This window comes from Phaethon aethereus, assembly GCF_964289735.1.
Source record: "Phaethon aethereus genome assembly, chromosome: 4".
Classification (NCBI taxonomy): domain Eukaryota; kingdom Metazoa; phylum Chordata; class Aves; order Phaethontiformes; family Phaethontidae; genus Phaethon; species Phaethon aethereus.
The window spans coordinates 9,564,543-9,625,490 of record NC_138578.1 but is presented as its reverse complement, the minus strand read 5'-3'; the positions used below and the strand labels follow the sequence as shown (position 1 = coordinate 9,625,490).

Here is a 60,948-nt window from a genome sequence, read left to right as displayed (position 1 = left end):
TTGGTTCAACCACCATCTTCCATTCAATACCCACGAGTTAAATTAGAGCTTGTGCTTTTCCAGAGGGCAGGGGAGTAAAATTTTATCAGTGCTTTTTAGCTAAAAGGGATGAATGCAGCCTACCTCTCCCTACCTACCTTAGCCCCTTCTAAAAGGTTTTTGTGAGCTACTTTAGTGTTCATCACAAATCCTGTTTGTTCTAGTAGTGATGTCATTTCTCTGCTTACTCAGGGAAGTTGCAAATAAAGGAGATTCAAACTTCTCACAGAAAGGGAGGGCAAAAAAAAACCAGCTTTAAGTGCATGTAAACATGTTTATACAGCTCAGGAATAATGGGTTATCAACTTGTCAGTCTGTAGCCATGTTCAAGAACTCTCCTCTCTCACACCAATAAATAATGTGGAGTTGGCCTGTAGGCAGTGACTTTACTGGCCACGGTGCTGCCACCGTGTCCCTGTGTCCAGTCAGGATGCCAGGATGCTTCTCCTAATAATGTCCGTCCTTCTGCTGATGGTGCTGTTTGGACTGAGCCTCTGCTGTCTGCACTTTTTTTCAGCCACTTCAGTCTCCGAGTCACTCATTTCGGCATCGGGGATGTACCCATCATTCTCACTGTCGGGCTTTAGCTTGCTTTTTGCCCTGTCCTTCGGCGACACTCTGCCCACGCCCAGGTAGGGGTAGCTGGAGTTCTGGTGGCAGGTCTCCTCCGGGCTCTGGCCCTGCTGTTGCCTCTCCCCCTTCTTTGGAATTCTGAATCCGCCCCAGTTTTTCACTGGGCTCGTGGGTGTCGTAGGCACTTTAACTACTGTCTGATTAGAGTTTACTTTGACAAGACCCCCGTTGCATTTAGGCACTATATCCCTCCGTGTGCCAGGTGCTGACCTACCACTGGAGTGGTTCACAGCCCTTTTATTTTCTGATTGCCTCTGAGAGAGTTCTGTGGGTCTCAGGGGTTTGTGGTTGTGTTTAGAAGTCTTTTCCTTCAGTTCTGCCTTGATCACCTCACACTGTGGACGATTGTCTCTTCTTTTTCTGTGGTCTGGTATAACTATGCCATTTTTCTGCTGTGCGGATACAGTCCGGGTTTCTGCAAAGGTCTTGTCAAAATTTAAAAAGCCACCTGGAGCCGCTGCACTGCCTTCCCTTTGGCTGGGCTGCCTCAGCACGGATTTGCTGTCGTTCCCGGAGCTGTTTCTTACTCTGTCTCTCTTGTGTGATTTTTTCAATGAGTGGGCCAGAGATGTGCCCATTTGTTTCCTGAAGAATGCAGAATGCCATTTCAAATCCTCTATCTTAGGGGCATTGGGGCCCACAGATGGACTATTGAACAACACCGTGTTTTCCACTGAGGAGAATGAAGAAGGCACACCTAGTTGTAAACAAAGAAGTTAAAGTCAAGCCACTCCATGTCTGGGTAAATACCACTTTTGAATGTACCTATTGTCAACTCTGTTCCTCAGCATAAATGGGTATTTGGGTGCCTATCCAGCACCTTTACATCACAGTTACGTGGCTGCATCACGCTTTCACAACGTACTGCTGGTGTAGTTCACTTTCCTTTATCCGTGCTGCACCTACATACACTTGTAGCCAATATAAATCCTACTGCTACTAATTGCACTAAGACAGAGACGCTCCTCGGGGAGGGGGGAGCAGCCAGCACATGGATCTGATTCTGTCCAAAATACGGTTTATTAGCTACTGAGCACTTTAAGGATAATCTAGTTAATGCAGTAACTTTTAAGTTACTAAATTTTCTCAGAAAAACTACTGTTGATGAGATTAGGGAGGAAAAAAAAAAAATGTTGTTTTAAAACCAGAGTGCTGCCTTTTCAAAATTCGTTTCTTTAAACTGCCATCTGTGATGCAAAGCAGCACATACTAAACACTAATGCAGCGGCACTAGTAAACCACGGACTTAGAAGGTACCATATGGCACCCAAATATAAGCCACGGTCTCTCTGTCATAAGGAGTCATGAGAGAATCACACCAGAAAGGATGGGCAGCAGCAAACCATTCAGTGCCCCATGGACAGAACACAGACTTACCAGTTTTGGAGTGTTCTGTGCCCACCATTACGGCTACACAGAGTCTCATTTTTTCTTCCAGCCTGCTGCTGCATGGTGGACCACATGAGACTTTAATGAGAATAAATGAGATCCTGCTTGTCCTTCAAAACCAATCATTAGCCTGTAACCAAACCTTCCAATGCTTGTGCCTGTGGTCTTATCTGAAAAAGATAACGCTCAAGCATACCTGAAACTCTTTCTTGTTCCAACTGCTTTGCGTAGATATTAAATATCTGTTCTTGAACTTTGCAAACAGATCTCTTGATTTTTTCCCTTCGGGTCACCATGTAAGTAAGATTACGCACCTAGAAGACACCGAATTGATGAGTTTCACAGGAATTGTGTTTCTATAGCATTGTCAATCTGTGCATTGAATTCATTCTGTTTAAGTACTATAGACCATTTAGACAAGTTAGTCATGTATTTTAACACACTTCTTAGAAAAGAGTCTTAAATACCATTTAATAGACAGATTATTCTATCAGATTTGGGAGGGCCACAGCACGAAAGTAACTTCTATGAACACCTGAATCACACATATATATATATATACACACACACACACAGAGGAAATCTAGAGGAATGCTGGAAATGCTTAAATACACTCACTATTAAATAACCTAGCCCCTTTTGCCTGTTATTGTTTGAGACACAACATAAAATTATACTTCATTAATAACATGAAAGTGTGGAGAGCTATTCAACAGTCCCACTCTTTTTGACGACCCTGCCACCACTGCACTACGAGTGACCACAGTGAAGGGAGGCCAGTTTGTTCATGCCATAGCCCAACGGAGGTAGCAGGCACTGGAAACAGTAATGAAATGTTTCTTTATTTTGACTATCTATCTTGGAGTTTTTTTAGAGGAAAACTACATTTCTGCCCTTCAAATGGGACTGTCTAATCTAGCAAGCTGTGTAAGCTTCACCACCACCACTCTCCCAGAGCTTCGAAGTTACTTCTTTCCCAGAGGAGGGAATCACTGAGCAGTAGCGTGGGTGGCTCCACGGCTCCTCTCCTGGCTCTGTGTAGCCGCATGCAGCGTGGTGCCCTGTGGATTACAACCTTGTAGGCTGATCTCGCAACAATTAAGGAGGAGACATTTCACAAGTGTGACTAGTTTTGCTACAGTCCTGCTCTATTTAAGGCTTCCAGTCTAGGGCTAGTCAGTACTTCTGAGTAACTGTCATTACTCTGTGGGTTTGAACTGGAACTTAGCCTGGTGCCCTCTTTCTGATACAGGCCACGGCCTTTTGTTCTTTGCCTCGTCTGATCGAAGCTGCGCAACGGATGCGCCATGGCTGCAGAAATACCTGTTTCATTAGGTGAACCGGATGACACTATTTCAAAATCTGTTTCTAGATAAATGACACTGTCACTAATGTCATCCATAATCAAGCCTTCCCGACTTTATCTTGAAGACAAGAAAAAAACACAGGCCCTGTTTGTTTGGGGTTTTTTCTTGCAGGTTTTCTTGTATGTACAATCAGGGGGAACAAGGAAGTAGTAAAACATTAAAAATATTGCTAGAATAACGTACCCTGTTTTGACATCACACTTAAAAATGGAAAGGATACATACAGAGTATTTTAAGATCCAGAGAACATAGTGACAAACTCCACTTATTTAGCTGATCAAAGAGAAGACTAAAAGAAACCTTGAGCACACAGAGCAGAAACAAAAGATACTAGCTAACAGCTCTCTCACCCAGCTAGAGAAAGGTCATAGGCTGGAAGTTGAAACTAGGAAAAAAAACTTTGAAAGAAAAACTGCAACAATTCCTTTAGAGGAGTAGTTGGCCATCAGGACCCTTTACAAAGGCTGCAGCAGATGCGTGAGCACCTGCTGTCCTGATACTTTTGAAGAAAAGCTCTAGTTCAGCCACAGGTTAGAGGCTGAGGTAGGACCTCCTGAGCCAGGTTCCGTATGTAGCCTGCACAAGCCATACGCTGTATGGATGTGAAAAACTAAAATAATTTCAGTGTTCTTTCTGGCTCCAAGATACCTTAAACTCTACTAGTTAATCCCCCCCCCCCAAAAAAACCAACAAAAACGAAGGAATTCAGGTCATCAAAGGATCAGATGTACTTGAGATAAAACACTAAACTGAGCCTACTGAACGGCTCTTCAAATATTCAAAACCTAATTGAGTGGAACATCATGTGCCTCCGAAACCTACACCACATAGTCCAGGGAAATGTCATCCTACTAAGCTGTGTCAATGGAAAACAGATCTGCTGCAAATCAAGGTAAGTTTCATAATCTTTCCTTCCTTGTGCACCAGATAAGAAAGTAAAGCAGGGAAAGCCCTTAAAGGCTAAATAAGCTCTAGCTGGGGGGTGCAGTACAGTCCACAGCCATCAGTGTTGATCAGTAAAAAAGCGTAAGCAGAAATACAACAATCCAGTTGTAAGGAGACTGGATACTACAAGCCAAGGCCTGCTGGCCCTGTGAATTAACCCTCTGTTTGAAAAGGGCAACTGGTGTGCTCTGTAGAGATTTAGAGTTAATGGTCTTTTCTGACAATACAACTTTGAGGTAATGCGCAGCATGGAGCGCCTGCAATAACTGAGAGCCTGGTTTGGAAACTCGACTAACAAAGGCCAGCACTCCTCATGCAAGCACTGGCAGCGCAGTGGCTTACCCGCTCTAGATCCTGCCGGAGGTGTGTGAAGAGCTGCAGTCGTCTGAAAAGAACATCCTGTTCCCGTTTAGCCAGATTGTCCTCTTCATCCTTCTTTGGGGTAATCAAAGGCTTATTGAAGTTGGCTTTTCTCTTCAGCTTCCAGTACTGGTAGAGGAATCCCACCGGCTCCTCGGGCAGCCGCAGTGCTTTAGCCACTTCCAAAGACTCGACAAACGTGTAGAACTCATCCTCCAGCTGCTGGAGCTTTTGCTTGCGGAGGCTGACTCTGTGGGCCTCCTCCTGGTTTTGATCCATGCTGTGGAAAGGGTCGATGTGGGTAGGAGGAGAGCTGTCCTGAATCCCATTCCCATTCTCCTGGCCTGGGCTTTCACTGAAAGTCTCATCATCTGCTTTCTTGGTGGAGCTGTGCTTGGGGCAGTATGACTTAAACTTCACCTCATCGTTCTCTGCCAATATGGTCTTCATCTCCAAGCCACGGTCAAACGCACAGGTAACGTGGAAGGCTGTTCTGCAGTTCTTCACTGAACACTACAGAAATTAAATTAAAATTAATCAAACACAAATTTAAAAAGCCACACTGCCTAAAACTATTTGAGCAGCCAGGACTGCTTTGGAAGAACAACCCTGTTAACACACTCTGCTTCTAAGCTGCATGTACTTTCTTGCTCTCTCTTAATTAGGTTTACGATTTAGTGCTTTTGGGCCAGGCAACCATCAAGCGGCCCTGTGGGACAGGAGTGGTTAACCCCTCCCTAGCCCACTCACACTGTTCAAGAACCAGCAAATCCACAAGAGGCGCTTTCTGACCGTCACCGGAGACGCTCACGTAAGGCAGTGTTACGCAAAGGAAAACGCTCCCCCTCTGACTGTCCCGGCGTGGGAGAGAGGGGTGAATCATAGAAATCATGGAATAGCTCAAGTTGGAAGGGACCCGTAACGATCATCGAGTCCAAGTCCCTGCTCCTCACAGGACTACCTAAAACTAAACCATATGACTAACAGCATCATCCAGACGCTCCTTGAACTCTGACAGACTTGGTGCTGTGACCACTCTCTCAGTGAAGAACCCTTATGTCAAACGTAAAAAAAAAAAAACCCATCTCTGTGGCTCCAGGCCAGTCTGATACTTATAATTAAGTCTTTCCCAGCACCTGGACCCATGCTACCCAGAAGGCCTCAACCGAGGGGAATTGTTTTTCTCCTGTTATCCCAATTTTATAATGTCAAATATTAAATCACTGCCAGTCACTGCTTCGCTGACCACAGCCTTCACTTCACCTGGGAGAGAACAGGAAATTCAGGTTTTTGTCATTTTTCTTTCCCTCCCAGTGAACCCAGCCATCACAGAGCGATGGGCACTAGTTCAGACAATTTAGCACTTAATTTCAATTATACGTAACTCCCTCTTGCAAAATGCAGGCCTAGCTATCACCAGCCAAAACCTGAAAGATTTACATATATATATATATACACACACACACATACATATGCATTTGTATCAACTCACACCTCTGCCTCCAGTGAAAAGAATTTAAAGTGGAAATGAACATTGGTGCTATTAACTAGGAGGACACAAAACTACGCTTAGCCCAAGCCATCCACCCTCAACGAGAAACGCACTGCGCTAGGATGTTTACGCAGTACTTTGTAAAGAAGCCAGTATCTTTCTTTCTCCTCTGGGTTTTCCTGCTCAGGTTGACTCAGCAGCCAGATGGCATATAAAGGTACAACACAGTGTAAACTGCAGAAGTTTCAAATGAACATTCTGTAATAAAATTAACATATGAAAGGAATTAAAAAATACTAAAGCATCTTTTGCCCTTTCCTCTCTCACTAACAAGCAGCCCCTCTGGAACACTGGACAGTACAGAAGAGGACTGTAGCCGCGGTTTCCAAGCTGCTGTCGTTTAGAATAATCGGCTCTTAGTGTGGCTAACCTTGTGTGGGGAGAAGAGGGGAAAGCCTGTCTCATCGGAAGGAAATCTGCTGAACCTGGGAGACTACGCGGTCTCATTTTTCCCAGCTTACTGCAGCTGCTCTCTGCCCAGCCTGACATACTTCCAGCTGCCGGCTTTTCTAACTGTTGTGCACATCTTGTAACATCTCTGGGGGATCTCTCCCTCAGTTCCTCCAGTTAATGCTACTTCCCTTTTCTTGCAGTGGCTTTGTCTAATGTTCTTCTCTGCTGTGTCCTAACACAAATTGAAACGTTTCTCACAGCTAGCTTTAATGATACCAAGATTTACGCAACTCTTCTAAAATGTCAGGCAAAACCGTAACCTTTTTGTCTCTCCCCAATTTCAAACGTAGAACTGTCTGAAGTGGCAGCCATCGTGCCCGCATGTCATCCTGTGTCGTCACTAGAAGGGGAGCGGTGGTATACGAAGAAATACAGAAGGACAGCCCCCTCTCCCCTGCACACTAACGTACATAAATACTCAAGCGTTCAACCTCAACTACAAGTTACAAGGTCTGAAGAATGGACAAAACAGTTTCAGCTATGTAAAGCAGCCAAGAGGAAGAGGACAGCTCTGCAAGGAGGCATTAACGATTGCAAATTTATATGCTGTGAACAGATTTGTTTTCTCTACTTAACATTTACTATTTCATGCAGTCTTTAAAAGGAAAGAGACTGATAGGGTTTCACTGGACCTACTGCTGCACTGCCGGTTTACAGCTTCTTCTGTCACCCTCATCAAATGACTCAAGACCAGAGGAAAAAAGGAAGTGGATAAAACCTGATTTCAAAAAAGTGTAGGCCTTCAGCAATTTGTGTGTCATAATGCTGGTCTTACCATCATGGGTCCTGTAATATGAGGCTAGCCACAAAAGAGAAAGAGCTCTACTTCTTTAGACTCCTTACGAGACAGCGATCTCTTCCTGTCCCTTCCTCAGGGAGTTTTCTGAGGATCATTTTCCTGAAGTACTCAAAGCGCTTTGAAGGTGAAGAGCATTACCACAATACCAAGCTACATATTACTGTCTTCTTTTTTTCTACACAATCACAACACTGCCCCGAGTGTGTCACCTGTCCTTACTCTCTCTCATTATTTGTTCTCAAGTAAGGTAGATCAAAGTTTGGTCCTGTGTCTCAGGAAACCAAGTATCTCCTCTTTCAAAAACTTACGGCTTGGTAATGTGTTTTCTCAATCTTTCTAGATTTTAAAATTGTTCTTACAATGATTACTTAACATTTCTGAGTTATTTTCCACTGTAAAGCACCTGCAAGTGATGCAGAAAGAAAGAAGAAACGACACTGCCCAGTCTGAAATGCTCTGGTTCAGCTCAATCCAGTTCTTTAACAGCAACAATGCACAGGCTACAGTGAGAAAGGCTGAATCCAAACCCAACTGAAACTGCAGAGAGAATTTCAGAAGTATGCAATGAGACAGACTGGCATTGGCCCAAGAATGTGAGCTGTTGGTATGAAACAAATGGCTTTACAGGGCTGGCTGTATAGTTTAATTATTTATTGCATTCGGAAATCATTCTTTTTGGAACTATGAAGACTAGACATTTGTTTTGATTCTTCCCCATCCTGCCGTTTGTTTTGGGCAGCCATCATCCCAGAGCTCAAGTATCAGAAGTCAGAATGATAACGTGGCACTGCTGCTACAGCAGTGTGAGCTGGGAAACTCGCACCCAGGAGGGTTGTTTTTTTTTTTCCTCCTTTCGACACACCAAGAGCTCCATAATCTACCCACAGCCAGTGGAGGGAATGGGGCTCATTTCCTCAGCTTGTGGCTTGCTTGAATCTTGGGGCAGACCAGTCAAACAGTCTGTTTCTTTCCTACCAGTCAGAAAAGCCTAATACTAAATGATCAGGTATTTCTCCTCAACAACTTAAAAGCTGGACCAACAATTAAATAGTTACAGAAAAAACAGTTACAGCCAAAACAGTCCAATGTTAAGTAGCACCTAAAATGAGAAATTCAAAGCTACAACTAGCTTTAGTGGGCATGCTCAGCACCTTAAAAATTCAGGTTGTTACAGGAAATACGCAACTCCCATTGAAATACCCAACTTGTCTTAGAAGTCACTAAATACGGACTAACAGATAGGCTTCAGCACAGAAGCTTTCAGCATTCAAGCTTCATTTTCGTATGTGGCATATCACAGAAATTCAGGGTTTTTTCCTCTACTCCACACCGTTTAAGTTTTATTTCAGCATACTAATAAACGTATCAGAGTATCAACAAATCAGGAAGTCCTATGGGATGACCTGTCTATGATTATTAAAATTTTACTAGAAAGTACATGAATGTACAAAAGCACTTTGTGTGCAATTAAGTCCATAGTAACAAACACGAAATCAGAGAGAGTTTACTGCGGATACACATTTTGTGTATCTACTGAAAACTGACAAAACAGAACACGTGGATATTTGTGCCATTCAATTACCTGTATAGAAGCTCCAACCTTTTCAGTACAAAGGCTGCACACCAGTGCCCATCTACTGCTGGGAATGTGAGAAACCTTTGTAATGGGCTCCATTTTTTCTGGGCTTCCGATGCTCACCTAAGAGAAAAAAAGGTTAAAAAACAGAGTGACTATTAACGCCGTTAATTGAAAAGGGAAACAATTTTCTCAAGGAAATCAAATTCCTTGTGTGCATATGCAAAATCAGCACGTTCCAAGTTCCTCAGTTTATAAGGAACTAAAAAATTTAAATTCCTTTTAAAAAAAAAAGGTCAGCTCCTCACTGCATGAACAGAACCCTTTCAAGGTGAAGCCCACCGATTTAAAATTATCATTCAGGATGAATATTTGATTATGAGAACCCGCAGGAATTCTCACTGTCACACCCAAACCTTCCTGAGTCACATTTAATGTTCCATTTACCAAATAAAACCGTACTTTGTGTGCTTGTTAAATGAGCTTTGCCAGCAGCAAAGGCCTACATTTTTGAGGCCAAATTTTGTTTGACAAAGGTTATGTAATTACTTTCTTTACAGACGATGCTTCATCCTGCCAGACTTTACATCTAACTGAAAAATCTTTCATACTGTCTTCCTAAGAAGTACCACGTATACGCAACACTTGTCATAGCAACGCACATGAGGTTGAACAACGTTTTTGAGAGATTCCTTCTCTCCCAGAATCACAGCAGCCCTGGACTCTCAGTGGATCAGCACTTACCTCTGGAATCCACAGAGCGCAGCTAACGTGGACCCACTTGGTGCCGCTCCGGGTCGGCTTCATGGCACCACCCTTCTTGGGACACAGCAAACACTTGGGCTGCACGCCAAGCGCACAGGTCCTGCACAGCCAGCTGCCTTCCGGCACCTTCAGGATCCCGTAACATGCCTGTATTCCCATTTACAGAAGAGGGAAAGAAATCAAAAGAAACGATGTACATTTCTGTTACTTTTTAGCTGTTTACATGTAGCCTCTCACAACTCTCAAAATGGCATTTCTATCACTACCGAAACATTAGCTTGTAGAGGATCTCGGGAGGCTTTCAGAAACTTGGCCAACCGCGTTACCTACTCAATCCCCAAAAAGATCTTTCAGTGAAAAGAGCTGAAGTCACAAGCAACTGTTAGGCAAAAAAACACTGCCTGGGAAAGGAAGAATGTGTTTGCCCAAAGAGCACTCCCGACAGACAACCCCGCTAGCAATGAGCTAGGATTAAGTTCAGTATCACAAAGACTATGCGTAACAGGAACTGGACTGTATCTAATTCTAAATGCAAGAACCACAAATTCAAGAGCTCTGCTGTGCAGCACTCGATGTTATTCCAAAGCATTGGGGTTTACTTCTTATCCAGAAGGAAAAGTGCAGAACAGCGACTAATTAAGATCACTTTTTTCAGAAGATTGTATCCTTCTGGAGACCTCTGTACAAATTACTGTCAATTTTAACCCTCTTAACTTTCAGATTTGATGTGATCAGAGACTAAGGATCAGAGAACCGCTACAGGTCTAAAAATGTCCGCTTTACTCTGAGTATCTTGCAAGATACCCATTTGTACTTTACAGCTGTCATATGCGTATTTCTTTATCATTAGTACAAATGCATTTAAGTAACACATGCAAGAAAACACCATTCTTGCTCACCAGACAACACAGTTTTCCAAACACTGAATGACAAAGCAAACTCCTTAAAGTTGGGAAGGAAGGACAAGCTGATAGGAAGGCATCTGCCACAGAAAGAAGCATCCACAGAAACAAGATATGCTAAAATTGTATCTGTTCTTTCAGGCTAAGATGACTTCTTAACTGCCACAAAAAGGGGGCACATAATAGTGCTTCATTAACTCAACTCAGGTCAGTAGGTTCTCCATTAAATTAAAATGACTGTAATAAATCCTACCTGTGTCCCTCCTGATTGCCTGAAAGTTTTTTTTTCCCCCTCCTCCCTGCTGAGCCTAAGCTGCTGATACCAAAGGTCTGTTAGCCCCAGAAGCGTGCAGAGAGAGGTGAAAAGAATACAGCAAAAGAAGTGACCAAGTGAAAAGGTAAGACAATACGCATGTGTATGTTTTGGGGAGGCCATTCCTCACCTTAAAACTTCCCCCACACATACACAATACCATGTTTAACCTTCTTAGTGTGACATTTCTAGAATTGCATGTAACAATTCTTTCTCGATTGTATGATTTCTGCACTCATCCCACCGCTCAAGGGTGAACTCTGCAAGAACTGGAAAAATCCAACCTGTTATTTTTAACAGTTTGGAAAAGTTTCTGTCACCACCCCTGCACCCCCGCACTGTGCCCTGGCCGCCATACCTGGTGCACGCAAATATTGCATTTGTCACAAAACACCATTTCGTTGCCATCTTCTCCATCTGGAGACTGACAGACGTCACAGACAACATCTTCATCATATTCAATCCCAAGTCCTTCTTCTGTCTCGATAGCATGATTCATGTTATCATAGCATCGTTGTTCAAACTCCTCTATGACCCTTTCCATCGTGTACTCGTCCAGCTCAGGCATCCCTGGGAAACAGGAGTTGTTACTTAGTCAAAGGAAAGAGCGATAACCACCGCCACACACAACTCCAGCTTCTTTTTCAACAGCTGAGTAGATACAGCCGACCCCTGCACGTACATGTGTCATTCCTAGACAATCCTGCCTATTCCAGCATAAACTAGGGAAACAGTAAAAAAAAAAAAAAAAAAAGGTCAAAAGAAGTCTCACAACTGTTTTAAACCAACAGAAGCAGAGTATCCAAACCAATCTTTTAAAATCCTGAGAAAAAGTTTCATAAACTACTTTTGGCTTCCTGGTCTTGTTCTGATTTTTCCTTCCGGGACAGCACTGTTTATGGCTTTTGCTTCAATTTTGCAACCCAAGTGTTGACTCTTTGCTGAAAGATTTGAGAGTGTTCTGAACTAAAAGTAATGGGAGTAGAGGGGGGAAAATCAGTGACAAAATCTGCTGTGACACTTGTAGCAAACTTGCAGTTTCTAACAACAGCTGTTGTTTTTTTACAAGTTCCAACCCAATAGGGTGCAAGCCCAACTAACGTCTCCATCAGACGCTGCTACACCAATAAATCAGTTTGTTTTAAAAAGTGAAAAACACGAGTTGTAATAAATGCAACATCAAATCTGGAACAATAAATAAATGCAACATCTAATCTGGGATTTGGTCTTTTCAAACAGCATCCATCAGAAAATTACTCATAACACCACAGCTACAGGCTGATTACATTACAGTATTCTATAATTCAAATTTGTTAATTATATTAAATTACTATTATAGACCTGAAAAAAAAAAAATCTGTCATAGAAACAGCAAGAAAAATATCAAAAAAGAGCACAACGCTTCCCCCTCTAGGTTCCATCTCTCACTTGCCGTGACAAAGAACTGGCTGCAATACTTACAGGTTGGTACTACACCGGCCTTTACCACAAAATCACACCACGCCAAACACCCGTGAAACCAAGAAAGCAATGCTACTGCCAACAATCGTGTTCCTCTTACAAAGTCAGTTTAGCACAAGAATTTCCATATACTTAAACCACTACAGTGACGCTTTTGGTCTAACTCCCAATACCTAACGTTTACTGTGACATACAGAAGATGGCAACCTCATGATCCGTGTTTAACAAGAAAATCCTCCTTTTGGCTCTGCCTGTGAATAACTGAGCCACAAATTCCATGAAATGAAGAAGAAAACAAAAAAAATCTCTCGCTCCCCCAGATTAGAAGACAAACACTCTACGAAAGTACTTCAGCTTCCCTTACTGACAGGTAAACCCTGGCGGCAGAGATCAGTGCATCCCATACTACCCAAACTGAGCAGCTGGAAGGTAGCATGAGGGAGCATCCAACATCCTGCCAATGAGAGTGAATTTTGCCCTGCAGCCCAGAAATATTGCACCAGCACAGCGGACGATGACAAGTGTTACAGCAGTTTGCAACTAAATTCTAACCTCACAATTGCTATCACTTTCTTTAAAACCCTTAGAGAGATGTCACTGACTGTGCATGTATAACGGTTAAAAACGAATCGAGGGGCTGCAGCTTCAGTTCAGATGTTTACATTCATTCTTTTAAGGCAGAATATACATTTTCAGTACCTGAAGCACTCCAACAGGTATCAGAGAAAACACAGGGAACTCATAGCTGCAGGGACACCATAAAGTAAGCGCTACTACTGCAGATCAGGAAATATTTCACTTTTCAAATGCCCATTAATAGTATCTGTAGAGTGCAGTGTCTGACAGAGCACCCAGGTACATGATGTTTCAAGACCCACAACATACTGCCTGGTACTGACAGGAGCATTTCCTTCCCTCCGCATACAGCAAAACTGAGTGGATAAAGATTTCGAGCAAACTACAAGAAACTACACCAAAACACATCATTGCAGATCAGATCTGTCAAATTCCAGCTGTTCAGTGTTTCACGTGCACCACGTACTTCTGAAGGTTATGTTGGTGTAGCAGAATGGCTACCCCAGGGCTTCATGCACAGGTACAAATCTGCACGATGAAGAGCCCCCTCCTTGCGCTCTTTATCACTAATGCTACTCACACCCCAGGGTAACGCTGCGGTAGCATTACCACTCCTCTGGTTTTGGCAACACAGACAGACAGAGGGGATTATTTACACTGAACAGACAGATGTCAATTACAAATCATAAAAGATATGTTTAATTTTTCTTTGAAGAAAGCTAAAGGGACTTGCTGCTGCTGTTTTACTGATGATAACTGGAAAGGTAACCTAAACTCTTGAATCATGAGTTGTTTTGAAATCATCTAAGCCCAACACTAAACCTGAGCAGGCCTGACTTGAGATCTGGAAAAAAGGCTTGGGTAAGAGACCAGATCAAGGCTGGGTCATCTGTTTCTTCCATATGTGGCTTTAAAAGGGGAAGCTTTTAAAGAGTTATCAATGGTCAGTTTGTGGTTTATCAGGTCTTCAGCCATGCCACATATGGGCTACAGCCAGGTAAAACTCATATGACTAAACTGTAACCCAAAGCAGGGAACTGCCACAATGCTGAAACAAAAATCAAGAGTGGTCACCAACATGTCCAAACCTCTTCCATCTCGCACAGCATCTTTTCCCTTAACTAAACAATGTGGTAAAAGTTCTGTGCCGACGTATATCTTCTCCCGGTGAAATCCTCTCCTGAAGCACACACCTTACCAAAGAAATGTTCCTATTCTTGCCCTGCTCCTTCCCACACACAAGCCATGCTGTAGAAAAGGGAACGGTTGCTCCCCTCGTTACAGCTCCTCCTCCTGCTTCGGAACTGGAGCACACAGTCACAGTAAGGTTTGGGAGGCTCCTCCAATAAATCCCTGCAGGAATTCCTCACTGCCTCATTCCCTGCCAGTTCAGCTGGCGTAGGTTCTCTACATCTCCCAAGACTACTTGTCTACCTTCTTCGCACTGAACACCACTGGCTAAAAAGACGGTGCGGATATGTTATGCGGAGAAAAATAAATATATAAATAAAAGGAAAAACTGGAAAAACTACCTGAAATGGTCTATTTGATGTTCTCTTCAAGCACTTTGATGGCAAAATTCTCTGTGAGAATTCCCTTGTGAAATGGAAAGCAGCCAAGAAAAAAAAGCCATGTGGCCAGATTCTGACCTGGTCTAATCAGATGCAACCCAGCAGTTCGGAACGCATGTGTCTTAGGGCTTAATCACATCAGGTCTGATTTGCCACGGCTACCCCAGCTCATACGATTTCTGCCTCTTCATACCTCTATCATCTCTTCCCACTGCTGCCCTCCCAGAAATTATTCTTAAGATTACCAGCTTTACCAAAAAAAAAAAAAAAAAAAAAGGCAACAAAAACACAAGCTCACCCATTTCTTTGAATTCTTCATTGGCAAGTTGCAACCAGGCTACGTCCACATCATTGAGATCGTAGCGACACACGCTGTCTGCTAAGGTTCGAATGTCAACATAGCCCAGCTCCGGAGGCTCTGAACCCGATGAAACAATATACTTCCTGGGACGTGTAAATGTGACAGCTTTCGTCTCAGACACAATCCTAAAACAAACAGACAAGCAGACATCAGGCATGCTGGGTTGCTGAGTCTTGTTTCTAGAGAATTCAGAATGCCTCATTCTAAGCAACTAACAATCATCAGCAATTGTCTAACCATCTGAGCAACCATCTTGCACCACTGAGACAGGAAGAGGAAACAGTACAGTGCACTTTCATAACGGATTGCCAGTACTATAAGAAATTAATTGGAGTCGTCTAGAAACCAAATTCATTACCAGAATTTTAAATAAAATTGAAAGAATAGAGAATGGAGCTCTGCTTACTCTTACCTGAAATTCACACTTGTTTAAAGCTAGAGTAGGAACACTGTACTGATGGCTTCCATATGCACAGATGTGAAATTCTGTTCTAACACTTTTTTTTAAATCCATCTGACTATAATACAAGGAAAAAAGTAGTACTTTCTGATAAATTTCAAGTTTTCTTTCTTACAGTATGTTTCTTCTGATTTTTGTGTGTGTAGCTACGGAACTGCCATCCTTGTGAAATTCAGAAGACTTTTCCACAAAAAAAAAAATCAGTAATTTGCACTATCTTCACCTTCACTTACCCAAGCAGATCCAAGCTCTGACATCCTGGGTCTGCATTTCCTTTTCTACAATCACTAATGTCATGCTGGGCCAAGCACAAATATCAATCAGCTGCTGCTGAAACTACCTTCTCTCGGGTTTTGGAAGCTTCAGTTGGCCAACAACCAAGCATGAAAGCATATTTTAGCTGCAAGCCAACTGAAATTTTGTTCAACCACAGGCATTGGTTCAGGAAATGGTAAAGTATCTACAGCACATAACTTGTTCTAGGTCAGATTCCTGCAATGCCGCAACTTTGCAAAGGCAGCAGCAGGGGGCAAACCGCTCAATTCACAGAGGACAGCAGTCATTCTCCCACCAAGCTGGTGACTTTTCTTCAAACAGCAAGATAACTCTGTCAGTCAGCCTGCAGCACAGCTCTCTCAGTAGGGGACACTGTACCTTCTCTTAGTTAACTGCACACACTGAAATCCAGTTTGGATGAAACGCACTTCACGATGTAAAACTGGTACTTCCAGGAACGACAGGCCACACTGCCAAATGACTGCCTCCTGCAGCACCAGTGCTGATGATTTTTTGGTGCTCGAGTGCTACAAGGGAAGAGATAGCACCCCTCTGTGTAGACACGTGCTGGGAACAGCCTAAGCTCCACAACAAGCAGAACATCCTCCACCCTTATTGCCCCCATCAGAAGTCCAAGGTGTTAACTCCTCCTCCTGTCAGAAGACCCTGATCTGCTGCTGCTGTAGCTGCACACATCGAGCTCAGTAAATCCTCCACCTATTTCAGTCTCCCACAGAGCCCTAAACCTTCCCCTCATCTATCGTATTTCAGGCAACAATCTGAGGAATCTTCAATACCAGAAATCCCTTCCCGAGTACCTCTCCCTGCAGAAATCATAACCTCTGGGCAGCACCCTGCACACGCTGTCTAAATACCACCGTAGTGGCACAGAAGAAGTAAGCACAGGTAGTTTGGCTTCAGAACAAACCACCTTCATCTCTTTATTTCTGTCATAGAAAGAAGGGAAAAAAAGGCAACACTTACTACGTACCAAAAAACACATTCAGATGAATTATTCCACCTGACCGCATGCTTACACTGAATCACCACAGAGACTCGCTCCTTTCCCCACCCCTCTGAACCTGCTCTTGCTGCCCTGGCCAGTCACTACAAGGGCAAACCCTTTTATTCTCTATTACATACCTCATTACCATCAGTTATCTGTACTGCATTTTGCTTCTGTTCTACCCAGCCACTATTTGACTACTGCTGATGCCGTTTACAGAGCAGGTCCCTCCCTTCCCAACGCTGGGCACAGAACAGTTACAGTGCTCCAGCACCACCACGGCAGGGCTCTCCAAGTGTTTTGTGAGGGAGCAAACAGGATAGTAACCAGGCATCAGAGAGCCACTCTGACCAGCAAGTGCTCACCAGTAGGACCATACAAGATAGCTCGGCAACTAAGAAAAGAGTGGCACCTCCTGTGGTGATACCTGTAACTGTGGGTGCCTTCTTTCCTTATCTCCTTTAATATCCTAAATTTGCAGCAACATGTCTGTTGGCCATTAGCAGAGAAAAGCACTCTCCTAAGTGAGTACCTGGATCTGATCTAGCCACCAAACCACCTCCCTGAAAGATACGGGGTGGAGATCTCCCTGTGCTAAAGTCCACAGGTCTCCTGGCCCTCCTGCAGCCTTGGGAAGTGCTTGAAAAAGAAAGCAGTGAGGAGAAGACAATGTGAGCACACATGTACAATGTGTGTGCATTTAGGCAGGGACTGGGTGAGGTCAGTGTGGAGCAGGCTACAAGCTCTGCAGGGAAACGGTATGCTCCCATGTTCTAAACTGTACGACAGAGAGGAAAATGCCAAGTTCTCCTTGGAGCTGCAGGTCCAATCCTTCAGAAGGAAGGAAAGGGTTTACCTGACGCATGGGTGAGTTCCTCATTGTACAGACCTAGCGGGGCTGTGCAGAGGTCTGCAAGTTGCTGCACAGAACACAAAACGTGCTAACAGACATTCCTGTAGTCCCCCTACTCCCAGGTTAAAGCTGGCAGATGCAGACCTAACGGAAGCAGTGTAGCATCATCCAGATTTTTTTTGCTGTGTATTAGAGATGGGGCTGTTCGGGCCCCCCCAACACTGGTGGGTCATTTGGTAACGCCTTGTGGGCCAGCCTGGACTTAAAGAGATCTAGTATGATTAAATGGCAATAGTCCTTGTTCTTCTCACTTCCTCCAACTCCAATCCCAACTAGGCATAAAATAAATAGATGGGCTGCAGCACTTTCCTGCCCTTACAACTGTATTATTTGAAACAGAAAATAATATCTAAGTGTAATAAACAAGGTAAGGAAAATGAGGGTTCCTTGGATAAGAGCTGAAAAATCTCACATTAATGTACTTAGTTACATGCACATCTGGATGGTTCTCAAAACACCTGAAATGTTGTACAAGAAACAATTTCCTATGTTAGTAAATGAAGCAACCAAAAAAAATAACATGAAACCAAAATAAATGCTGTGTTTCCTCTAGCCCTTAAATCTGGCTTGTCTAACTGTTCCTTCAAAGGAACCTATGGCTTGGAACTAAGCACAAGAAGCATCAGACAAGGGCCCTCCCAGCGACGCTGAGTGAAGTCAAGTCTGGGCTTAAAAATAGAAGCTATTTTTAAGGTTCTGTCATCACACTCCCATCCCAATGTAATGCCAAAAACGATTCTCTGAATTCTCATATTTCAACACACAGGCAGAACAGGCCTGACTCTTGACCTCTCCAGCCATTCAAAAAGCTGAGGCAGGTTGCTCTTCGCCTCTGAGAACCAAGACCTTTCTAGCTAGACACTGTGGAATAAAGCTCAAGAAGCCAAGGCAAGGTAGACATAAGCTGCTAGCATAAACGTTATATGTATTTGTTTACATTCCTCCAAACTATACCTGGCTACTGGTTCTGGGATGGTCCCTGGGCTAACTGGCACCTGAACTCCCTTTTCCCACTCCTGCCTCCACGGGTCTGCCAGCACATAGTATTCATCAGGGTTCAGCTGGAAGGAGTCATGTAACTTCATGGCAGTGATCAGGTCCGTTCTGAACACCTGCAAAGAGAGTGACCAAGAGAGAAAAATAGAGACACTGACATTTGATATTTACACTCTATGATTCACAGCTTCAGGGTAACCATGGAGCACAGTGTGTAACAAGGTCACTATATCAACAGTGAACTAACCCAGCCCATTGCAGGACAGAAGTTTACCTTCATCGGAGGGAAAAGAGTGGCTGAAGGTGCAAAAAGTGATAGAATGACTCCTAGCTAACTCCACTACAAGTCCTGGCACTCCCCCTGCACTGGGGACGTGGTGCTAAAAAGGTGCTACCCGCTTTTACCTCTGTTTTGGCTGCAATAAAAGCTGCAGGAGCTTTGCGTCTTAAAACAGCTGCACAAAGACAACTCATTTTTGCTCTGAAGTTTTTTATTGGGGTTTTTTTTGTTGTGGGTTTTTTGGGGTTTTTTTAATTATTGGATCTCTGACTAATCCAAAGACATTCTAGAAATTCCCTGTGGTAGAAATCAAGGCGTGACTCTACCATGACCAGCCGCAAGAGGAAATTCTAAGGAGATGACTCTTTGTGCAAGTATTTAAAATAATAAGCCAAAAGATCAAATAAAGACCCAAACTGGAATTCTGGTGGCAGCTCCATGCTGAGCACAGGTGCTTGTTATTTGGTCAGCTACAGACACCTCTGCGTCATAGCTGTCATTTTACTTTGCCTTTGCAAAGGCATCCACCTCTAAAATAAGTAGGATGTTTGGCAACCTTTGGGTTAGCAGCCATAAACAAGCAGTGATGCTGTCTTCAACAAGCCATGGAATGAAATAAAAAGGGATTCACTCTTGCAGCGGGCGTGCTGTGGTACTGTTGTGGCAGCTTCAGGCCTGGTTTGCCACTGCCTGTCAGCACTGCAGACAGCAAAGGGTGCGCTTCACAGGCATCAGAACTACAAACCTGAACTTGTTTACACATATTCCAGCTCTCCCTGCCCTGCTCTCTCTGTAAGGCAAGGCTGCTGTAGACTACAGCAACTTGCACTCAGCACTCCTCACCACCACAAACACAAATTTTGAACTACTCAATGCCACGTTCAAAGGAAAGTATTAAAAGGCAACCAGGTGACAGAAAATAAGCACCACTAGAACAAGAAAAGGGTAAGTAACGTCTTACGAAAAGTTCCCCTGCCGACTTCTCAATTTGCGGTAGACAGAGTCAACATCCACCCAGCCCCAGGTTGCAGAGTTACGTAAGAAAAGCCAGGTTACCAGAGCAGTGCTCCCAGATACTCTTGTGAGGCTGCTAACAGGGCAGAGTGACACAACCTCCCAGTCTCCTACCCAGTCCCACACCAATGGCGACCTGCTGGCTGCTTTACATTAACTCCAGCCAACTGTTGCCTATGGCTGAGGAAGAACCAGATCTATACAGAGTGCCAATGAGGCACGGCTCCCCAGGAGAGCAGTTTCTGTCATAAACTGTTCACACACCTGAAATCTCAATAGATTCCCTACGATTTTGGGGAAGTATTTTAGGGAAACAGTGAACCTGATGGTTAATTATACTTCTGAGAATATTTCTGAAATGATTTGCCTTGCCACACTGCACGTCTTGAAACCTCTCCTCCCTCCCAACACACACATACTATTCCACTTCTGTCTCAGTATGTTTCCATTTCCACTCTGGTTTTGTCATAAAAATAGCATAAAATCATGACGTTTTTCTTAACACTTGTCTTGACGTGTTCAGAAAAACTGCCAACGTTAAAAAATAAAGAATAATATTACCATATGAAGGAAAGGATGAATGCAGGTAATGAAATACAATGAAATGTTTTAAACAATCAAATCAGCAAGTCCTGTGAGACTCCAATCAAGAAATTAAAAATAAGCCGCAAAGTAAACATGGTGCATAAAACAAGCAAGCACAGCTGGCCAGAGGATTCTGCACTTTGAGGTGATTTGAAATAAAGCAATCAAATGTTAAATGAAGACTAAAAATACAAAATGGGACACAAACCTTGCTCAATCTGAGAGCCAAAGTAACTCAGGCTCTCAGATAAATTTGTCACAAAACTCCCTCAAAAGGAAAGCTAATGGAGCACCTGACAGCCACGAATCTCCTTCCCAGGCCAGTGGCCCTGTGACACCATTCTTTCTGTTCTAATTTCTGATGCAAGCTGACTGCCCGGAGCAAAGCAGAGCTTACAGAATTGCTGGCTCTCAGAAGCACTGAACACTTCAAAGCTAAAGGGTGAAACCCCGGCCACGCTGAAGTCAATGGGAATTTTGCCACCAACTTCAATGAGACCAGGATTTCACCCGGGGAGTTTAGCAAGTGTCACTTTTCTGCCAGCACACTCATCATCAGAATAGTGTGCTGGGGCGAGCAGAGACAATGCAAACGGAGGGAGGGAGACTGTGGAACAGAGCTAAAGGGAAGTACATGAGAAGTCCATCCAGGCTAAGAAAACAGCAGAGAACGGCACAAAACTGCAAAGATTCTGACAACAAATTCAAGGAGAGGGAGAGGAAAAAACAGAAGCACACAAAAAACAACAGCAAGATTCATAGTTATCTCAGATTCTTTCCTGAGGTAGTAGTTCTCAAAACTGTGTCTAAGGGGCTACTTCTAAGGGATGTACAAAAGATGACTAAGGAAAGCAAGCCTATCACCAGCAACAATAAATTCACCAAGGGTCTCCACAATCATTACCAAAAAAAAAAAAAAAAAAAAAAAAAAAAAAAAAAAAAAAAGTCTTTAACAGCCAACAATCAAAAAAGAAGACTGGAAAACACCTAGCTGTAGTTCACACTGAACAATCAATGAGATTCTCCTTGTGAAACCTTTTCTCTGGAACTTAGGAACACTGTCATTGGGGAGATTAATAAAGCATGTTTTTTTCTCAACATCAATCCATCAATCACTCACTAATGCATCAGAAATACACGTATTGGGCAAATAAGTGAAATGAAGAAATTTAATCTCCCAGAGCTAATGCTTTCTTTGCAGCCTTGACAAAGTCCGCAGTGTAGTATTTGCCTGAAGATAGGAAGATTCAGCAAGAATACTTCCAAAGAACTGGATCACATTTATGTGTTACTAACAGTTGATCCACCCTGGAAGGTTCAAAGATTTATATCTCCTTTGATAGGTTTTCCTTAAAGCACTAAGCAAGACAGAACTGTCAGGAAGCACATTTCTAGTTTGACAAGCACTTTAACAAAGATCACATAACCAAGGCCAATACCAACTATGAAATAAATGCACCTAATGTATATTTTCACTGTTCATAAATCAAGCTACAAATAAACCCTGATGCCTAGAATACTAGAAGAAAGACTCCACAGCTATGCTGAATGGGTGTCAGACTATAACAAAATTCACAGATTGAAATGGGTGCTGGCAGCGGCTGTGCCAACAGCTCAACTCCCTAATCTCCTGGCAAATAAAAAAAAAAGGGGGAGGGGGGGCAGGTGCTAGCTAAAATGTAGCAAAAAGAAAAGCAAATATAAATCAGAAGAAATGGATCCATTACCAGAACATGTATACAGCTTTCTATTTGATTGATGTAAGAAAATGCAAATCAAATTCCAGAAATACCTCAGAAGGTTTTCGATCTTCATGTCTGGAACATGAAGTCCTCCGATGTCGAGATCTGGAATGCTGGGACCAGGTGGACAGACCTAGGATACAGAAATGATCATTTGCAGACATTGCTGCCATCTATCAATAAAAGCCTTTGCTCTCTCCACACACCCAAGAAGGCCAATTGACTTGAGTGGGACTGTATGAGTAAGGCAAGCCAGAGTCAGGCTTCTATGACAAACCTTCAAAAGACTCTTTCAAAATGAACCAGAAAATAAAAGTTCCTCAGTCATAAACTTCTGTGATCACTCTTCTGGTTTTGTTTTGTTTATAATTTTCTACTGATACATTCATGTATTGGCTGCACTGCACTGATCAGCCTTCCACCCAGCATTTGAAGAAAGCTACCTCATAATGTGCTTCCCCTTGAGCATCAATAAACCACTTTCTGCAGATTAATAAGTGACCAGGAGGTCTGCTGATAGCCTGAGATGTACTCTTTGAAGCTAATGTATTGATGTCCTAAATACCTATAATGGTTACCCAATTTTTACCAGAACAAGCCTTCTCAAAAAGCAGCACACTGCCATGCACACACAGCGGAGCCCGCAAAACAAGCTCGTCTCTTCTCCTGAGCAAATCCGCCAGTGTGGTTGTACAATTTTTGTCTGCATAATTATTCATCACATTCCAAACAAATTATACCTTTTTGCCTTGAAACCTTTTGACAGAGTGTCTGTCAACTTTCAGAAATATTGTAACAGGAAAAAAAGGAAAAAGAGAAAGAATCTACACTCCATTGACAAGATAGTGCTTTGACACCAGAGTATATTACACCTGTGCAAATCAACTAATTTTAATTCAGTAAGATTTATAGGTACGGCAGGTATTTTCCGCTGCCAACTACACAGCAGTAACAACAACAAAAAGCCAATAAATCCTTATGGGCTGGACAGATGAAGGACTTGTAGTAATGTCTATATGATAGGAAAGCTAGGACCTGCATGTCGAACTGTGAAGGATGAACACAGATTTTGCAACCCTGGGTGTTAGCTGTAGACAAATAGAACAGAACCAAGGCAAAGGCCTTCCCACACTGCTCATTTCTTCACTGCCTGTGCACATAGATGCTAGGAGTAAAAAGTGTAAGGCTACAGTCCATAAGAGCAACATTGCTTCACATCATCCAGCAGAAACGTCTTGGGGATCAGAAAGCACTGTTCAAAAATGGATAGCATAGGATGGGGTAAGTTCTCTATTAAAAAAAAAAAAATTTTTTTCGAAGTGACTGTTCCAGATTTTCACTGGAAAGATATAGCTGAGTAACAAGTCATCAGAAGAATCCATTTTGTTATAGTTATGCTTTTGTCTTCTCTTTTCAGTCAGTAATATATTAAGCAATCTGGCCCAATAAAAACCACTCTAACATGGCAATGAATAACAGACATTACACAGAACATGCATAATGGTCAAAATTGAAGCAAGGTATGCCGCAAAAAGCTAAAAATCTTATCTTCTGAGGTAAGAATAGAGGAAAGATTATTTTAAGCAAATGTTAGTGTTTTACTATAAAAGCTGGTGATTTGAAAGTCATGGGCACTTTTCGTAAGCCCCTCTATTTTACAACTATAATTTGCTATTTCTATGAAGGGGAAAAAAAAGAAGAAAAAAAAAAAAAAGGAAACAATGACCGACTGCCATTTAAGAATCTGTGTGAAAAGCCAGACTCCCAAGATCATTTAACTACCATTCCATTTAAACGTTCTCTTGAAAACTAAAGAAAAAATACAAGCAGCAGTATAAACTCCTTCTGACAATCCTATCAGCCTGTACACAAACTCAACCTAAAGAAGTCAGAGAGGACTAAGTGAGATCACTCAAAAAGTACCAGATATACAGCTAAAATTCACAACAGAAAAGCAAATTTTTTCCTGCAATATAACAATACAAATATTAACATTTTAACATTCAGACAGACGTGATTTCTTTCATCAACAGCCTTACTAGAAGACACAGACCACAATACATACCCACACAGATTAGTATCCAGTTCTTGTGGGTTCTGATACTTCCCATCGGCAAGACATTAATATCTGACCAACTATCTGCCACTGAGGTATTAAGCTAGTTTGACCACTGCACCAGCAAGTCAGACACTTTGACATTTCCAATTCATTTGCGGACCTGAGGCATGCATCTGGCAAAATCAGAGCAGTAGCAGTAAGATGTACTTCTGGATCTTTACCCGCGTGCTTTAATTCAGCTCTGATGACAACTTACGATAAACTGAAGACAAGTAAGCAAGCATATTGGCTTCTTTTTTTTTTTTTTTTCCCCCTAAATGAGGGTATTAAAAGATGGATTTCCAGGTCTCTCTCATGCCACAGAGAAGCTACAAAGGTGAGGGGTAAAATAATCCCTACGATATCTTCCATCTCCACTTCTTTACTGTGTCATCTGCAGATGCTACACATCAAAACAGTGTCTTAAACGTGTGCTTCAATTTTAGACACAGTCCATGTACACAAGCGTTAGGCCACTGGATTAATTAACTATTCCATGCAACAAGAAAGATCAACTCTTAGCACCAAAACTACAGAATCTTCATTTTAATTTACTTTTTTACAGCGCTATACGAAAGCACACTACATAAAATTTCCATGCATAAGGGACAACTCAAATGCAGCCAGCCTTCCTCAGGATATTTTATAATGAGTATTTTTTCCATGCCAACTTCCTACAATGAATAAGGGAAGAAATAGTTTCTTACACAGTTCTGTAATAGCTGTACCCTTGCACATAAAATTGGTGAATGCACAGTGAAAACACACAATGTTTTTAGCAAGTTACTGAAGAGACTGTTGTATTTTTCTGAGCAGTGTAAACGGACTGTACATGATGCTAGGAGAAAAAGGTGGAAGAATTTCTCATGGGACTGTTTTACTACCTACTAAGATCTGTAACTGTAACTAACAGATGACCTTTGGCAAGGGCTTCACTTCCACAGGGAAAACATTTACTCACTGAATAAACAAGATCCAAATATAAGGCATGCATTCACCGATTCAAACAATCACCACCACTTAGACGCAAAAGTGCAACAAATTGAAGGAGCCAGTCAAATGACAGTAAAATAACCAGCCCATAACAGTATAAAATTTAACTACTTTTGAGATCTCAAATCAGAGTTTCAACTCTGCTTCCATTAACATTAATGGCAAAATATCACTGCCTTCAACAATGCCAAGACCAGGTCACTGAATTACCCAAAGCTGCTTTCATTAACAAGCAATCCACCTACTCTGAGGATACCAATAAAAGTGCAGGAGCAAAATGAAGGATGTTATTTGTCTTTTAAGCATCCTTTCCATATTTTCATACCTAATTCAGAAGAGGGACCTCACTGAAAGAAGAAGTTCACAGATAATTACAGCTACTTCAGTGATTAACGATCTGATTTTTACATCTAAATACATGAAGTAAGAACCATTCCTGGATTATATGGAAGGAACAATGTACTGTGGTCAAAACAAACCCAGGCTTCAAGACAGCCCTTCTGTATTACAGAATCACATGAAGCTGAGTTATTTTAGAAGATTCGAGACACTTTTCACCAAAATTATCCTCTTGCCATAAGTCTCTTGCATTAAGTATCTAAAATTATTATATTCATCAACGGTTTTCTGAACACTAGCCTTAGTCCCAAACTGGATTAGGTTCACCAAGGCTAGAAAAACAACTAAAGATCAAGACAGAGTTAAAGCCAGTTTTGGTTAAATAACAAAAAACCCATAAGGGAAGTCTGAATCACTGGGATTTGGAAGATGTAGAACTTTTGTAAGGTAACTTCATGGGAGAAATGAGTTCTACATCAGATGGAAAATTAATGAGATGTTAAGAGAGCCCATAATACCAAAAGCCATGTGAATAACAGTGAATATGAAAAATACACAACTCCAAAGCACAAAGGTAAACAAATGCATCCAAAACATGCATCACTATCATCATTAGACATCATCAGAGATAAAAGGCGTCTCATTAAGTGCCTGTCCTGTTACATGACTGTGCAAATGAAGGATGAACATAGTAGCCTAGCTAGCATCACTCCAGGAGATACACCAAGACCATTCTGCTTCTTTTCTAGTTATGATCCTTTCAGGTGGCTTAGGTGCTTGTAAGTTTTAAAAGGTTTTCATCACTGAGAACAATGGGAGGAGGATCATACTCTTACTAGGTCTCAGTTTTCCCTTTGCATTTATGAGCTTATAGACAAAAAGCAAAAAGAAATCCCAAACCACTAACGAGGTGTAATTCACAGCAAGAGAGGCAAAGCTCTAACACACTACTGGTGCTGGAAAGGCTACTTCTAAGGGTTGCCTTCTACTTTTCGAGTAGGAAAGCCTTCTGTTCCCCTAGGCTATTATATACGCCTTACAGTGTAAATACAGTGTTTTGATAATACCACTATAGGGTGCGTATAACACATACACCTTCTGATAATAAAAGAAAGCAATCAAGGAGTGTGAATTCTTTTTCCGTATTTCTGAGGAAAACACACTTCCCAAAAGGAAGAACATAATCAATTCTAACTGTATCAATTTATTAAAGATCTGTCAAGAATATGTTTTCATTCCAAAAATGCCCATCAAAACAGAAAATTCCTCAGGACCAGTAAAGCAATTCAAGCCCTCGGGGAATTCTACCCCACAACTAATACACTACTCGGCATGAGCAGAAAAGGCTCAGCTATTACATATCATGCACAAGGCTGTTGTAAAGCCACCTGCAAGGCACCCAGCTGTGTCCCTGGAGAACTACCTGCTGCTACAGCCTCTGAACATTTCACAGCCTCAGATCACTGGGTGTCTGAAAGCATTTCTCCCGCCGTAAATACACTCCCCACTACACCATTACACCAGGCAGCACAACAGAGCAAAACACCCCTGACATGGATGTATGGCTGGCTGTCACTGCTGCTTAGCACTGGCACTGTCAGGTGCCTATACTGTTCCTCCACTCACCCTGAGACCAACTAGGTGCTGCTGCCAACACTCTGTCAGAAAGATCTGCAGCCTGAAGAGAAAACATAGATGCTCAGTCTCCCCATTTACTACCTGGCCCACAACTCTCTACAGTAAGGCTTTATGTCACTGAGACATAACTCCACGTTGTCTAGACCCAAATTCCAGCACAAATAAAACAGAAGCAGACTATTCTAAGGGCAGTTTTCCATTACGTTAGGTATAGAAAGAGCTGTCTCTGCAGAAGTCTTCAGGCCTTATCACAGAGAAAGCAGCATGTATGCAAATACAACCTATGACAGCGTTTCACATAGCCAAATTCCCCTTTTCATGTTTCTGTTGCTGGAGGATTTGCCCATCTATCTTCCTTATCTTTATATAATAGCGTATTACTATACAATAATCTCATTCAAGTCCAAAACAGAAAAAGCAACAGCCTTTTATCTCTTGTCAACACCAATCCTACTCAAAATTTAGTGTCCTTTGAGAACTACCCAATTGCAGCAGCTGAACAAAGCATGGATCCATATGATCTCTGCAGTGCTTTACAACTACATTGCACAATTGCTCAGTATCTGACACACATAATGACCAGTCTTTGCAGCTCCCTGCCACAGCAGTTCAATACAAGTTCCCTTCTATGAGCCCTGTCCTCAGTAGCACACATTTGAGTTTTATAATCTCAAAGAACACACACATAACCATGCATAGGCATATGTCACTCTTCTAACAGTGAGAAATTCCTAGACCTCATCTTATTTTTTTAATCACAAGACCAAAGTGCCACTATAGCTCCCCAGCTCAAGGCTTCCCACTGTAGCAATGTTTTACCTAACAGTATACGAAGTTTTAGCGCACACTTAATACAGGTTATCAAAGTCAATTTAGGAACCTCTCAAGGTTGATAACATGATGGTGTCAGGCCTTAAAATTCCAGCGGAGTTAGGTGCACTCGGTATTTGCAGTCCTGTAAAGAAAAATGCGTCTCTCCAAAAATGAGGGTGATGATTATGTGATGTCCCTTCCTCAGATACAATATCCTATCAGCCCAGCTAGGTCTTTCAAATCACTCTTCTAGAGTGCTCAAAAGCCAAAACAACTTCACCAAAAGTCACCCTGTCCCACTGAGCCTAACCTTCAGGTAAGATGCTAGTTCTGACCATTTGTCATCACTCCAAATGCCACAACCCATTTTCAAAAGCATAGTAGTGACCACTAAACTTGCTGCTTTTTCCGAATTCTAACACCGTAACTATGTAACCTTCTGTTGTTTAATCACCATCCCTCACCTACCAGCCAGTTCAACTGAAAACCGATGAAAGTTCTTCACCTTTCTTTTCATAAAATGCTGCACAGCATTGCACGCACTGCTAAGCAATTGCCACATTTCACGCCAGCAGCGGCTGCTATTCTGTGGTAAATGACGTACACACCTAAGGTTATGTACTCAGCAACCTTTGTGAAGGCACTCTGGGATCCATCTCAAACACAACGGGATTCCACTGGGATGAAAAGCCCTTTCTAAACCTAAGATCCCCATCATTCAGTCAGAGCAGTAGATATTAGCAAAATATGTTTAACTTTAAAATAACATTTGTTTAGCAATGATAGAATAAGGGTCCATCTAAATGACAGAACCGTATTCCATAATCCATAAGTATTAAATCTTCCATTTCTCAGAACTGATGTGAAACCCCGTAAATCTTAGAAGTATTTTTCAGCTGCAACTGTCTTCAGTGCTTCTCTCAGACACTCTGCATGTAGGAGTATGATGAATTGATGACCCCTCCAAGAATAAATGAAGAGGCATTGTGGGAGCAAGTAAAGTGTGAAGAAAATAATGCTCTGAATTCCTTGCTCATGGAAAACAGCAACCAAACTCTCTTTGACATAAAGGAGGACCTGGATGTCACCCAAGCTCCAATACAACTGCCTGAGCTTCAGATCTTGTCTCAAAACACAATCTGTCCACACGTCCAAGCAATGTGTGCAAGAGGAATGCCCTGAAGTTATAAATGGAAACTGCTCCACTGCACAACTTTATCTCACCAGGAAACAAAGCACATGGAATATTCAGCACAAACCACCTTTGCAGATTTACAGACCAACGAGGCTGAAAAGTCAGGTCAAACACTGAGTGGGAAAGAGAAAATGGCTTCAGTAACTTTTAATTAGAGTAAAACCCGGAATTGTAAGGAGTTTCTGCAATGGAGGAGCAAGCTGAAATACAACTAACAAAAATTGCTTAAAAACTGTCAAAGCCCTAGCCAGCCATGCAGATAACAAGGATGTAATTGAGTTTGAGGTAAACATTACTAATTTACTTAATACAGGTTTTGAAGAAGATGGCATGTACATCACAAGGCTTTTATGATGGCCCTGGCTAATATTAACGTCTTTTAGAGTTGCTGTAATACATTATCTGGAAAGGGACAGAAACTAGCAAGCTGCCAAGTGACAAAAAAAGGATTACTTTGAGGTGCCAATGATCTCAAGCCCTTCTGCAAGCCTCTCCCAATACCATTCCTCTGTATTCAGACAAAAAGGTCAAAATCCAGAACTATGCCTCCAGCCATTTTTCATTCAATTGTATTTCCAGAGACAAAATGTTCACAGGTGACCTATAATTTCAGAAGACAAAACCTCTGACAACACACTCAGATACCCAGGGACTAACTGAAGAACTGCTGTGCACAACTTTCACTGGCACCTCTTGCTCAGTGCTTCAAATATGCTATTTTGGCCTCATGTCTAAATGAGAATTTAGAACTCTGCTTTTAAGGGGACACAGCTCAATGATTTTCAGTAGTTGGGCTGAAAGACATAAACACTTCTGGGGGCTTGAAGTCTGCACTTAGCTTTTGGGAAAGAATCAAGTCAGAGGGCAAGAGAGAAGTGATGAGAAAAGCAAAGGTTCTGTCTTTAAGCTACAAGGCTTTAAAACACTACAAATAGTATATAACCACCCACACTAAAACATCTTACGTAAGTCAGTAAACACATGTATGTACTCTGGGACTGCAGTCATGTTGTTAAGTGTTCTTCTGTTCTGTATTTCACCCCTAAATGAAAACAATTCTCCCTTCTTCCATCTCACAAAAGGAGAGCACCTTTTTCTGCCTGTGAAGAACTACAGGTATACTTGTATCTTCGGTATAATGCATTTTTAGTGGCTGTGGTATGAGGTTTGTTCTCCTATCACCTTGTGACTACCAAGGAAACTGATTCAATTCAGTGATCTAATGGAAAACAAGCTTTGTATGTTCATTTATTTTTTTAGATAAATTCCATTATTAGTAGCATCATTATTATTATTACCTTACAAATATTCAGGTTACTGAGTTCAATAAAATGAAGTATGTATTTCTCCACGCCAAAATATTTTCCAGGTGGCACTAGTCTACACACCAGAGTCTACCCCAGACAAGCACCATCATTTGGATTACTCCAAATTAGAACATTTATCCAGTAACACTCATGATGAATCTGAAACACCTGATGACACAGCCTACTAAGGCACAGGATGAAAACTCAGCTTCAGAACTGAAGAAACCCAACAGTTGGAGGCCCAGCCCTCACCTTGTGAGATGAGGGAGAGCAGTGCTGAGCTTTAAGCTGAAGGACTATCAAGCTCAGTATGATGGGAATGCAAGAAGCGCACTGGAGGGTCAAGAGGTGCCACTGACTGAAGGGAAGCAGATGCTTGGCAACAGGATTCCAACTAAGTGTTGATTAAAATGTCAACTTTTCAATTAGAAGACGGCTGTTTGAAGTGCTCAGAATAGTCTATTTAATTGTTTCCTGCTTCTGGAAACTCTGAGAAGGAAAAATAGCCAGTGAAAAACTTGAAGCCTTCAACACGGAGCCCAGGAAGTCACAGAAATGTTTACCTTTTATTTTTTCAGGCAACAAAATTTGCTTACCATTCTAACACTACTATCAGTACAGTGAACCAGCGATACTACTGACAAAGTAATAATACAGAAATGAACACAGTGAGAATAATCAGTAATTCTACTAAAGAAAAGGTTAAATGAAGGTGAAACCTGTAAGGGGAGACCCTTGACATTCAAACATAGTTGCAAGGAACTACTGGTATCTCCTGTAACAGGAAAAGTGGAGAGAAAGGGGCTGAGCATCAGACACTGTTCTCAGGGAAGTGTGAATGACAAAAAGCCATGGAGATGCTGACCCTACATTAAATGTTATCTCAGCTTCTGATTATTAACCCTTGATCTTTTTGAGCATGTGTATAGTAATAGAATGAGTATGTAGGAATCTGTGTCTGAATTTGCCCAGAAGGACAAGGGGAAAAAACCATAATCAAGTCAAGAAAAAAAAAAAAAAAAGGGTAGTGAAAGGGAAGTGGTATATATTTCAAACAATACTTGAAAATACTTTTAAAATTTCACTGCCTTTTGCCATGCAATTCATTCAACAAATAGTTATTCATATTAATTAGGCTTTAAAGGAGAGAGATCATAATAGGGCAAGGGTTTGTTTTTCTTTCCCCAACTCATTTTCTTAGATCTTGATCTATGGAACAGATGAAAATACAGTTTTTTGGAAAACATAATTCAATAAGTCAACAGCTCTATTCCAGATAGTTATATATCAAATGACATTACAAACAAGCATTATAATCAGCAACAGAACACTCAACTGTATTTATTTCAGAACTTCAATTCCAACATTTATCTGCTTCATATTTTATTTGGTAAAGCCTATAACACAAGGCACATAAAGGGATCAAATAGTAAAAAAAGGCAAACAGATAAGAGAGTGAAGATAAACACTATTATCAAAATGAAACACCATTATATAAAGCTGCTAGGGAATGGAAAAAGGGTTAAGCAAAATTCTAATGAAAGACATCACATTTGCTGCTACTTGTCTATTTTACAAGTAAAAAATGCATCTTTGTTTTAGGGAAGTACACATCACCTTTGAGGAAATACCTCGACTTCAATTTTTACAACCCCAAGTAAACTTCTAACCAAGAAAAAAAAAAGGTCTGATTTGAGATTTATTTCTTCAAAAATCCCCCAACTGCAGGTAGTTCTCCAAAAACAACCCAAATCCTACACCTCTTGAATAGATTTTACTCAATTCTTATTTGTACTAACTCCTAATCAGCTTGCTAGTTCTCACCTCCTCCAATCCTGTTACCACTCCTTCATTTCAGCAGTAGTTTGCCTAAGGTTCTTTTAAGGTGCAGACTGGGCCATACCTGAGCGGACTCCTGTGCAGCATGGACACACCTTCACATCTGTGCAGGTGAAGTAGTCACCTATGCAGGGCCACAGCGCAGCACTGAGCTATGTTCTCAGAGTAAAGCTTTCAAAAGCACCTGGGAAACCTCCCTGATCATTTTCTGTTACATTTCAGAGTGAAGTCTCACAAAAGAGTCTCGATTTGAAGATGGGCACCCAGATAGATCAAATTAGAACCAGGAAAATCTCTCTGACAACTGGCTAAGCTGCGCTATTGTCAAGTACAATCAACATGCTTGCTTGGGCAAATAAAACACCTTGGCACATTTCCCAAACTGCCATTTTATCTCTCCCCCCCTCTCTTTTTTTTTTTTTTTCCCCCTGCTTAAATGAAAGATTATCAATCCCTGGAATCCAAACACAAGAGAGATATATACACCATACAGAGCTTAGTGTTAGTTATGTTAGTACAGAAACAGTTAAAAAAATAAATAAATACATTCTATATCCAAATTACTGTTTTACTGAATTCAAATTCTTGGAAGTTATTCCTCAAATAAGATGATCTTCAAACAAAGTAAGGAACAACTTTTACGCACCATCAATCTTTTCTACTTAAGTTTGAAGCAATGTACTTTTCCATTGCATAAGAGAGTATGAGAACACTGAAGCACATTTAAAATCCTAATGCAAAATTCTATTAAATACTAAGCCATGAACAATGTTAGCAGATGTCTCCATGCAAGTTCTGTCTTTGTAATGATAAATTAAGCTGCTTGCAAAGATTTTAAAGAAGACAACGGACTTTTTCCTTGTTCTATCTTAGTAACTAACACTATAGAGTCAATACGGGGGCGGGGGGGGGGAATCCTAAATCTGTCCACCGATGCTCAGAATGACTGAATTCAAAACTAGATCCTTATAATACACATTTCTAGCAGTCCAAACAATATGCAAAAATACCTCTGTCACATAAACTGCTGCATTAAAACATGTTTTCAAACTCATAACCTACTGCACTCTACAACAAAGGAGCACTTACTGCCATTGTCGTCAGAATCCTCACTGCTGCTAGGAAGCCGACGTCGTTTCATGATCTCCACGGGAAACAGCAGGCAGCCTGCAAAGCAATGAGACAGCACTTGACCCAAGATAGTAATACACAGTCATCAAGTTGTGTTTCTGATGGCATTCGAGGATTTACAGCACACAAAGGAAAACAAACAACTTTAAACAGCATCTGAAATATGAGCAGTGAATATCTCAAGGATGCTTAATTAGTCAGTCATCATACAAGCAGGTGAACAAAATTGGAGAGTATCAGTGACAACTCCACCAACACTTTCACCCCAAAACAAGCGCACATTTTGTTCTGAGAGGTCTTAAAATCACTAAATATCTGCAGTCAGTGTGCTTAACTTCCCCTGCCCATTCCGACACTAGATTTGCAATACAATAACATTTTTACTGCTTGTGTAAATATTTACTTTGGCTAATATGTTTTTGGAACCATTTTATTCCTGTTTGAAGTGCCAGATTTACAAAATCAAAGATTTAAAGTCATCCACTTGCATATAAAAAGAAAGAACATCAGCAGTAGCAAGCCAAGTTTTCCCAGATTAACTAAACAGGCATCATCTATGCCCTGGAAGGCACCACCGGCTAAGGTAAAAGAGTTACTTCCTCCTGCAGGCACATTTCTAGCACCATGCCTAACACCAATGGCTTTTCAGGAATCAGACCACCAACTGATTTCACAGAAGCTCGTCCAAACTGCCAGACTTGACCAATATTTCTACCAATATCACTGCACCTCTACCAACTGCACATGAACCAGTTGTGTAAAGGCAAAAAGTTCCCTGTCTTTTTAACTGCTATTCACAGGGCATTGGTATTTTCACATGTATTCGCTGTGGAATGAAAACAAATTCAGAAAAATTAAGGAAGCTGTAAATAGGCAGTCAGCCTTTACATGTAAAAAGCTATTAAAAAGTGTAAGTTGAAGAGCAAAAAAACCCACGTCAAGACAAGTGCAGAAAGGCATATCCACCATAAGTTAAACTGACAAGGACTCTAGATGCACATCAAATCCCCTGAGTCCTCGCTTACCACATATCAATCGTGGTATCAACAAGGTCTGGGTGTTCTGCTAGCAGCAAAGCCCTTCTGCATACCTTTGGGGCACAGATTTAGAAATCAGATTCCAAAATACTTTTTTGCTTCCAGGTAGGTGCAGAAAATCTAACCTCCTCATTTTCACGCGAGTTCGGATTTCCTGGAAACCTTTCAACAAAACTCTTTTCATTGACCCTTCAGCATAAAGTTAAGTACTCCAACTTTGTTCACTGAGAACATGTCTCATTGTAGTAAACGCAATAACGCTTTCAACTGTTACAAGACTAATTCTCAAACTAAGGAAACCCAAAAAGCCTAACCAAAGCCTGACACTATTTTTTCAGAAGAGCACAAAGATATCTTCTCTTCCTGAAGTGACTCATATAAAAAGAAATAAGCATTATTTTGGAAGGAATTCATTTTATCATCATTAGCAAATCACAAGCAATCAAACCTGAGACTCTATTTGACACTTCCAGTGAACTTAATATAGTTGTAAGAGCCCGAGCATTGCACGATTGCCTCCTTTTTCATATTATATATGCAAACAGAGATGGGTGTAAAAGCCTTCTTCCCACAGAGTGACTTTCCAGAGCGGGATTTAATACTGTTGGCTTTGAAACAGGTAACAGTTTTGAGCTGCAAACTTTGCTCACTAAAGATAAAGAGTAACCAAGTGGTTCTCTTCACCAAGACCTTTTGTCACCATTTCATAGAGTGAAAGTTCATATATGATGTCTGATGTCAGAGAATAAAAAAAATCATAAATGACAACCTCTTACAGTGCTCAAAGAATTCTCTCCAAAATAATTGCTTTGAAGCAGACTAGAACTTTGTGTGTATGGCAGATGGAAATGCTGCCAATGAATAAATACACAGAGCTGCCTGGACCATCACAATCATCTGAATACAGATTTGGTATAAATGTAGGAGATCCAGAGCCAAGTTCTGATACGGTCACTTATAAAGACAGAAAGCCAACATACAGATCCAAAACAGGCTAAGACAGAACTGAAAAATCAATTACCTGCTACAAGGCCAAAACTAGGGGGATAAGTATCTATCCTGTAAGGTGCTATTTCTAGTAGTTCACATACTTTTCCTGTAATTGAAAGAAATCTTAACACTAGCAATGAAAAAGAACATACTCACTTAGAATGGAAATATGTCCCAGAAACTAAGTAAAGAGAATATGGAAGAAAATTTAAAAAAAAAAAAAAAAAAAAAAAGGTATCTCAGAACTGTAATTTGTATATTCCTGGTCAAAATTCTCACTTCTTCGTTCATTCCCTCATGGTCTGAAAAGCACTATGCACCATAAAACATAGCGTATATACACTGAGACAAACTCATGAGCTTGCAACAAACAAGAAAATTGGAAATTCTGCTCCTCCGCATCTTTTTGGACAAGTGTATCTTGAGTTCATCTTCTCCTAGCCATACTTTCCACAAATCCACAAAGAAGGAAAGACCTGGAAGCTTCTCCGTACTACCACATGTCTTTAAAAAACAAATTAAACATATTATGTTGCTGTTTAAAGGAGAGTGGTATTCACCTCCCAATTCAAGCACTCTTCACAGTTCTTCAGGAAACAAGAGAAGCCAGAACAGAAGCCGCTTTCCTGGAGTACAGAGTATTAGACAAGGAAGCTAATTTCCTTGTCCACTCTAGTCAGGTTTCTGAAGTTGTCCACATTGACAAGCCTGTGTCCTCAAAAGTAACATTGAAAGAAATACCACACTTGATGAAGCTTCTGTGAGATGGGGGGAGGGGGGGCGGGGGGGGGGGGGGGGGAGTTAAAATCCAGAGATTTCATTTTCCCACCTTTGAACCTAACTTGAGTTTACAGGGAGCTAAATCACAGATGGAAAAGCAGCATTTGGCTTCTTAGAGAAAGTCTCAACCCTCATAACATCAAACCCCTAGAATTTTTGTCATTGGAAGTAATAAAACAGCTTTTTTCAACTTCTAAAATAATTTTAAACTGTTCCCACCAGATGCTCATATCCACAGTCAAAACACATGTTCTAGAGATAACACTAGAACAGCTAATAAGAATTACAACCACACAGATTGAAATGCTACTGCTCTTAAGGGTATCACACTGCCTCTGCCTCAAAGGCTACTGGTTTCTACCAGGTGATGATGACCTCAAAGTCACACAAGAACGGCATTAAAAATAAACACGGATTACGGATAGTGATGGTTAGGTGCAGACTGAAGGTGTGGGCTTTCCCTGTTCAACCACAGACATTTTCCCCGCATGTTTAGAGAATACTGTGAATTCAAGTAATGCTTTTTTAATTGTCTAGGGAAAAAAAAGAAAAAAACACAACCCACACAAACTATAATAACTCATTCTGCATGGGACATCCTGAACTAAAAATAAGGAGGTATTTTTATACTGAAAAAGGCAGAATGGAAAAACTATCAAACTTTTCAGTAAAATTACTCATCCCATTCTCTTTCCTAATCTGAGATTTGAGTGCCAGCAATATTAATTTTCCTTGAAATTCTCACTCTTCACAGTCATGAAAATGTTGGTATTTTTCACTTGACTTTATTTTGGCACACACTTAATACACTCAGGTGCATATACAATGCATCTGATCCAACTCTGATTACATTAAAACATATCCTGAAACTGTAGTAGGTCTGCCAATTCCAACGGGTCAGAAGCAAAGGCAAGTTCATCAAGACCAACTGTACCACTGCTAGTTTAATGGTACAAATTGGCTAAGATCACTATGCCTGTAAGCAAAGAGAATTCACACTTAAGCACAAAAAGGGTGAAACATTTAAGCCAAGCTTTGAGAGTCACACCAATAATAAGTAACAACTATCCACTCACCCTGCAACACTTTGCAGGACAGGAGGAGACCACCCAGGTTACTGAGCTCAATTCCCAACAACTTGCATGCAACCACATCATTTGCTGTTTAGTCCAGAAGTTTTCAGAAAACATTCATTGCACCCACACATGCCACAGAACAACTTCCCAATCCCCTGTGCAAAATGATTGCTTCTCTGAAGCAAGGAACCAGCCAGCCGAGCACTGCCCTTGAACCCTGTATCTTCTATCACAAACATTTCTACAGCTGGTTTTCCCCGAATTCTTACACCAGCCCCAAAAGGGCTTTTATTTGCCCGTACGCTGCTCACCTGCAGAGTAAGCCCAACACTTGGAAAGCTACAAGAGAGTCCAGCAGCCCTAATGTAGCAAAGGCTGCTGCACCACATCGCCAAACATTCCCTGGGTTTTCAGCCACAAGTGTAAATTCCCAGCAACTTTTGTACGTTGTTTCAGTTTCATTTCCTTGACAGATGGTTGTTTCTTCATGTTAAAAACCACCCTTTCAGAAATCAGACAGACCAAAACACAAGCATGCTGATAGTTACTTCTCCCTAGGAGAAGTGGACTCAGACAAATGCCAGCCTTCAACCAAACACAGCTATATAGAAACAGCCACGACTCTGCTAGCAATGTTACCCCATTTCCAAGGGTGGGCAAAGCATCTAAGAGCGCTCGGTGCAATCACACCACCGCAATAAATGGCCATGACTTTTTAGCCATCAAGCAGACTCAGATGAGCTAGCCGTACCAGGGCAGTGCCGGTGACGCTGGCACAGCCCGCAACACGGTCTGCTGCACTGCTGCAGAGGCTGAAAGCACTCTGCTTTAGAGACACATCACCATTCTTTTTCATCAGGCTAGCTCTGAAAGCTAAGCTCTGGGTTTCACTCGTTGATTAGGTACAAACTTCAAATGGACAAACCAAACTCCAGCCTTACACAGTACCATTGCTCAGATCGTTTTTAAAGCCAAGATACAATGACTGAAACATTTCTTCAGGCTACTGGATTTTGAAGAGAGCACTAAGTCTTTTTCAAAATACTTGTAAAATGCTATGCAAATGAAATGACTGGATGATAATCCAATAGAATCAATGTCAGGCCACAAAACAACATCTGGATTTACATACTCTCGTGGAGGTGAGCACAAACATCTAACTCTACACAAATAACTACACACAGTTAGAAATACAGACATTTCTGCCTACTTCCCAGTATTTGCTGGCAGATGCAGCGCGATGGGTTAGAATCAGCGATACAACACAGTACAGCAAATGCACCATTTTTACCAGTATGCATTATTCTGGTCCTCTGTTCTTAGCTCTGCTAGAGATTAATTCAAAAGAACCAACAAAATACCAAAAACCACACTGGACAGCAATGACAAAATCTTTCCTTTAACTTTTTTTCTCCCACACTGAAGTCACAGAAGTTGCATAGATACGAGTGAAAAAAAATCCAAATACTTTCCCCTAGCTTCCTCAGAGCAGAAATCCAGACACTCCCCCATAAAACTGGCATGGCAGTGTGCACACATATACACCCACGTGCAACACACCGCAGAACTTTTTATGCTACTACTGCGCAGTTAAGAGCACAGTATACTTTTTCACTCAGCTTGACCCCAAGTAGGGAGACATCAAAGAGAAAGATGTAAAGTGTGTCAGTCTTTGTTATGCAAACAGCTAAATAGAACCAAATTTTTAAAAAGAATTATACATTAAAAAACCTACATCTTCAGGTCAAAGGTTTGACATAGCACAATTCTTACTAGAGTGTTTTTAAGGGCTGTATAAACCTCGGGGTAAAAAAAGTGTATAATTCAAACTCTGACAGACAATTAACGGTAACCGTGTTAACGGGTGTCACTATAATAAACTGCACTGAACAGCTGCAGAGACAGAATGGGAAGAAAGCGGCATTATGACAGATGTACACCCTGAAGACAAACTGAAAAACTAGCTTTTCCTGAAAGTAACCCACTAACTGCAATGAAACTAAGACCTAATTATCTCTAGTACATGAGAAATCGCTTCAAAACACTTGTTGTACAAACGGAAATGTGACATAGTTTTAACAAAATGGGTAGTAGATGAAGATATTTGGCTTTACTACTGTGCTCTTTTTAAATGGCTGGTTTATGACACCATGCAAGTCTTCACCAACCGACACCTGACACAGCAAGAGGAAAAACCTGGGTTTTTTTCTTCCATGCCCATACCAAAAAATATAAAATAAAAAATAATGGAGCAACATCAGAAATAAGTTATATTATTAAAATTCACCTAAAACTTTGTAATTCCTCTTTATCACCTATGAAAGCTTCAATAACAACATTTTATAGTCACAAAGATACAAGAAGAGTTCTTAAATGAAATACTACAGTATGATATAGCACAGTCCACAGTACAAAAAAGCCACAGACCTTAAATTTGGAGAAAAAATCCTCCAAGTCTTCATGAAACAAAAAAGTATGTTCCAAGGCCACGACTGTTCTCCACAAGGAATATTTCTACTGACTCAGCACACCTATTCAAAATTTCACAAGGAAAGGCAGCAGCACAACTTGGACATATCAGCCCAGCACTTCTCAGCAATCCACATGCTCATTTATGCACCTGTGCAAGTCAGCTCATAACATTACCTTACAATCTGGGCAGTGGCAGCAAATTATTCCCAAACTGTGCTGGTGAATCTGACTGCCAAAAATCTTGCACAATGATAAATTGGGCTCCATGAATTAATTCAACCCACCCTGCACCCATTGCAGTTCATCTCCTCCATCTAGAAAAAGCTGTCAGCGTGGTCAGCTCCAGCTGAAAACAGGAGCATGAAGCAGCACTGCTAACCACATGAAGAAAACATTTGAGGAAAAAGACTGGAAGTTGGTTGGGTTTTGGTTTTTTGTTTGGGGTTTTTTTTTTTACTATATTCTGTGAATTGGGAATGAAACCAGAGAAGCTGGAAGGGAAATTTGCAGCTGTGAGGGTAAAGGGGAGTTTATTATTATTATTATTTTATTTTAAACATATGTATGAAACATAGCTCAAAAGCAGGGAGTGAGCGGTAGCTGAAGCCAGAGGGAAAATCCTGCCACTAAAACATACAACCCTTGCTGTTTCAACAATATCCCACTGCGTGTGAGAAACCTCTCGAAATAGAATCATAACAAGTGTATTTTGGCATAACATTTATGAAGGTTTTAGGTTTGCAAGCGTGGGCAGCTTTTGACTTACTTTTGACAGCGCCTGCTTAAAAAGGAAATTATTCCAAATCGCAGCTAAATCTTTCTCTAAAAAGAAAAAATGGGGCTAGCATAAAAAGCCTCCTTTAACATTAAAATGTCAACTACAATGTGTTGCTAAATGCTATCGTAATTCCTAATACTACCTAACAGCTACCCGAGGAGAAGCAATCTATTTTTAGCGCTTGCGCGCAGCCACACAAACCAGCCGCTCGCATGTCACACACGGCCGGCCCTTACTGCGCGGCTGGCAGGTCTCGAGATCCCACGGACCGCGCCGACAGGCGGATCTGAGAGACTTTATTCGAATGGAGACGTCAGCTGAAGGAAGAGACCAAGGGCACAGTTAAGCCGAGGCGCGCACCCTGCCCGGGAAGCGCGGCTTTTTGAAACCGCCTTACAGGTGCGCGGTGCCGCTACCCGTCCTAACGAGCGGTCGCCACCCGCCGGGCCAACGGCCGCCAGCTCAGCGCCGCCGTTCCAGAGGGCGGGAGCCCGGGCTTGAGGAGTAAATTCAAAAGCGGCGCCTCACGCCCCCCGCTCGCCGGCGGCTCTCCTCCTCCTCCTCACGCAGCGATCCCGCCTCCGCTCCCGGCCCGCGCGGCGGCGGCTGCCCACAGCCGCGCGGCGCCTCGGGCGCCCGCCGGCCGTTAACGGCCGCGCCGGCGGCTGCTATCGACGACGCCGGCTCCGGAGCCGCCGAGACACGGCCAGCGGCGGGGAGAGACGGGGCCGCCGGTGTACAACTCCCCCGCGGGGGTGGCACCTTCCCGGCCAGCGGCGCGGCCGCCAGTTTCCATTTGAAACGGCCCGGCTCACCCCCGCCTCCTGCCCCCGGCTCCCTCTCCCGCTCCTCCCCGCCGCCGGCCGCACCAATCCGCTCGGCCCCGGCTGCAAATCAAACTTGGTGCCCCCCGGCTCCTTCTCCCTCGCCCCCAAGCCCCTGTCACTGCCGAAAAGGGCCAAAGCACCTTCCCCACCCACCCCCATCTCCACGCTGCGATGGAGGGCGTGGGGAGGGGGGGGACGGGACGGCGGTTTGGCGGACTCAACAGCAGCAGCAGCAGCAGCACGGAGGAGACTTGAGCTCATTTTCTGTGTCTGTCTCTCCTCCCACTCCCAGACAGTTCTGGAAACTGTGTATCACCTCTTGTCACAGGAAACCAACCAGCAGGCGGTGCAAACAAACAAACACTCTTTGCCTCCACCCTCCCTAAAATAACGAACGCCCCCCAGCCTAGCGTTAATGAACTGCCGGGCGCGAACGGCAAGGGAAAAGCAAAAAAAAAAAAAAAAAAGGCAAAAAAAAAAAAGAAAATAAAAAGAAATCGTCCTCCGCGCCGGGAACCACCCGCGCCCAGGGACAGGCAGAGTGGCAGCGGCATCAGGGCGGCTTTGTCTAATTTCAGCAAGTGGAATAATCGCTGGAGCCGCAGTCGCCTCTGCGGGAGGCGGAGGCCGGACCGTTACCCAGCGCCAGGCGGTTAGCGAGCACCCCGCAGCCCAGACCTGCCTGCCAGGCCCCGGGGGAAGAGCGAAACCGCGGAGCTACCCCAACTGGAGCCCGAGCAACTTCAGGCGTTTGCCGCCGCTCCCTCGCGCTCCTCGCTCTGTTACGTTACGTTTGCCTCCCAACGCCGCCGCTGACGTACCGTTCCCTCGTCAACAAACTCCAGCACGGCCACGCCGATTCGCCGCGGGAGCCCGGCAGAAGCACCTACCCAGCGCCCAAGTTTGCACTGCCCGCCCCCGTGTCCGCTCCCGCACTTCAGCTCCCCGGCCCGGGGCGGGGGTAAGGCGCCACGGGGCCGCCGTGCACCTGCTGGCCGCGGCCCCGCCGGGGCGACCCGGCGGCAGGGATGCCGCCCCGCAGCCCCCCGCGCACACGCTCTGCCACACGTGCGCTTCAGGTCTCCCGCAAGTTGCTCTCCGGCAGGAGACCCGGTACGCTCGACCCAGGGAGGGGGGACGGGACCCAGCCGAGCGGCTGCGGCAGCCCGCCGCTCTCCGCCTCCAGCGGAGCACACCTTCCTGCGCCCATCCAGCACGCGACTAACCGACTGCGGCTCTCCCGCTCCGAGAGGCAACTTCTGCTTAATTTCACCGATGAGCAGTTTTTATGCTTTCCAAGCATTATTTTTTTTTCTACAACCGAAAGCCAAGTGCGGCTGGGGGGGTGACAGTGTTAACTGTAACGCTGCTTCTGCACACAAACATCTCCTCCCCCACGCACACGCTTCCCCGCCCTCGGCGAAAGGCGATGGGTCTGGTGGACATGTGGGTGACACGGTGACAGACACTGGCCATGGCTCCCCCCGCCCCCTTCCTACACATCAGTACCCGAGCAGGACCTGTGCTCTGCCATTGCCATCTGTCTACCAAGTTGCTCCAACGCTTCCCGCGGAGGGTGATGCCCGCCGGCGCCCCCCCACCCCGCAACCTACAGCGGGGCCAGAGGCCGAAGCTCACTTGGCCGCTGCACCTTCAAAGCTGCGCGCTCCTCACTTGCCGTGCCGGAGCCCGCAGGGGAACAAAAAGCTGCCCCGCCGCCGGCACCGGCCCGCCGCGCCGCGCGGCGGCACAGCCTCCCCTCCCTCCTCCCACCGCCCCGTCCCTCCCGCCCGCCCCAGCCCGGCACAAGTTGCTTGTGGGATAGCGGAGCCGCAAATCGGCCGCCTCCCCTCGCCCCGTACCGAGCCGCACGGCTCTTGGCGCCATGTTAATGACGTACTATCTTATTTCCACTAGGCAGCGACCTTCGGCACGAAACTGCTCTCTCGCCGCCTCCGGAGCGACAAAAAAACCATCAAATATGGCTGTGCTGGCGGCTCCCCCGGCTGGCGCTGCGGCGGCGGGCGGGCACGGTTACCTGCTGGCGGCGGCGGCGAGGCGGAGGCGGCGAGGGCGGTCGGCGCGGCCGGGCTACCCCTGCGCGGAGGGCTCGGGGCCGCCTCATGAGTTCGGCGCGGCGGCGGGGAGCGAGCGTGGAGAGCGGCTCCCTGCGCCACACACACACATACACACACACACACACACAGAGACTCCCTCTGACTGACGTTTGTACTTGTTATGGAGGAAGGACTCCGTGAATCAAACTCGTTTCTGGGTCACTGCTGCCACAGGGGGGAGCTACTTTAATCCCCTGCCAAAACTGGAAAGCGAGGGAAAGGGGGGGGGGAAATAATAATGATAATAACGCAGCGCCGGGGTAGAGAGGCGGCGGCCCCGCGGGAGCCGCCGTTAACTCTTGGCGGGCCTGGCCACAGCCGCGCGGGGGGCTCCCGCCTGCCGGCCCGGTTCTCGCGGCCGCCGCCCCCGCCCGCCCCCCGCCGCCTGCCCCGCTTGCCCCCGCGGCTCCGCGCTGCTGCTCGGCCGGCGCCCGGGCGTGCGCGGCCGGCGGCCGCCGCCTCCTCGCTTCTGTTCGGGGGGGCTCGAAAGAGAAGGGAGGAGGGCCAGGTTGCAAGGCGGGCGGCTGGGGACTCCGATCCCGCCTGTGGCACTGCTGGCGTTACCTTGCAACAATTAACTCTTCTCTCCAAAAAATTAAAGCCGATTTCACAACCAGGAATTACAGGGGCTCCTTAAGCACCATGCATAATTCACTGTTTTTCAGGAAAAGAAACTGAGGCAACCTAAGAGTTAAATGCTGTGGCCACATGCATAGCGCGTAATTGCCAGGGCAAGAATAAAACTGCAGGCTCCGTACTCTCAGCCCCCAGCGTTATCCTTCCAGCTCCCCAACTTTGACACTTCTCAAAGCCTGGAAAGAGCTAACACATACTGCGATTCGGTTCACATCTTTCTAGCAGGAAACAAACTACCTCAAATTGGCACCAAATTACATACTAAACTTCCCATTATCAATTAAAAAAAAAAAGTACGTTTGAATGCAGATTTCTTTATTTTCCACAGAAATTGCTCTACCTCACACCACGCACCTGTGCTCCCTGAGCTAAAGAGAACTCCCCCTTTCGAGCAGAATTCCTGAGCAAATACAGAATGAGGTAATAAACACCATGGAGAAGATTCAACATAATCTCAGACGCAGAATTAAGGCGATCTGCAGAAAGTAATCCCCATAGTATGCAAATACAAATTAATGCAGCCTCCACAGCAATATTAGTCTGCCAAAGAATCACACCTTAGTTCAACAGAGGAATTGGGTCGTTACTCATCTGTGGCAAACCAAGTCATTTATCCTGCCATCTCACCCACCTACCTACCCAACAATGAAACAGTATTTACATTGCCACACATCCTAAAAACTTGTAGTTTACTACAAAAATATCCTTTCCCCCCACCCAAGATAATTTTTCACCGTGAAAATAAGATAGTGGTGGTTTTATTCATAGAACAGCCTGAAGCATCATCAGATTTTACAGCCTAAGACTTTGATTCCCCTTGTTTTCATCTACATGAAAATAAGATGACACACGGATTCTCGACATTTTCCCGCACGTACCTTGGCGTCCAGCCCTGTAAAGATGCCTGATGAAGTAGCTTTGCACACATCAGCAGTCTCATTAGAAGTAGCTCCACTGGTGTCGTTCGTATTTGCAGGACCAGGGCCTTAGCTTTCGCCATTCATGGTACAGCCATCATGCACCTGTGATCATCTGCGTGACACACCCGCTCACATTATCTGAGAAATAGTCTACTTGTTGCCAGAATTACACTCGTACACCCACCATTTTACCCCTGAGCTTCCAGGGACCTACCCTAAGCTCTAATTTTCAAGACTACCAAAGGAGTCAGTGACTGGAGACTTTGTTGATCTGTGTTATCTGAACAGTGTGTGCCCACTGCTGTGCCGTGGTATAAACCCTGTAACAGAGTAAGTCAGAGTTTTTTCACTCGGTGGTCTGCGGGCCCCTTGGGAGCTCATGGACTCCTTCTCCTAAGTCCATAAAAAGTAACTAAGATCAGCAAAGCTGTTGTCAGTTGGCATTTATGCTACAGACACGTGCACCTCTACTGGATGAATAAGACGGATTTATTTTTTTTAAATATTGTCCATTGTAAAAGACTGAAGAATCACTGGAAATGCTGTTTGTCTCACTTTTCTGTATTCTTTCCAAGAAAGTTCAGAACCGGCTTCCGAGACAACCTTTAATGTGAACGTGCTCTAGTTTCTGAAGAGGAATGAAACTTTCCTGTCTCAAACTCCTTGGATTTGAGGCAATATTTTTGTTTTTCTTTAATTAGTTTTCCTTTGCATAGTTTAAGTTACATCTTGTATTTTAGGGAACATTTCTCTTGGAAGTCATGCAAGGCCATACATGTAGGAACAGCACATGAATGTTTGCAGCATGGTGGGCTGCGTTTTAGACAGTAGTGACTAAAAACACTATCTAAACTACTGTAGAAAACTCAGACCTGAGCCCTCTGTGCTGTAAAAGCAGCTAGTCCAGTCTTATGAGGAAGGTAACGCAATTGGAACAAAGATGCTATTTTGTCTCTGCGTGCAGTGTATCACTGAGACTGTTCCGGAATAATGTACTCATATGTTTTAAAAGGAAAGATTGAAAAATTGAAGGGCTAGTAGCTAGAAGAATAATTTTGGAAATTCTTGGAAAACACTTCACAAAGAAAAGGTTACATCCTGTACTACTTCAACACTACAGATATAAAGTTGTATACTAATGTAGCTGTGGTCAAATAGGAAAGAATATAGTAGAGCATTCCAGAGTAAGCCACTGGCATCATTAATACAAAGTAGTGCTTACAAAACCCCCACTATCTACATACGATCTAAATAAAGGAATGAGTTGTTCACTGCAGAATCAGCTTTAGCAGCTTAAGACACCGTTATGGCTCCTGCCTGAGAATACCAGTGGCAGACACCAGAATGAGTGACCCTCACTCGCTCCTCTACAAACTCAGCGCCCAGCTCAACCTGCCAGAGCAGGCAGGCTGCCTACGATGGAACAGAGGAGGATAGTAAAAGCAAGACACAAGGGGCAAAGAAAGAAATCTTAATTCTGCATCAAACACCTGACCGCAGGCTGACTCTAAAGATTAGGAAACGATACAGTGAGAGACAACCTGACAGTAGTCTTCTGCTACCTCCACTGGCTAAATTTCAAGGTGATGGATAAAATTCTGCTGCAGGTAGAGTTAGTAGAAGTTTTGCCATGTACATCAGTGGGAACAGAATTTCAGCCTTCATCTCTAATAACTATTTACCCCCTCAGCAAAGTAGACATCTTGTTATAATAAATAATGTCACTAGACTCTGCCTCATTCAGTCATCTTTATATCAGTATTAACACTCGTTCCAGGAGCACTCAGAGAGTATGTATCAGGCTTGGAGTTAACTAACACACGGAACTTCTGGTCCCTTCTCCAAGTTGTTCTATCAGATATAATCTCTCCATATTAAATTTTATATAAATTTTTTGTCTCCCTCTTGACTGTTGTTTCTGAGCAGATGCACAAAGCCAAGGAAAGAGTATGTGGCTTTTCAGCACTTTTTTCCCCAGCCTTTAGTGGAAATCTGTTGCTGCAAATATTTTATCTCATAAAAGATTTTCACTCACTTCTTTCTTTTTTTTTTTTTTAATTTGATAATACTCCTTTTATGCTTGGAATCTTTTCTGCTAATCCTTGCAGAGTCTCTGCACCTGAAGGCAGAGCTAATGAAGCCAAGTTTCTCCCCACTGTTAAACTTAGCCCAAGCATCACTTAGAACTCAAAACTGTCCTTTGGCTCTTTCAGCTCCAATTTTTGAGAACTTCTACTTCCACTTTCTCCTTCTTTGTTTTGAAGGTTAGAAACCGGAGGAGAAGAACACAGTACAGATCGAAACCAGCACTGTCAAGATTTTAGCTTGTACTTAATCCTCAGGAGTAAGAAGTTCCAGAGAGCTTTCACATCTTCTGCAATAGATGTATGTATTGCAGAGAGGTAAGACAGATGCACAGTTGGGCCAAATCTTGTTGAGGTCCATTTTGTCTCTAGTTGGTCTACTCACATGAGCAAGGAAAAAAAAAATTTTGACTCCTGCATGTGAAAATCTATACCACTTACAAATTACACAAGTGCAATATTTTTAACTCCTGCAGAAATAAAACTTGCTCACATGGCTTACGCATGGACCAGAGTGACACAGTTGTCACAGTTTTGTCTAATTCAAACACATCATTTATGGCAACATGGCACCTGACCACTTCACAAAATTATGCACAAAAAAACTAATTGGTGCTCTGGCTTTTTCTTCCTTCTCCTTATCTACAAGCACTGAATTTTTGTGTGTCTAGATTTGGGAGATGAAAAAGGTTAAATTCAAATAGTATGTTATTTCCTTTTACTCTGAAGCTGAGATTTGCAGCTACCAGGATTGCTTGTGGGAGAGATTTGCAGATTCACAGGCCATACTCCAAAGATGTGCTTTCGCCTGTGCTCACAAGCCTCATTCTTCTGGTTTCTAGTTCCTTTGTTTTATTGAAATGCAGTTGTGAGAGGTCACTAGCTGGGTGTATGAGCCAGTACCTAGTAAGTAGAAGCTGTGCCACTAAGGGATGATGATGGAGAGGGATGAAAATGAATCTTTAGAGCTGAACTTTATATTTAACATGCTATCAAACAGAGTGCTTGCAACAGAGAGACTGGTGTAGTCTTTTGAATGACAAGACTTGAGAAGTAGAGAGTATAATATTCATTTTACGTGTGGGTAGGCAGGGTCATACAAAGGTTAAATCACTTGCACAAGTCACATGTTAAGTCAGCATTAAAACCAAGAATAGAAACATAAAGTCATGCCTCTCAGTCCAAGGTTTCTAATGATTAAACTATATCCTCTCCTTTGGCCTGGTCTATAGCACATAACACAGTACAAAGTATACCTCCACGACATTTTGCACATAGATATCTTAAAATATTTTTGCAAGTCAAACACAATCATTGTACAGGTATGCAACCGCTGACACAGTATCTTCATCTCAAAATGAAGTGGGAACAGGTATGCCCAATAGGTAAAATTTAGTAAATTCCAACATCTAAAAGTACAGCTACTGAAATCAAGTGTTTCCAAATTATTCTAATTGAAAAGCGGAAGCTGACAGGAAACCAGTAGAACAAGAACCTCAAGGGAACAACTAGAAGCAGGCAGTTAACTTGCAGGTCTGCAAGTTAAGTGGGATGAAGCTGATGCATCACCTTTAAGGTAAACAACACAGTTTTGTACATGATGAGAGAAGTAATTAGCAGCCAAGGTAATGCCATAAGTACAGGAAGAATGGATTGTGAAAACTTCAGGCAAGTGAGAGTTTAGCAGCAACAGATCAAAACTCAGTTGAAGTATATACACGTGCCTATGGCAGCTCATCAAGCACCATTGCACTGGCTGATCTAAATGAACTTCAATATTAAATTGTGTTTGTGCAGGCAGAAATCATGTAGTGAAAGAAAGGTGCTGCAACAAGACTCGTAGAAGAGTTCAAAAGAATCTGATTACAGATTTCCTGATTGCAGAGTGTCTTCTGATAACTGGTTGCTAGAAGTGGAGTAGTGGTACCAATTTATTGGGGAAGTACAACAAAAATCAATCTCTTTTTCAGTAACAACCTAGTGCCAAAATGGCTTTAAAAAATAAAAAAAGGCAACTTCAACTCTGGATCCTTAAGAGTCAGAAAAAGATTAAACTAAAAAAAAAAAAGATTATCAGCTGTTGAAATTACTCCGAGCAGCTTGTGGTAACATTTCTGGAAAGAGCAGAAACCTTGGAAGTGGCTTCCCATGTGGCCCTTCTGGATTCCACTCAGTACTTTATGGAATTGCCCCAGAGTTGCTTCTATTTGTGGTGTCTCCTGGGACAGCCTCTTCCAAATGCCATGACTTACAGTTCATTGAATTTAAAGCTGTTTCCAGGCCATGAAACAGGTCCGCCACAAGGGCCAAGAGATCATACACCCTCCATGGCAGAAAACAGACCTAGGCATAAGTTACAATGCAGAGGAGATACTCTGTTTATCCTCAATAGGTATAGCTCCCTCGCCTCAGTTTACCAGTTTGAAATACCCCTTAGGGGATGTGTCAGTTATAATTTTGACAAATTGCCTCCCTTAATAGTTAGAGGTCCACTGATTTCAGATGCAGTTGTCCTGAAAGCTACTTCAAATATTAGCTCAATGGTACACAGATATAAGGCAACAAGGGTATAAAGAAGCCATCACTTCTAAATAAAGAAAATGCTAGTCAAGCAAACAGGCAACTCTTGTTTACTGCAGGTATTTTACTTCACCAATTTTATGTTTTAGAAATTAAGTTGTTCAGTGTTTAACACATCAGGAAAATGACTGCAAAATGTAAATTAAATGTATTTTTCTCGTGGCAATATTGATTGCTGAGCTTTTCTACAAGTTTCACTGCATAAGTAAGGATAAAAAACACTTTAAAAAGTTTTAATCAGCATAAATGCAATAAAAGCTGCCTCATGTACTTCTGTTTCACTATTTTATATATATTCAGAGGTTCAACACTACCAAACAGGACTCGGAACAAGAGGCTTAGAATATCCAGGACAAAAGAACCTTTACACAATAGAGGAAGTTGAGCCCTTCTCCAATGTCCCTCCCTCCATTTCTCACCCCCCAAAAAAAGGGGGGGGGGGGCATTGGCAGGGCAGTTTATCCCATATATCAGTGGGCCACATAACCTTGCAGCAAATGGCCCTAGCTGACTGCCTCTGTACTGGCTGGCATTAACGCATACCCAAAACAACACATTCCACACTGTTATGCTTCCGCTTTACTAAGAGATTCTCAGAAATACCCAGTAAAAAATTCACAAACATAAGAAAAGCCGCAGTACCCTTATCAGGTAGAGAATTATTATCTATTTTGCAAATAAGACACTGAGACATAATGGTAAAGAGACAAATGAAAACTGTCCCTGGCAAAGTGAAGGGACTCAATCTCATGATTCAGCCCTACCATATTACAATAGCTTAATCCTTCAGTACTGTTTGAAACACACACAATACAAGAGGTCAACTATCTTTAACATTGCATTTGCACACTGGATGTGTCTAAGCCCAAATTTCTGCTTCAGACCCCAGGAGAGCAATGAGGGTTACAGGAAGCAGCAGAGTCTTTGCACATGAAGACGTTCGGAGGCAGAACCTCAAACAGCTGCGCAGTAAATTTTCAGTGCACATCATGCAAGCACTCAGGATGTAAACAGCCCTCCAATAATTTCATACCATTTATAACAGTAATTCTGAAATTACTTTTTTTTTCATGGACAAAGGAGTTTATTGTTTATTTAGAAGTTACAGCTTCTTTGCTACTGCTTAAAGCTGAGACTTACACAGATATATTTAACTAAGCACACCATGAAGAATGAAGAAAACTTGGAAATCAAATCATTACTCTGACTCCTGTGAACTTTGCTTCACTAAGCAAAAAAACCTGCAGCAAACAAAATAGTCTCTGACCTTCCAGAACAACATTTTAAAAAAAAAAAAAAAAAAAAGCATCTGATCTGCTTATGTGGGCAGATTTTGGCACGGGGTAAACATCTATGTTTGCTCCTCAAATTGCACAAGTCAGAAAAGAATTTCTCTCTCTTTGATCCAGGACCTGCTTTTAAACCATTGTGCATTTATGTTTCTTTGACAATCTGAGGGAGGTTACTTTCTTCACATGGAAGTGTGAGTACTGGGGCAAAGTAAATGTGCCAACTGCCTGTAATCTGCTATCTCTAAAGGAGGAACGGGCACATCCTGAAGTGAGCACACGTATCCTTACGTAACTGCCAAAACCACAGTTCCAGCCTACTCAGCTTCTCAAATATTCAGCCAACCATAGCAGCATCTCTGCCCTCAGCCAAAGCTAAAGGTGAGCCCACAGTGTCTCAGATCTCTTCTGGAAAAGGGCCCAATTGCTTAAGGAAGCCAGGCAGAGTCTTCAGCCACAAGCACACAAAGGGGAAAAAAAGAGTTTACAGAAGATAAGTTCGGGAAAGCCTGAAAGAGCGCCAGCCCCGCAGCAGATGGTCCCATGCCAGAGTACAACTCGTACTGGCACTCCGGTGTCGAGCTTTGGATCAATAACATCTGTAATAAAGCACACATTGACTGATAGGCTGGACAGATGCACAGAGCGAGCAAAGGGATTTTTCCTCTCTCAACGTGCTGGCGCTGAGGCCTACAGCAATTATTTGGCTCTACCTTTACAACATTTATCTTTATTTCATGCTTTTCAAAGAGCTGCTCCTGTGGGTACTTTGGGGTCCCCCCCATCTTAAGGAAATTAAGCATCTTCCATGACTGCCTTAAGCAAACGTTGCGAGTATTGTGCACTCAGTAGTGCCTGACACACGCCTCAGACATCCTAGTTAGCTTGTTTGCAGGAGTTCGATTTCAGTGAAGGAAATCAGTGACAGCAAAAAGGTCCCAAACCTCAGGCAATGTAGTGAGAGACCAAGATCACTGACTGCGTAAGCCCTGTCGTTTCATGTGAACAGAATGAAGAAGTATTGGAAATGTGTACATCACAGCAAGGGAGCCCCATTAACTGAGTAAGCTGGTTACCCTTCAGAATACAATTAACATCAGCTGGTTAAATGTTTTACATCTTTTTAAAGTTGCCAAAGATACACTAATATCCTGAATTCTGTATTTTTCCATGAAAAAATAGCAGTCCAGAAAATCAAGCTACAACATGCACACAAAATCTTCTTCTGCTACATACACGCACACACATGCTTTCTTTTCACAAGTATCTCAAAGTCAGGAGATCTCCAAGCCCAGCTAAGGGAAGATGACACTGATACTTGTCTTACTTTTAAAATTCCTTCCACGTGCCTACAGTTTGTAAGCAACCATTGAAACCAAAGGCATGAGTCAAAATTCTCTTTTCACTGGGAATGAGTGCTTATGCCACTAACTTCTGTGGAGCTAGGATTTTTCCTGAGCCTACGTTTTATAACTACAGAGAACCCTGTATAGGCATTGCCATTCAAACTGTATGATATTTTTTAATAAACTGATGTATCAAACACAACACATTGTACTCTGATTGAAGACCACCATCTCAACCTGAACATCAAATGAGGAATTGGTTGACAAAGGGTTTAAAAGCTGCATGTCATTTCCAGCATGTGTAACAAAGGAAATCACACTTAGCAAGATGTTTGCTACACTAACCCTGTTTACACATCATAGCACAAAAATAGACACATTTAACCCTATGGAAATTTAGGCCAAGTCTGAGAGCATTAAGCACACGTAAAGCAAAAAATGTGCTAGGCTGCTGAGACTAGGCTCAAAGGACTTTGTTGTCCAAGGCTAAAAATGTAGTTCAGCAAATTCTTGCTCATTTGTCTGGCTCTGGAATAGTCTAAATTTACTTAGTACCTCCCTGCATGATTGCAACATTCCTTGAAGATCTGCAGCCCTTAATTTTTTTGGCATGATCTGAACTGCTTCGGTTTGCATAACGAGGTCATGGCTTCAGTCTCAGCCCAACAAAGCCAGATGCGACGGTCTAGGGCTACCTATTGGTTAGATGCTTCCACTTTCTCCAAGCTGAATTTCGCAACACTGTGCTGCAAGAGCCAAAGGGCCTGCTTGTTCTCATCCCGCTTCGTAACTCCTATGTGCTCTGTTGCACAATGCCTCAACTTTAATAAAAGGGATGGAGAACACATATCTCAGCCCAAGTTTTGCGCTAAATCATTTTATCTTATATCTTTGTATTTACTAATTTTGTTCTGACTATACTACTTTTTAAAAACTGCAGGAAAATAAACTCAATGCTTGACTCATTTCTTTAAAACACTAATTGTACTTTAGGTCTGAGACTTGCATAAGACTTTTTCTCGATATGCTACAGACATAGGACACCAACAAAAATATCTTAACTTTTCTGTATTTTTAAACTCTATGAATAATACCAGTATACTCAGCTTACACTTCCCTATTGAGAAATCATTTTGTTCCACATACAGGAAAATCTACTGTGTATGTAGGCCACAGCTTGTAAAAATAAACAAATAATACATTTACATACATTTAAGTATGTTACACTGCTTGACAGTGACAACAAACCACATGAATTTCCTGAAGAAAAAAAAACACTTTTGCAAGAAACAAGTGACATTGCAATTTTTTTTTCTTTGCACTAAGGTTACGTCACTTATCTCTCGTGCACAGATGACACTAATAACCATGTGCCTGGATTCCAGCTAAATTATCAGTTTCCTTTAAATAGTCTGAGGGAAGAAAAACAGCAAGAATGCTGTATAGGAAAGTAGGAAGGCTTGGTCTTGAGCCTAATTTTAAAAATTCTTTCAGATTAGCCTCCAAATTTTGTTCTACAGTTTTTCATATACAAAAAAGTATCATTTCTGCATGCAGACTCTGTAGCTGCATATGTAGCTACCCAAACTGTACACAATGTGGGCACAGCACCTGCGTACACTAAAGCTGTCTCTAGGCAAGTTCTAGCTATTCAGCCCAAGAATTTTAAATGATCTCCACCTTTTAGGACAGGACACCATTCTTCACCTTTGTTGAAGATACTTATTTTAACCCTGAAGTCACTGGTCCTCATGGGTAGCATTATGTTTTCCAATGACATTACACAGAAGCATGCATACCCAAATATGTGTGAGTCAAGTTCTGAAGAGGACACCTTATTCCCTTGACTCCCCTAAAGTGCATCACACTTAAAAATTGTCTCATATAGTTGCTGTGTAGAAGACTTGAGAAAGATCAGGTAGGTGAGGCTTCCAAAAAAAAAAAATTTTTTTTAAAAAGGAGTTAATTTGTTAAATTTCAGGTTGCAGAATGCCCTGCACCACTGAATTAACTGCTGATACTTAGCTGAATCCTCCATGTCTCTACAAACACCCTGTAACGCTAACGGAGCATCTACCCATAACACAGGGTCCTGTCCACCAGGATTCAGCTAAACATTCAGGTCCTGTTCATGACCAGAAATTCACAGCCAAATACAGGTAGTACCAAGAGCATTCTAAGATTTCTACAGCAAAACGTAATGACTTCGTTTTAATAGGTAAACACGATGAGCTTCACAAACAACTGCTGAGGCGTTAGAGATCATTAGTCCCACAGAGAAAGCACTAACACCCTGCAGTATCAAATTGTTTATCGCTAATTTACAGAGACTGAATCCACAAATACATTTCTATCACTTTGTAGTTGCTTAATTAATTAGATATATTAAGCAAATTAAACTGAAGGATGCAGCGAATACTCCTAGGGCAACTGATGGCTATGTCACCAGCAATTTGCTGCTTTTCCATTCAAAAAGGTCCTCCCAATTTTCTTTTTCTTTTAGTAGCAAAGAGGGTCAGAAAAGGATGAAAGCTGTGATCTCACTAGCACAGCAGAAATCAAGAGAAACTTCTACTGCATTGAGATTAGTGAGATAACTCCAAGATAAGAGCTTCATAAACATGTGCATGAGTCAACAAGCAACCCAAACTTTGGGGAATCTTCAGATCACAGTCAGAACATCCCAGTGCAGCTTTTCATTATGATAAGACCAGAAGAATCCCACAGATAGCGACAGAGCACATAGGTATTTGCAAATTCATTCTAACCTTCATATGTTGAGTCTTCTAGAAAAGTATGATTTATAAAAACTACCATTTAAATAGTTTAATTGTTTTAATATATCAGATTAACATTAATGACTATAATATTTACTGTTTTGTTATCTTTATGTAAAGTGTTGTTAGAGGCAATTGTAAGCTTGTAGTTAATAACTTTTTAGATAAAGCTGTTCTGCCAATTCATTTCCCTCTTTTCCTGTGTAAAATAATGCAAAAGAAAAATCAACGCTCAGATCTCAAGTGGTTAAAAAAAGAAAAAAAAAGAACGTTATTTTGCTTGAAAACAAAGAAAAACCAACAACAACAGCAACAATTTTGCCCTGTATTTTCAATACCATACAGGCTGCTGTGAAGAAAGTTAACTGGCATCAACTGGACTAGTACCATACCTAAAATTAGACAACTTCTTAAGTTTTGGTCAGACTGGGTGCTAATGTGCCCCAGGCAATTAACAATTTACTTTTTTTAAAAAAGCAAGCAATATACTGATGATTTCAATTTAAATGTTTAGGAGGTAGTTCTCCTTTTGGTATTATTACTTAACACATGTTCAGTCCTTGTACTGTGTTATCCCTATTGTGTGTACTTCCATATTTTTGGTCACACAGACAACAGGACCTATTCATGAAATATCACCACAGTCAGTTTATTTAAAATGTATACCCATTTTTGTTAATTTTAAAAATACAGATTTGTCGTGATAATCCAAAATAATCTTATAAAAATAATTTCTGATATTTGTAGAGCTCTATTTGGATTTTGGAGAAAATATTATTGGCATTCATTTTTCTTGTACTAGAAGAGTACAGGACATTTAAGTATCATGTCTTCCTCTCAAGTGCCAACAAAAAAAGACAAAAAAAAAAAAAAAAAGGAAAAAAACCCCAACAACAAAAAAAAAAGCAAACCACCCAAACCAGAAGACAACATACATAAAGGGCAACTCCACAGCTATTTTGTGGTAAATGATAAACTACAAAGTATCCCTTAGTGGATGTGCAGAATGTATGATCCAGAGTTTGGAATGTCCTCATTTCCTGACACTTTTCCCTTTCTTCATTTATGTAAAAACTGCTGACTGCTGCATTTCATAGAGAGAGGCAACCTTATTCTTTGCCGTTTTAGGTGCCAGACTTAGGAATGACTAATTTTTCTGTTCTAGTATTACAGCAGTTCTGAAAGGGAAAAGACATAAAATATAGAAGTTGAGGGTTAATGCTTCTCACCATCTTTTTTACCCCAATTTTGGGATGTAATTTTTAGAATCTTCTTGAGATACTCTGTGAAATATTAAATTTGCCCCATGATACAAGGTCAAAGCACTTCTTCCATACTTGTTGATACCAGCCTTCATACTCCAAATTAAAGGTCGAATGAATCAAGCAACTTAAATCCTACATAACGAAAAGGAAAATGGAGCAGAAGTTGATGACTAGAACAGCAGAACATTTGAAGACTCTCACTCCAGGTCCTCCAGACCCTTGTAGTGGTTTTACTTTAATGTCCAAATCTATGCCATGATTACACTAAACCGTTCTTGAATGAACAAAAAGTCCTCTGATAAACAGCAAAAACAGTAGATGAACTAAAGAATTTCATTCATACAGACCACAGCAATAACATTTTCAGGACAAAATTGCTCATTAGATATACTGAGCCCCAAATGTAAGAAAACAATCTGCAATTTGGTTTCTTACTTCAAAGTAGGAGCTGGCTATACAAATTTTCCTGGAAAACGCACTAGCTTGAACCCAAAATCTGACAAGCCATCCATTCTTATGAATAGGTAACTAAAGCATAACAACATTTTATTAATATATATATAATCTACGTGGTCAAAGTAAACAGCACTTTTCAAAGTATCTCTTCACCAGAAATCACAGGCTAGATCTGGCTGCCAAAACACAAATTATAGGTTCTCTCAAAGGTTACTCTGCTTTAGTCAATATAAAGTTTCCTCATCAAAAGTCTTCCGTCAATTGAGGAGAACCCATCTTGTGTCTTTTCTTTCATGTTAATGCTTCTTATTTCCTCTGCTCCTGTTTGTCATGGATATTCTTTAGGTAGTTTCCATTCCTGGCAGCTGTTCCTCTCAGCAGCTGCAACAGGAGTGAGAGACAGGAGTCACTTGGACTCTGTTGGCCATGCAAAAGCATCACACTGGTCGTCCTCTGGTTACTAAATGCAGCATGGTTGGTTGAGCGAGAGCACCCTCTTTCTAAAACAATTTTTGTGCCAGGAAGCCTTGCTGGTTTTCACAGTGGGCGAGTATCCTGTGACTGAATGAGATTTGGACTTCTCCAGCCAACTCAGTGTTATAAACATGTCACAGTCTGAAACAGCTCTCTAGACATTCATCAAGCTGTTGGGTTTCAGTCCTCATATTTAGTCTTCAATCCAAGCTAGGCTTGCTTGGATTGAAGAGGCTTAAGTATTCTCTCTTTCTTTGGCATCTTTGGTACATTTCCAGAGAGCTCACTAGCTCTCTTTCAGTCACTCTTTAATGAGACTTCCTAGTCTAACTGCTGTGCTGAATCGACCAATACTAACTTTCCTCAAATAGGCCCTTTTCTACACCTGTGCCTCAGGACACTCCAGTTTTCAGCTCATTTCTTCAGGAGACACATGGCTACTGAAACAAACCGATCTTTAGTTCTGCGTGCAACATAACACCTGCAAATCGCCATTTTAGGAAGCACAAGCAGTTTGTAGATTTAGCTTTTAAAAATGTCTTATAGACTAAATATACCCATGTACATACCTACCTGATTCTCTAAATAGTCTAAAAGGCGTACAAGAGCTTCTACACAGAGCTGCTTCTCTGAAACAGAAGGCCCACCAAACATTAGCTTTTCCTCACTTCTCAGTTAGTGTACTTGTTTTCTCCATTCCAAATGTAGCTAGCAAAAGACCTGTAAATCCAGATTTCTTTTCCTGCTATTACACAGATAAGCTTTAAAGTTCCTTCTTCTGCCAGGTGAGCCATTACTTGCTTACCTGGCAGAATGGTTAGGGGTTTTTTTCCGACTGCTACTTCTATCACGTTTGTGAATTGTACTCCTAATTCAAACCTCATGGAGTTGTAATAGTCTAGGCACCTAATACACAGTAGTTCATGCAGAGGCAGTTGCACCTTTTCTTCTTCCACTCCCAGGAATCATTTCCATAGGGAAGGCCGTACACTGATCTCAATTAACAAAGCTACACAGAAAAAAAGGGTCACGTAAGACTTGTGGAACGCTTAATAGAAACAATGCAGAGCGGCCTTATTCTTTGCATCATAAAGCTGATGTTTCTCTGAGTGCATTTTATCAATTATTGTAGACTTTGTAAGGATTAAAGAGAGTTCAGAATGTAAACAGAGTTTACTAGTTTAATCAGTAAATATTGACATTTATACTTTAGGACTACCTCCATAGTAAAGGCAAACTACAAAATCAGACAAAAAGCCGCAGGAACCATTTTTGTTTAGTTTGATTGGCTTTAGTAACAAACGTTCAGAGAAAAATCGTGATGGCAATTGTTTTTAAAAGCACCCATGCCATGGTTTGAGCTGTGCCAGGAGTCATGCTACCTGTATTCTTGCAATTTGGAAGGAAAGCCACCATGTAAGAACAAACAGCCCAAGACTTTAAACAGGAAAGCTTTTGTCTGGAGTTCTACAAGGCCAATGAGTGAAATTCAGGTCTGCAAGTACAGTTCCGTTAAAGTCATCACCATTAAAAAATAGCTCTCCTGCACTTCACAAATGTGATCTTGCAATACCATTAAGTCCTTTGCATTTATTTTAGTGATGAAAATAAGATCTACCATTCTCTTAATTCAGCAAAGAATATCTATGAACAAACTGAATTCTATTTCACTCCGGTAACCATCAATAGGGTTCCCTGCTAAACTTTCATCACATACATCTGAGAACATCAGGATTAAACAGATGCTAAATATTAATCATCTGCTTTAAAGACTAAGACACAAAACTACTGTGCTGACAAGCCATATTTTTCAGTAGGCTTTATTAATTATGGTAAGGTCTAAACTGAGCTTGTAGGCTATCCTTTATTAAAATGTTGTTCTGCTGAAAACAGCACCAAAACACTAAGCATATTTTTAGCACTCACACCTCACTTTAAATACTTTTTTTTGAGGTTGATGACAATGCAGCATAATTGTGGCTATACTTTCATTAGCAAGTTGTGCAGCACAATCAGAGCAAGTCTGAAGAGCAAAATAGGTGTTGCTGAAACCCAAAACCCCATGCTACAGGTGCTTCTGGAGGGAAGGGGAAATGCTTTGTACTAGCTTTACCTCCATCTTCTGCACTGAATGACCATTAGCTGTTAAAGCACTTTAAATATGCTCCTGGAGCCTACCTTTTGTTTTAGTTTAACCTAAGAGGAACTCAGTTTTTGTCTTGAACTCCGAGACAATTTGACAAAGCAAACCAATGCGAGGCAAGGAAGGAGGTTGGAAAGATTCATGTCACCAGGACATCCCCTCTCTAACTAACACATTAACATATATGCACCCTGTGATGATGAGCAGAAATATTTGAGGCAGAAACCATTTACTATGGGAAAAAAAAAGGATAGAGCCTGTTTTCCATGAGGGTTCTATTCTTAAAAGCTTTCCCTGTTTTCATAACGTAGTACCTTTTCAAGACTGTTACAAAGCCTGCTAAATTTGGAGTAACCATTTAGGAAGGGCAAACAGGTTACAGCCGAGATGTCTGTTTAGTATTGAAGTACCTTAAAGAAACTTAAATGGGACTGTGGTAGGAAAGGTAACATTAGAAGAAAAAGTTGCACTTCTCAGACATTTTTTCTTTGAAAGAAAAACAATTGTCTGTAGCAACATGGACACAGATGTTTTCTAATACAGAAATAAAATATGGATGCTAGAGACTGAGTGAACTTCATATCTGAATATGGGTCTTGATTGTCTTAAGAATCAGAATCAGATTCTGCTCTTCATTTCTTGCGTGCGCTATCACTAGAGGACCAAGGGGTTCTCCAATTTGTAAATCCATTCATCGTTACACGTAAGAGTGGGACATCTGGTAAGTCTGACCATTCAACATTCATCCCCACTAAACTTAAAGGATATAACAAGTCTGTGTAATTAAACAGGAATTGTGACATATTGAGCCATTGCCATCTCTTCTCTGTAAATTGAGCCCAGACTCATGGCCCAGGGTGTTCAGATTGCTGTGGTCTGAGGCAGAGTTCTGCAAAGTACAGAGGTATGACCTTGGCTCAGCTTTATGGAAAAATTATTGTTGAGCTGTGAGAGAGGATGCAAGTTAAAACAACGCAAGATAAGAAGTAAAAGCAAAGACTAAAGCGAAATTTTTGAGTTGGCAGCCGTAACTCAAGGACTCAAGAAGACAAATACTGCCATGAAAAGATATAAAACACTGAAGAAGTAATAGTCAAGTCAGCAACATCAAGGAACGGTTTGTTCCAAGAAGCAGCAGAGGTCAACGCTTCTCCACCTGACTGACCAGCAGAGACTCATCAGATATTTGCACTAGGGGTGGTGCACACATTTCT

General features: G+C 42.2%; 1 protein-coding gene across 2 annotated transcripts; it reads right to left on the bottom strand.

Moving 5' to 3' along the window:
- Nucleotides 1-464: 464 nt before the first annotated feature.
- JADE1 (jade family PHD finger 1) lies at nt 465-33,718 on the bottom strand (the record flags this gene model as incomplete). 2 transcript variants are annotated; one of them, XM_081998951.1, is made up of 10 exons in its annotated part: nt 465-1,369; nt 2,258-2,375; nt 4,716-5,246; nt 9,120-9,236; nt 9,858-10,025; nt 11,452-11,663; nt 15,000-15,187; nt 18,672-18,829; nt 22,385-22,467; nt 33,646-33,718. In XM_081998951.1, the coding sequence occupies 10 exons, from the start codon at nt 33,695-33,697 to the stop codon at nt 465-467; spliced, it is 2,532 nt and encodes an 843-aa protein (XP_081855077.1). The 2 variants fall into 2 exon arrangements, with proteins under 2 accessions (XP_081855077.1, XP_081855076.1); XM_081998950.1 differs by having other exon boundaries at nt 15,000-15,145; nt 33,646-33,697.
- Nucleotides 33,719-60,948: the final 27,230 nt, after the last annotated feature.